This window comes from Arvicanthis niloticus, chromosome 10, assembly GCF_011762505.2.
Source record: "Arvicanthis niloticus isolate mArvNil1 chromosome 10, mArvNil1.pat.X, whole genome shotgun sequence".
In the NCBI taxonomy this organism is placed as follows: Eukaryota; Metazoa; Chordata; class Mammalia; order Rodentia; family Muridae; genus Arvicanthis; species Arvicanthis niloticus.
In genome coordinates, this window is record NC_047667.1 from 50981386 (window position 1) to 51039913 (window position 58528).

A 58528-nucleotide genomic window follows, 5' to 3' on the forward strand; every position below is an offset into this window, starting at 1 on the left:
CCCATACACAAAAGATTTAAAGTTTGGTTGGAAAAAAATCATATGATACTGAGAGATAACACATTAAAAGTAGGATAGAAAACAAGATTAGAAATCAAAACATAAAGCTTGGAAAATATAATCCAGTTCTCAAAAGTTACATGGCTTTTGACATCCTGTAGCCAAATGCCCATGGGCAAATTCCTTAACCTCTGCCTCTCTAAGCCTGCGTATCTTCATGTGTGAGAGACTATAGCACTGTTTTAACCATAAACAAAGAAAATGTCATCTATGTGCCCTTCATCTTGCTATGGATAAGTTTGGATTGAACAGAAAATTTTAAAGTCAAAGCAAAAGTAAAATGTAGCTGTAGAATGTTAAAAAAACAAAAACAAAAACAAAAACAAAACAAAAAAAAAAAAACCTGTCCAGAAGAAGCACACTTTCCTGGAGGCTGGGATTAAACATAATTTCCCCTCAAAAACCTATAGAAAGAGGTCACCACCCACTGTGACAGCGCCTTTGAGGAGGCTGGACAGTGTTTGGCTGTTTTCCTGGACTTCCCTCTGTATCTAAATGCTTTCAGAAAAACACCACGCAGTGAAAACAAAGCTTCCAAGGCAAGTGCTGTGTTCTCTGTGTGTATGGGCTCCTTTAGGGTTTGACTATCCTGAAGGAAGAGCTTAGGGTCTCTAAAGATAGATTGCATTCATGTAAACACTCCAATCATAATTATTGATTCTCCAGTCGTGATTTTGTTAGCTATTTGGTGGCAATAAACAGAAGACTGAAATCTGCAAAGTGTGACATCCCTGTTTCTTCAGATGTGCTCTCAAATCTCATTCTAATCTAAGCAAATATCAATAGAAGTCAGGTGCTTTGGAGAAAATAATGGGAAATATATAATTTTATAAAATTGTTTTCCTTAGTCTAACTTCCCGCTATTTGAGAAAAGATTATTGTTCTATTTTGGCAATAGAATATTTTATTATTTCATGCTCAATTCCCTTACATTCTATCCACAACCTATGATAGGGACATCAACACCCAAGCACTGTGTGCACACATATATTCCAGTCATTCTTTATCTAGGACACACTAACCATTTCTGAGAATCAATTTTTCTAAAAATGAATATAACATACACAGAGTCTTTCAAGTTGGTAAGGAATGTTTATTATAAACTATCTCAAGAAAAGATGCCCTGAAGGGTAGTTCTGGCTTAACCTTTAGTACTCAGAAATGTGGTTGAAAATTCCTAATTTTTGTGTGGTATTTGCAATAAAACCCTGGGCCTTCTGCATGCGGGGCAAGCACTCTGCACTAGCTCGACACTCAGCCATGGAAATTTCTAATTCCTAAGGCCTCGTTTTACTAATTACATGTTGTTTTCTTCATAACCCTTTGCAGTATGTTTCTGTACACCCAGCACAGAGTCTAGATAAACAGTTTCTCCCAGATTGAAATCACTCAGACTATAACCTAGATGTTGAAATTCAAATATAAACTCGCTCCCCAAACAGTGTTTGCTCTAAGAAGTTACCATTCAACAAGATTAAAGCTTTGAAAACTAAGCCAGGTTTATCTTTAAACCATCTCTCCCCACCCTCTTTCCTGCATCCAGTTCCCTTCCACTTAACTTTCTCAGCACTCACCAGGCAAACGTCCCTCAACCCCCCGCCCCCCAGCTTTCATTCTAAGAGAACCTCTTTTGAAATAATTTTTCCTCCACAAAGTTCTATCTCTAGCTAAGGAGCTAATGGTAATTGAAATCTGCCTGGAGAGAAAATTAATTTTCTTTAAGGGTGTGGCCCCAGGTAGACCGATCATGCTTCAGTGGATAGCTACGCACCCAAGAGTGTGTAGCCAGCACTCAGTACCTAGACTGGAAGGGTTTTAAAAAAAATGAGAACTCCAAGTTAGATGGGTGTTAAATGAGGTATAGATCTGAAGGAGTAAGGGGAGAGGGTGAATATAATAAAATACTATGTATGAAATCCTCAAAGAATTAATAATCTTAAAAAAACACAGAGAGACAAATTAAATATAGAATTGTGGCTAAGACTAAAGTATTCCACTATCAAACTCAACAACAATTTAGCTTCAACAGATTAATATAACCCGCCATGTTAAATTATTGTCAGTCATTTATTTGTTTTTTTTTTTAAAGAATCATTTTTGTGACTCATTCTGCCAAAATACATTTTGCCCCTGGTGTTTAGTCCGTAAAGTGCTAGCCTCGTTAAACCTTTAAAAACGCCTTTCCTGATGAAAATCTGCAGGGCTTGCAATCTAAATTCATTTGACTGTGGAGAGCTGTTGAGTTACACCAATGCTTCATGCATCTTTTATCAGTTGTTAGAGGACAGTACTTTACCGTCCACTCTATCTCAATGGCCAGTTCCCAGGAGCAAGCCTGAAGCTTGTGTTCTTGGCACAGGCCCATGGGATGTAAAAACAACTGGCCAGAAACTCCTGGAGCATCTCAGCTCTGAAATGCTCCCATGCCACCCACCTTCAGAATTCTTAACAATCCCGAAAGGATTTCACACTTCCGGGAGCTCCACTTCCGCAAGCACTATTTCTGCTTCCTGGCTTCACTTCTATACCCAGTGTGTACCCGTGATTCACAGATGCTTCTTGCAAACCTTTGGACAACTCGTCTGTTAGAACGACTTTTATCTGCTTTAACTCCTCCTAGAAAAAGGAGGGAAACCTCCATTTTTCTTGGTCAATACCAAACTTTGCATCTCAGTTTCAATTTCATCATCACTGTTCACAACTCAGAGGGCTATTTCAAAAATATTTGGATTTCCCAGACATAGAAGTATACTTCCATATATTTGTCAAAGCTTATTGAACTATACACTGAAACTTGAGTGACTTTTTTTGCTTATTAAAAATTATACTTAATAAAGTTGTTAAATTCTTTTCAAAAACGAAAAAGCATCTGAATTCCCTCTGCTCCCCTCCCCTCTCCTTATGAATCCACAACAGCCTCTACAACAATAAATAAAACAAAAGGGAAATGTGAAAACTCACCTCACACCTGTTGTCTGCACAAACATTTAACCACCAAGCAAAGGTTTTTTTGTTTGTTTGTTTGGTTAGTTGGTTGGTTGGTTTGGTTTTTTTCATGTTTGGTTGTTTTGCCTGCATGTATACATGTGCACCACGTGTGTGCCTTATGCCTGCACTGGCCACATTCCAGGTCCCATGTAGATCCTTTTATATGTTTCCAAGCATGAAGAACTTCCGCCCTAGAATTCTGGAAAATATTGAGAGAAGACAAATTTAGAAATATGTAATGGGGGTTTGAACAGATGGCTCTATGTTTAATAACACTGACTGCTCTTTCAGAGGTCCTGAGTTCAATTTGCAGCAACCACGTGGTGGCTCACAACCATCTGTAATGGGTCTGATGCCCTTTTCTGGTTTGTCTGAAGACAGGTACAGTGTACTCATATGCACTAAAATATATAAATAAATAAATAAATAAATAAATAAATAAATAAATGGAATACATAATAAAATGCACTGCCAGAAAATGTCTGAATGGAGATAAGAGATCTTGATATTCTAACACAAAAGTGGGCCATTTAAACCTATGGATACATAATAGATTCTAAAGTTGGACTCATCTAAAAATGTTTACACTAAAATAGAATAACTAGGCTGATTATGGACACAAAATGCTTCACTTATATATTATTGTGACATTATAAACATACAATTAATCTGCAAAATGTATTAATGAAGACTGAAGCCAACCTATGAGGACCTGGAAGTCTGTCTGCCAATATACTTATTAGATAAAATACCAGAGGAAACACAGGAAAAGGTAATAAACACAGTCTGTTTGTAATTGCGTGCACACGCAGACACACACACACAAACACAAGCACAATAGCTGAGAGCATGATAGTACATGCCTGTATTCTCAACATTCTGGGAAGTAGATGGTGGTTTTGAGGCCAGCTTGAATTATACAGCAAAATCCCCTCTCAATAAAATAATAATAATTATTGATAGCATCAACAATAATAACCACAACTAGTGAAATAGGAATTCGTGCATTTAAAGGCTAGAGATGATTTAGCTAGCAGGATATGGCAAAGGCATACATATGGCCTGAGTAATCATGTCTCATAATGCTTAAATGTTTCTCTCACTCTTGAAGATATCCTCTATTGAAACTCTAGCCAAAATCTCTCATTCTCAGAATCAGGGCCAAAAATAAAATAAAATAAAATAAAATAAAATACACAAGTGGAATTTTTCAGTTCTGGGAATGATTATTAAGACTGAGATTCAGGAGCCCTTACCTTCTCTTCTCTCTGAGAGGATTTTACATAAAACAATCAGTCCGCAGAAGCCACGAGAAGAACTTACAACTGGAAGGAGAAAATAATAGTGTGCCGACGTGTTTGGTGTGCTCGTATACTGATAGAGAGAAAGAAGAGAGCCACAGAGTAGATCTGGCATGTCTCTGTAGTGTTAGAAGGTCAAAGCTCTTGGAAGATCTGTTCCTTCAGTCCATTAGTGCCACAATGACTATCTGATGGGAAAAATAACACACCCTTGTTTGAGTTCATTGTAGATTTCTTGTGACTCATTCACAGGTGACTGTGAATGTGTTTAGAGATTATCAGAAAAGCTTACTTACATCGACATAGAAAATAGGACTTAACACATTTTCTTACAAAGACCCAGGACAATCTTTTTTTTTTTTTTAAAAAAAAAAAAACAGAGGATCAGAACCTAAATTATTTTCACACCTGGCTTAGGGAAATAATCCTGTCAGTACTGATCTCATCTGAACCCATCTTATCTGGAAGTCTGTCTACTGTGAAGTCATGACAAGGCTGCCTCAGCTGAGTCAAAGATGACGTATCCAAGTCTGCCATTTTGCAAGTGACTGGCTGTTCCACACCCTGGGAACTTCCAAAGGACACACCCTAAATTCTAGATCACATAAATGCTAATTTTCAGAGAAAACCCACCAGTAGGCCTAATATAGCCTATGAAATGCTGGCAATTTGGCCTTTTCTTGATTAAATTCTTCTCCTACCTTTCAAACCTGCTAGCAGTGTGCCCCATCCCTTCCCTCTCTCCTCTTCCATGGTGTTGGGAACTCAGCTGCTTGATACATATATAAGGAAGGCAATTGTGTTAGTAAGAGTGGGAATACAAGTAGCATTTGAAGCCTGCAAATGTGTCAGAATTGGTCATCACACCACATCATTGATGTTGAGATAATTTAGTCCTTTTCCAGGACTCAGTGGATTCCTGCCACTGGGGTACAGACTTCCAGCTGAATCAGCAGTGGAGAACTTCACAGCTGAGAGGACTTGCAAAAATCATCTAGCACAACTCTCATGTTGGAGGAATTGGGGTTGCAAGATAGTCTCACTTTTCCAAAGACAGTAGCCTTTTCATCGACTTTGTTCTGAGTGTCAGTGGATATGAATAAGAGATGTGTCTGGTGGGGGATTGGGGATTCATAGGTATATGAGGACTAAGATAAATGTCGTAATAAAATATAATAAATATAATAACAGTGAATTCATAGTTCCAAGGTAGAGAATAGAGCAAGTGGCCAAGAGGAGCCAGGGAGGAACTGAAGTCACATCCCCTCATTTACTTAATAAATATACATTGGATACATGAGCATATGGCTAAGCACCATTCTAGACCAGCAACCAAAGCAGAGTTACTGCTTTTATGGGGCTCTTATTTTAGTGTTCACTGGATGAATATGAAAAGCAGACATGTATATAATAAAGGACATGGAGCTGAGTGATCGGGGAGAAGACAATGGATAGAATGGAAAAACAGAAGATGGCTGGGTGGGTTTGTGTGCTACTTCAAATAGGATAAAGTCATAATAAAATAATAAGACATAGGTAATAATTAACAAACAAACAAACAAACAAACAAATAAATAATAAGGCATAGGGACTGGAAACATGACTCACCAGGAAAGAGCAGCTCATCTGGAGGACCTGAGCTCAGTTCCTGGCACCAACATGGTGGCAAAACCCATATATATGCAGGTAAAACACCCATGTACAGAAAATAAAGATACAATAAAATAATTAGTTATAAACTGGGAAGTAGTCAAGGAGAGCGTCTAGAAAGAGGGTGTTGTGGTTGAAGCAGCAGAAAGTGCATGTGTCCTCAGGTGGGAGGCATGCTTGGAACATCTGGAGGAGGAGGAAGACATCCCTGAGACTGGTCCAGTGTAGGAAGATGGAGACAAGAAGGGAAAATACACATCAAAGGGGGAATGGATCAAGTGGGGCCTTATAAGCCACTATTGGTTTGAATTTACCCAGAAAACTCACTTCCCTATTGTGGGGTGTTAAGAGGTGGGATAAGGTGGCACCTTTAAAACTTGATTAAGTAATAAGACTCTAGTGTGGGTTTATCTGGTCATACAGTAATGGATTGAATTGAGGGGGTTAGCTCAAGAATGAGACTATAATTTAAAAAAAAAAAAGGTTTTGTCTTGGCATTTGTTGTGTCCCTAGAACAGCCTGATGTCCACTCCCTTAGAAGTCACCAAGCCAGCAGGAAAGCCCTCATCACAAACCAAGCTGGCACCAGCACCATGCTCTTGGGCTTCCAGAACCATGAACAAAATAAGCCTCTCGTCTCCTTCTGTCTCTCCCTCTCCCTTTGTCTCTCCAATGAACTACTTAATTTGTGATATTCAGTTCCTGAAACAGAAAAAGGAATAAAATACAGACTATAGTAAAAATTTAGAATTTAACTCCAAATTTGGTGTGCCTGACTTGGAGATACCTAAACAGAATGATGTGGTTTTGTTTAGACCTTAGGAAAATCCCTCTGGATGGTGTGCCCATGGTAGAACTTTTTGAGATTGGTGACTGATGGATGCATTCTAGTTTAGACATCGAAGGATGGAAAAAGTTAGGCAGAACCAAAGTGGAGCATGGGACAGGTACCACAAAGTATACAGTGACCATGCCCAGAGTACTTTCCCATAACTCCTTGTAGGTGTGACAATGACCCTCCTGCTTGTTAACACATTCCCAGCCCACACAGGATGAGCTGCAGATTAATAGGGAGCTATTTTGTTGGGATGTAACATGATACAGCTCAGCATGTAAGATGATGTCTTGTTGAGTACATACAAAATTCTGGGTCAAGTATTCAGGAAAATGGGTGGAGACTCACTTAATTGCTGAGTAAGCATTTTCCTGCACTGTATCGTCATCTAGCTCACAATTATTATCAGGACAAAACTTGGATTTGTTTGTGAAAGTCCTCATAGCTTTAGAGACATTTCAGGAGCACAGCCTATAGTGGGATGTGAGTGACTGATGCACTTCTGATTTCTCATATGACTTCTTTGATTGTAGACTAGCTTACGAAAATAAGCACAATGCCTTCACCAACGGGCTCTCAGAAAACACACTGAAGGAATAGATGTAATCTGGAAGACTGATTCTTTGTGTTCCCAGCTGTAAGTTGAGAGGGAAAGTCTGTGGATTTAGCCATCACCCTTGTAGAGCTGTAGTAAGAATCCAGTATTTAGTGAATGCATTTGAAGGTGTTTCAATGTGTTGTTTTCCAGAACTGCATTGTGGTATAGAACCATTGGTCCCAAGACTCACAGGCACAAAACCTCTCATATGGTTCACTATGATGCAAGGCTATATAGATAGTTACTCTGTTGTTTAAGGACAATGAAGATAGTTTGTACATAATCAATACAGACACGATTTTTATGTCTATTTAAAACCCATGGCTAGATGAAACCATGGGTGCAGAACCCATACAGAGGGAAAGCAGACTGCATATTGAAAGTCAAGAGATATGGAGGGCTGGAGAGATGGCTCAGTGGTTAAGAGCACCGACTGCTCTTCCAGAGATCCTGAGTTCAATTCCCAGCAAACACATGGTGGCTCACAACCATCTGTAACGGGATCTGATGCCTTCTTCTGGTGTGTCTGAAGACAGCAACAGTGTACTCACATAATAATTCTTTAAAAAAAGAGAGAGATACAGATTATGAGAGAATATAAGGAGTTGTGTGGTGTGCGACAGCATTACGAGCACATGTGTGGACAACCACACACTCTTGAGTTTGTTTCTGACTCTCTTGTGAGGCTGGTAAATCGATTTTACATTTCTTGGCTTCCAGTTTAATATGCTTTTAAAATGATCAGCCTATGATTATATACATATTTTACTACTGAGTTCTACTATTTATACTGTAAAACACATTTTAAACTGGGCCAAAAAACATTTTTCAAGTTTTATCCCAGCTTATTTCCCTTCTCTGCTCCTTCTATCTTCCTCTGGAAGCAATGCAATGGGCAAGCCAATCTCAGTTCTTTTTAACATCGTCCCATGGGCTAGGGATTCGGCTCAGTAGAAGAACATATGTCTAGCCCTAGCTTTATTCCCCAGTACTGGAGTACTGTGATCCATCGTTCAATTAAAAAAAAAAAAAAAAAAAAAAAAAAAAAAAAAAAAAAAAAGCCCCTCTGTGTGACAGAGAATGCTCCTTTCCAGCCTGCAGTAGACTAAGTGTTAAAAAACGTTTGAGTCCTCAAAGTCTGTAGGTCACAACTTGCTCACTTGCTGTCTTTAAGGTTTGCAGTGAGTCACTTAGAAAGCATTAGAATCAAGATTGGCAGCGGGCCATTCATCCTCTCAGGTTCATTAAACTCCTCCGACCTGGTTGTTCCTGTAGTAGATAAACAAGAGATACCAACACAAGGTTTCTGGTTATTGGTTCAGCCGTTTATTCAGTAAAATCAAGTTAGTGAATGTGATCGTTTTTTTCATTCTCCTTTGTCATACCTTATACTAATGTGTTTTCTTATTCAATTTTCCCTTGTCACCTAAAGTACTTCTACATTGTGTGTGTTATGTACCTTTAAGTCACTTATGTTTCTGTAATTTGTTGTTACATGTCTCATAAGACTGTTTCAGATTTGAGGGGATATATCTCAGAGGCAGAGTGCTTGCCTACCATACACCAGGCTCTGGACTCAAGTTTCTGGAGTGTAACAGAGAGAGTGCTCCAAACATGACTAGACGGTTACTTCTGTGTTATTATCATTATTTTCATTCAATGAACAAAATAAATAAATCCTCACAGACATAAAGACTGATTTACAAGTCTCTGCTGTTTTTGTCTTTGTATCTGTTTACTTTGTGAATATTGTCAAACTGATTTGATTCCAAAGCTTTTAAATTCTGTCTTGATATCTGATGAGGCAAAACCCCATTAGCAGTCTTCCTTTATATGACTTTACTGACTATCCTTGGACATTTTTATTGTGTTATATAAACTTTGAGGTCCTTTTGAATTCTTAATTGAATATTTCTTGGATCCCTGCTGGAAGTTTATTAAAGTTATAAATTGACTTTGGGGAAAAGAACAATTTAATTATACAGATATGGAGTGTCTGACAATTTGTTGAGACCTTGTTTTATTATCTGAGAAATTACTTACAATTTGGCAAAAAAAACCAAAACCCATAAAAATCAGCATAATGTACAGTTAAAAGATGTTTTCAATGAAGATAAAAAGAAATTATGTATAAAATATAAAGGGATCTTAAAAATAATAAGGATAGAAAAACCAAGAGAAAAATGGACAAAAAAAAAATGAGTAGTGTATTTATAGAAGGGTGCATCAACATAGTTACAAACACACAGAAAGATGCTATTAAATATGGATATAAATATTTTCAAATCTATTATCATTATTTTGTAATACTGGGGACCTAATCCAGGGTCTCTCACATGCTGGGAAAGCATCCTCCTAGCCCCATTTTCAAATCTGCATACCAATATATCTCAATCTGCTGTTTCATCTTCAGTAGGGAGCCTGTGTGAGGTAACTGTTGGACTGCCTTGGAGACTGTAGACTCTTTAGCAGACTCCCTGGCTCAACAGGAGTTAGGAGCACCTATCCTTTAATCATGACAATAAACACACATTCCAGACCATGACAAACACCTCCTGTGGGGCAAAATCATTACACTCTGAGAACCACTGTTTTCCACCTACTGGAGAAACTAAAAACCAGATCCCTCTTGTCCTTCAACATTCTCTGCCTGCCTTCCTGCCAGCAAGTGAAGAACTCTGCCTTTAGAAGCAATCTCAGGGGTGGGTAGGGAGAAATGAGAGGGTGGAGGGGGCTGTAATGGGAAAAGCTGAAGTACAAGGTGTTGAAAAATGTTCAAAATACATTATGAGAAATGCTCAAAGAATTCATAAAACTATTACAAAAAGAATCTGCTTTTCAACAACTCTCAAAATAAATGCTCTTATATTTGCTAGTGAAAATGTAAGGTAGCCCAGCTTTAGCTTTTGTAGAGAACAACTGAGAAATACCTGTTTTTTAAATTGTATTTTAAAATTTTTAAACTATGTATTCTTCAACTATTCAATAGCGAATAAAGGAAATTAAGCATATATAAACATGAACTGTGCAGTGATTTAATTACAGCACTGTTAGCGACCTAAAATAAAAGTATAAATGTCACAAATATGGAATACTTAAATAAATTATAGCACACCCACACAATAGATCGTTGTACAGAAGGTAGAAGTATACCTTAGTATGTGGAATGTTCTCAACACAGTACTCCTCAGCAAGATAAACAAAACCCAGAAAAGTGTATAACATAATCTTGCTTCTTTCAAAACATATATTCCCACATATGAGTGAGAAAATAAAAAACTCTTAATATTCTATTTATCCATACTTCCGGGAGAACATAATATGCAGAACATATAAAAAGCTCTCATAATTTAATAACAAAAAAAAAACAAACAAACAATTTAAGGGACGAAGAACTTCAATGGATATTTTCCAACAAAAATATACAGAAAGCCACTAAATACATGAAAATATGCTCAACACTATCAGTCTCTAGGGAGGTTAAAAAACTAAAACCAAGAGATATCACATCACACTTACTGGGTAGGCTACCCCTTAGATAGAAAAATACACATCAATGAGGGTGTAGAAAAATTGGAAGCTTTGTATATTGCTTGAATAAAGCAAAATGGTACAGTTTCTATGGGAAAGAGTTCGGCAGTTCTTCAGCCAAAACAGAATTCCCAATCCCTCTCCTTGGAAACTCACATTCAAACACACACAAACGTTTATAACTCACAACAGTCAAAAAGTGAAAACAAACCAAATGCCCATTAACTGGTGAATATATAAATGTGGCTCAGGGCTCAACTATAAAACAGAAAGTGTTCAATTATAGTATACATGAAACATAAACTCCGTATGCTAAGTGAAAGAAGCCAGAGGTCAAAGGTCACATGTATGAAACTTTCATGCAGATACATTGTTAGATGTACAGGTACATTATTATTTCCAGGCACCATGGGTAGGGGATCAGTGGGGACTAGCTTCTTAAGTGTGAACTTATTTTATGGGGTTAAGAACATCTCTTCTTACTAGAGAAGGGTGATGGTTTCACTGTATTAGGAAAGTACTGCCGGGTGGCGGTGGTGGCGCACGCCTTTAATCCCAGCACTTGGGAGGCAGAGGCAGGTGGATTTCTGAGTCTGAGGCCAGCTTGGTCTACAGAGTGAGTTCCAGGACAGCCAGAGCTACACAGAGAAACCCTGTCTGGAAAAACAAAACAAAAACAAAACAAAAACAAACAAACAAACAAAAAAACAAACAAAAAAAAAAGGAAAGTACTAAGCCACGGAGCTGTCTGTTTCAACATTGCTTATTTTGCACTGTGTGACTATTACTTTAGCTTAAAAATGTATATTCTGACCATGTTGTCCAAACATGCCCACTTTTATCTCATCTCAGAAGCTAAATGAGGTTGGGTGTGGTTAATACTTGGATGAGAGCATATATGTAAGTAGGATCTCAGTTTAGGGTTTCATGGGCTAAATCCAAGATGTTGGGCAGACTTTTTTTCTGGAGGCTCTGAGGAAGACTCTAAGCTCTCTGAGGAGCTGGGTGGTGGTGGTGGTGATGGTGGTTTTGTGAGACAGGCTCTCACTATGTACACTCTCTGTCCTGGAGCTTCCCATGTTACTCACAATAACTATAAACTTGAAATCCTCTCGCTTTAGTTTACCACATGCTTGATTACAGTTGTGCGCTACTGTTCTTAAGAGTTTTAGAAGGATTCGGTTCCATATGATAGTAGGACTGAGATCCTGGCTTCCTTGCTGTCAGCCAGAACCCACACTTGGTTGTCACAGATTGCCCTCATCTTGGTTCATAGGCAGCAAAAGGTCAAACCCTTTTGACCCTTTAAATAAATCTGGGTGCTTTTCTGCTACCGTGGAAAGAAAACTCTCGGCTTACAAAGGGCCTCTGTAACTAGGCTCCCTAGATAATTTCATTTTTGTTATAAAATGTTGCACAATCACAGGAGTATTATCTCATCAAAGCCACCCGATTTCATGCTACACTCAAATGAATAGAGATTATTTAAGGAAAAGGGTCGGTCATTTTTGGATCATTGGTAGAATTTTGCCTACTTATAACCTCTTTCAGAAAAAATAAGTAATTTTCTACCCAATTCAGGAAAAATTGTTTATATCAAGACTCATTGCAAAGAAGATTGGAAATGTCAATATTTGATCTATAGAATGGTGATGTATAGATGCAATAGGTTTCCAAGCCTCAGCAAAAGAACAGGAAGTTGACTTTTGAAGATTGACATCTCAATGTGAGGCACCTGCCGGCTTGTTGGTTCGTTTATTTTTCTTTCTTTCTCTCTACTAACATTCTACATGTCCATGCAAGACAGCCAAGAGAACCGTTCCAACGTCCGTCCTCTGTAGAGCTGCGAGGAGAAACTGATATCACGGTGGGAACTTAGATGACTATATATCTAATAGATCAGACATCCTCAAGCTTTTTGGTCTCGGAGCTCTTGTTATTGAGGGGGCTTTTGATTTTGGTGGCTTAGAATGACTGATACTATCAAGATAGTAAATTGAACCTAGAAAAATTTAAACCTAACACATAGGCGCACATTCTCTTAGCCTACTAACTGATCTCATCACAGGTTATATAGCCTCTGGAGGATAAAAGGAATAAAGTCTTCCTAGGTCACCCCTTCAAAAGACTCTGAAAGATGTCAACACCACACATTGCATTTTTGCAAATTGATCCACGCACACATTTTGTATAGTCACCCATGCAGCTTGATTCTGCTGATATTAAGACAGAGTCAGTCTGTGAGTCTAGCAAAAAGTCATACAGAGGGCGATGAAAGAAAGCACTGGGGATTCTGGTCATGTTTTGCCCTTGTTCTCTTGATCTCTTGCCTTCTTGCTCCCCCTCTGTCCCCTCACCCCTTCCCTTCCCCCTCTCTCCACGTGCTCATGGCCTGGTATCTACTTCTCTACTCTCTCTCTCTCTGCCTCTACTACCCTCTTAACTCCCCTCCCCATGCCCTGAATAAGCTCTAGTCTATACAAAAGAAGAAGAAGAAGAAGAAGAAGAAGAAGAAGAAGAAGAAGAAGAAGAAGAAGAAGAAGAAGAAGAAGAAGAAGAAGAAGAAGAAGAAGAAGAAGAAGAAATGAAAAAAAAGAAAGAGAAAAAATGAAAAGAAAAAGAAAAAAATTCCGACAAAAAAATGTCCTCTTGTTGCCTCTTTTTGCTTTAGTGAAAAAATGTTCATGGCTGCTTTAGTGATTCCAGATTTTCTGTTCTCTTTTGAACCGTGATTAAGTGTCAGGATCATTCCCTTAAGCAGAAACACAGGAGGTTTGCTTGTTCTCTGTCCTACCTGCCAACCCTCGGGTGTCTACTTGGTCCGCCTCCCGGGAGAATTAAGGAACGAAAATTCAGATCGCCCTCACTAACAACAGCAGATTATCTATCAGTCTAAGAGACGAATCTCAAAACCGGAAGTCATTGTGACCAGAGGTGCTGGCTGGAGAGCCAGCCTTACCTGGTCTGAGCCAGATTTTGTAGCCAAGAGTAGGGAAGGGAGTGCAGGGCTTCCCTGGAGAAAGACCGGGTGAGTAGCCTGTCTGGATGGACCGATAAAATACACGTTTCTTCAAATGGTTAGGTGGGAGGTAAGTCAAGTAACCTCCCAATGTAGGGTGGGGGTTAGCTGCTTTTACTTTTGCACCCTCAGGGTATTTCGTGAGCTTCATACTTCCTGGAACCTTGAGCCTGTTTTAGGGCCTTGACTTTTAGGTCGATTTCCTTTCCATAGGATATATTACAGTTAATTGCTCTTTGCACCCTGCCAACAAAAAATGATGAAATAAAGCAAAAGCCTCTTGTTGATTAACTCTCGATCATCCTCGTTTTTCTTTCTGTCTATAGTAAAAGGCCCCAATGTTCAGCTCTCAGATCCAGCTTGTGTCTTTCTACCGCATATGAACACGATTTAAAAAAAAACAAAACCAAACCAAACCCAGCAACAACAACAAAAAGCTCTTGGAAGCCAAGGATTGCATTCTCCTGTCTCAAGGTTAAAGGTTTGCGAGCCTGTGTCACCACGTGTCCTGGGCAGAGGACCAACTTGATAGACATCAGAGGGTTGGCGGATAAGACTGAGCAGGCTCGCTGTGTGGAGGCGCACATCCCGGGATCCCGCTCTAGGGAGCCTTCCTGACACGTGATCGGAAAATACCCGGTGACCGATCCGAACGGGGCGCGTGTGTGTGCGTGTGGGTGTGCAGGAACGTAGGATCCCCGCCAGAGTCCAAACACACTCCTAACAGTCAGACGTCCCAGAACCCCTCATCTCAAAACCCAAGCGCGCGTGCCCAGCGGCTTATTCGTCTTTTGAGTAACTGACCAATGGGGAAGCGTTCCTTAGGCGTTGGCGGGGGGGGGGGGGGCGGTTCCTGGGGGCGTGGCTGGTGAGCCCGCTGTGGGCGGGCGTGACGAGGCGGGGTGGCCGACCTAGGAGAGGGCATTCCGGGGCGGGGCCTGAGGCGGGGCCAGGAGGGCGTGGGGGCGGGGCCAGGCGGGGTGGCGGGCTAGGCCGGAGGCGGGCCTAGGGAAGGGCGTTCGTCGGGTGAGCAGTGGCTTTTGGCGTCCGGGACTCCAAGCATCTTGACCCTGGCGCGAGGCGGTGTCGCGCACGCTTACAGGTGCCCGCGCGGGGCCGCGGCTTGGGCGCCTTCCCGTTGGCCTAGAAGGAGGAGGGGGCCGTGTTGGCGTCCAGCCCCTCGCGCCCAGGATGGACGTGCCAGCCCGGGTGTCCCGACGAGCGGCGGCGGCAGCGGCCAGGATGCTTCTGCGTACTGCCCGCGTCCCCCGCGAGTGCTGGTTCCTGCCGACCGCGCTGCTCTGCGCCTACGGCTTCTTCGCAAACCTCCGGCCGTCGGAGCCGTTCCTCACGCCCTACCTGCTGGGACCGGAGAAGAACTTGACCGAGAGACAGGTAGGCAGGCGCGGCAGGCGGGGAGGCCGAGCGCCGCAGGTGTTTGCGGAGGGCCTTGCGGCAGAGCCCGGGAGCCGGCTACGCAGAATCTGATCGGATTTCTGCTCGCTTGGAAAAGTGGCCTTACTCTGCGTTTTTGGCACGTTCGGTACGGGACTAAGAAAGAATGGCCGCAGCCCACATGCATGTATGTTTCAGGCCGTATGTGGATAGTGCTGTGTGATGGCATAACCCGGTTCTGCCCTGACAAGTGCTGCGGGAGCTGTTGGGGATGGGGGACATTGAGTGGATAAAGAAAACAGTAAACTCTACTTTCAATAGAATATATATATATATATATATATATATATATATATATATATATATATATAGTATGTATGTATGTATGTATGGGTGGATGTTAGTCGGCACTGTTTTTGTGACAGAGTCTTCCTTTCCTTCCTCTCCTTGACTTTGTTTACCTCTGACAAGATAGATAGATAGATAGATAGATAGATAGATAGATAGATAGATAGATAGAATCTCTGAATTTGGCTTGTTTGATTAGGTAGGATTGTGTCCAAAGAATCCCTGCTCCCTCTGAAATCCGTCTCTGGGATAAAAACAGACAGTGTCATATAATTGGCACTTAGCTTTTCTCATATTGTGAGTTGCTGCTTCACCGACAGGTTTTGTCCGTTCTGTACAGGTGGAGTTTTTGAGGGCGGTGATGTGCATGGAGCATGGCCAAGAACTCCTGCGCAGTCCTTTACTCAAGATAAAAACTTGTAAGCATATAGCACCTCAGAAGTGCATACTTCAGAAATGTGCCCAACTCCTCGGATTAAAGCACGTTATCCCAGCACTTGGTTTTGTCAGAGGAGTATGTAGATTGAGAAAGAAATGAAAGCAGTACTGCTCCAGGACCCTTTCCTTGAGTACCAAAGAGGGTGAAAGCGCAGGTCCGATGTCTTTTCCCTGCTGTCAGCTGAGTGGACGCTGGACAGCTGTCACCTTCTTTCTATACCCCTTTTCCTTCCTTACCATGCTGCTTCCCTGCCCACGTTGCTGTAGAATATTACTCCGGTTTAAGCCTTCCTGACGGTGCCAGTCATCGCTTTTGAGGAGCAACTAACTCAATAACTTGACATACCAGGTCAGAGCAAGAGGTGACACTACCAGAGTCATGTCAGACTGTCAGGATATAATTACTCAGAGTCCGGTTTGTTGCTGTCGTGTGCCTTATTCAAGGTCACCTAGAAAAGAATTGAGAGTCAGTGGGGATTCCCTGATTCTTTGACATTTACAAGTACAGCCGACTTCTGCCTGTTACATCATGCTTCCTAGTCTTATGGATCATTTCACAGTTATTCATTATCCGTGTGTATTTTGGTACTGGTTAAAGCCAGCAGTAAAAAGATAAAGACTTCTGATCAGAATGGTTTTCCGAGAAGAAAATTACATTGTGGCTATACAAGAGTGCGATTTTGGGGACCCAGAACAACCACTGAACCTGAAGTGTAGACACCGAGGCAGACATGACTCAGCATGTGAGCAGATAAAGGTTACATACAGACTGCTCTGTGATCTGCACAGTGTATGTACTTGCCTGACGGAAGCATGGGAGGAGAAATGTGCCCTTGGTGTTGATACTTGAAAGTTGATATGTTTTGTTAGAGGACCTCAGTCAAGAGCTGCTGTGTACTGGCTGCACTCTGGCATGTTCTGCCTTCTCAGCAGGCCTTAAATATGGGGAGTATAGGAGTATGGCAACTCAAGGATGCTTCTCTTAGTGCCAAGTAGTCGAGGCAAAGGGATTTGAAGAGAAATCTAGTCGTCTGGGATGTGGGACCTTGGAGTCTTTGCTAAAATGCTAGGTTAGCCCTTCTTTCCAGGTTGAGAATCCCACATTAAAAACAAAAGAAAACCAAAAACCTAGTAGCTGAAATAGAACCACTGTTGTCCCTCATGAATGAGCACTTGCTTTCAGCAATGGACAGTTAAATAAAACATTGCATGATTTTTAAGCAAAGTAGATCCCAGGTTATAGTCAGTGACATTTGTACTGAAGTTTGTATTTTCCCCTTGAAGATGTCAGAAGTGCCAACCTAGATCATCATAAATAGTGCTGAGTGCCTAAGACCCAAGGGCAAAATTTCTTCTCTCTATTTCCATTCTAAGGATTATTTTGTAGACTGTTACCACTTTAAAAGATTGAGGCAGGTTCTAATTGGACTATGTCCCAATCATTAAAAGCCAAACATTAATAAGGGTTATTTATTTATTTATTTATTTATTTATTATGCTAGGAACTGAATCCAGGGCTCCTTTTGCATGCTATAAAACTGCTATACTACTGAGCTACATTTACAGACTTTTATTTATTTTTTAATTTTGTATTTATGTGCATGACTGTGAGTATTTGCCATGTATGGACGGGAGCCTGTGAAGGCCAGAAGAGGATGTCAGATCCCCTGTTGCAGGGTTTATGGGTGGATATGAACCAAGTGACATAGGTGCTGAGAACTGAACCCCAGTCCTTTGGAAGGGTAGCTGATGCTTCTAACCACTGAGCCATCTCTAGTCCCATTGACCATTTTTTAGGGGTGTTCTTATAAAGTTGCCCAGAGTATTCCCAAACTTGTGATCCTCCTGCCTCAGCCTGTCTGGGATTGCAAGTGTTTATTGCCATAGCCAATAGAGTCCTTATCTCTGAAAAGTGATTTCCTCTTTTCTTGTTAGCATGCGGTTTTGATGTTAACTGCTTTTCTTTGACTTATAAAACCATTCAACATACTCCGCTTGATACTCTGAGCCTTGCAGATTCTTTTTGCCCTTTTAGTACATCCAGGCTTCCTTCATATGCCAGTCCTAAATCTAGCATATTCACCAACGTATGTGTGTAGTCCAACACTCAAATATATGATCTCTGCTTGGGATAGTCATTGCTTTGTGTGTGTGTGTATGTGTGTGTCTGTCTGTCTGTGTGTCTGTCTATCTATCTGTGTTCTTTTCATATCTTCTTTATCTTTCTGGGCTCACCATGTTTTCAGTTTCCAGTTTTAAATCTGTGTATGTGCATGTTTCTTACTTGGTTCAAAACCCCTGGAACTAAAGGGTCATTCATTCTATTTTTATCTCTATATAGATTAAGTAGTGTTATGTAAATTTGTGCTCGTCAAGTATGGTATCAGAACTATTGACCTGGTTTTCTAAAGTCAAAATGTGAATTGGTTTAAAACTGAACAACATACTTTCCTGTGGCATATATCCCAGAAGAAAATGTACACAAACAAGTTCTGCCCAAAGTTGTGAAAGGCACTTTGGATAGAACAAATCACATGGTAGATTTTACCTGAGACAAGAAGCTAGCTAATGGGAAGTTAATAAGGGTATGTCATTTGTAAATTTGTATATTTTTGTGAGAAGTTGTTCTTCAAGAGACAAAATATCTATTAAAGGAAGATTTTCTGGTGTTAAGACTTCCCGACTAGAAATGTTTTAAAAGAATTTGAGATCTACTTCTCCATACTATGTGATCTCTGTCTCTGAGGAGTCCCTGTCATGGTACCTCTATAGAGATGGGAAAACTTCTGCAGGCAATAGAAGGAAACTTAGGGCATTCAGAATCTATAACAGTTTTATAATTGAAGAAAGTAGATGTTTTGGTGTGATGGGCTGGGAATATCTGGTTGGGATCATTTCTCTGCCAGTCCTAACTGTATAACCCATCATTCTCTAACACCAAGTTTCCTTCTTGTAAAATAGAGATGGTAGAGCATTTACCTCTTAGGCCTGTTTGGATTAACTGGAAATAAGTGAGGTAAAGTTCACAGCACTGTATATGGTGTGCTGCTATGGTGCTGATAGTGGGAGAGGAGGTTTCTGGTTCTGTTTTCCTTGTTTGATATTCCTTGTAGGAGTAAACACAGATCTCTTAATTAGAGGAAGTTAGAGATAGCCCATCTGGTTTCCCGTGTTTCACCTGCCCCATCTCTTGTCATACTTAGTTGATCTCGTAAGCCTGGTAGTATTACTTTCCCTCATCCTTAATTATCCAAATTGTGGGTTTGTGTTAGTGTAGCATTAACCTCATGAGAGTTATTTATTTATTCATTATAAAACAAGGCCACACTATGTTACCAAACTGGCCTTGAACTACTTAATGGCCCTCCTGCCTCAGTCTACAGGCATGCCCCACCACGCCCTTTAAATTGATAAAGGATGGGACTTACGCAATGGAATGGTGTCGATCAATTAAGGACAGCTACTGCTGAAAGTTCCATGTCTAAACAAAGGTTTACTAGACTGAACAGTTGAGCAAAACTCTGGAACAAAAGAAGATGGGATGCTGAAGGAAGTGATAGAGAACATCTTAAAACGTTTTAGTAACATAGTAATTGTATGTATCCATTTGTTACTGTAACAGCTTCAGCACATGCATACGGGATTCCGAGATCAAGTCAGAACAAGTAGCATTCACCTCTCCACCATTTCCCTAGATTTGGAGCCCTTGAGCTGCTCCCTTCCAGTTATTTATAAACTCATAAAATATATAATCAGTTTTGGTTGAGTACAGCCATTCCAGAGCATAGTGGAACGACTGTCTCAACTATGCTCGCATGAAACCTGAGGTAATCTTTGTTCAGTATTTATATTGGCTTGTTTTAGCTTCCATGTAACATTTTGTCTTTCTGTGTCTGGATAACTTAACTTAAAATACAGCTTCTGCTTCCACCCATGTTGTTGTAGGTGACCCGGCTTCATTCTTCTGTTTGATCCAGTAACAGCTCATTGTGCAGCTAGACCATAGTTTCAGTGAAGAATACCTTTTAAGGGAAGGTTTATTGACCAGTAGTTTTGTGGTAAGGAAAGACATGGAAAGGGAACTATGAAGACACAGAAACATCCCGAGTCACACAGGAGACAGTCAAACTTTAGAGACCAGAGGGAGGGTAGTATCTGGGAGAACAGGGCTATAGAGAGTTGCTCATTGGAACACAACTGATAATATCCATAGGGAAGGCTTCTTGCTTCTCCCTCACCCCCAGCCACCTCACCGCTTTCTCAAGATTGCCTTGCTAGGGGACACAGAATGCTTTTTTTGTCACTTGTTAGAATTTGTACACTTTGACAAAGAATCCCTTCAACAGTTCCTGTGATCATGCAGGCCACTCTTTTTGAGGTCCCTCTGGTGTACATAGCAAGTTCCAGATCAGTCGTCACAACTGCATCACTAGGACCCCCCATCCCCAAACCCCAGAGCAACAACAAAACAGAAACACCCTAAACTGACTGCTATAACCCTTGAGTACATTGCTGGATGGTGAGCTCCTTGTAAAAGAAGGAATTTTTCAGTGCTCACTGTTACCAGGAGAATGAGGCTCACAGTTGAACTGGTGCTAGTTCATGTAGTCCAGGAACCATTTTTTAATTCAGTCTTCTAGTTTTCAGAGCTATGGAAAAGTAAGTAAGTAATTGGTTATGCATTTAATCCTTGCAGCAGACAGTCCCATAGTACAGGTTTTGTCCCCTTGTGCTGATGGTAAGGATGAATTGGAAGGGGGCTGAAAATCTTACCTGTCCACAAGCTCCTCTCAGAGCTCTGGAGCTCACCTTGCTCTGCTCTGTGATACTGTTAGCACAGCACTCACTGAATGTGCCACAATCTGGATTGACCTTTTCCGCTGCTAGCAATGACATTTTGTGGCAATACTGGGCAGTGGCAGTGAGTCAGGGCTCCCTTTCGGCCATTCATTCATGAAGGAAATAACAGATACTCTACAGGGTACTGTGCTGCTAAATGATGAGGTTCTTGGGGGCGGGGGGTGTACACTAAATACTTTTTAAAGACACTTTGTGATGTGCATTTATGCTTTCAGAAATGAGAGGATGATACATTTAACCTGATGCAAACAGGATGTCTTCCTCAATCACTCTCCTTTATTTTTCTGATACAGAATCCCTCACTAAACCTGTAGCTCATCAAATTGCCTATGTTAGCTCACTGGCCAGCAAACCCCAGGCACCCTCCTGCCTCCCCCCCGCACCCCAAGTGCTGAGATAACAGCTTTTCACATGAGTAGTGGGGATCTGAACTCAGGCCCCCGTGTTTACATTAAACTGAACTGTCTCTCCAACCCCAAATACATTTTTTAATGTTCAACTGATAGCAAGTTTATTGGCACTTACCCATTCTAAGTTGAGAAACAGCTCTTAATTACACAAGTAATGGGACTGGAGTTCCAAATGCAATCTTTCTCATTTAAAATGCATTTTGAGGATTATGTTTAGAGTCTCAATTTTAAATTGTGCACAAAAAAGAAATAGCAATAAGTTTCAGTTAACCTTACATCCTATAAATCAAAATATCTAAAGCAAGGATTCTTGTGTACCTATTATAAAGTTATAATAAATGTTTGACATGATAAATTACCTAAATATCCTGAGTTGGGTATTACAGTGTATACATGTACCAAGATACACTGTATCTCATAAATATGTACAACTATACAAATTACTTTTTAATTTGGGGAAGAAAAATAAAACACCAAACACTTACACTTTAGGTCATGTTACCAATAAGTAAGGACACAGATCTGCCTATAATCCTATTGCCAACGGAGAGCTGCTTCGTCAATGCATAAATTGTAGAGATAAGAATCAACAGTGATTTAATTTCTAAAACATTATTGGTCCTTCTGTCTTCCAGACAGTATGATGGCTGTTAAGTTATACAGATGAATGCTGGATCCACCTCTCAGAAACCTTAAAGGTGCTAGGCATGAGTAAGATAGAAAGTACCTGTAATCTCAGCACTTGGAAGACTGACATAGGAGGTCCAAAGTCCCAGATTAGTTTGCTCTATGTAATGCTTTTGATTCCAGCCTGGGCCACAGAGCAAGATCCTTGATGCATGGAAAGGATTTTATTATGACGAGGGGATAGAAAAGGCTATTCCAGAAGTTACCTGAACTTACTATAGTCAGTGTTTGTCTGGGTAATAAGGGAGTGTTGGTAGGCTGTTTTGTAAGAATACATTTTTATGGCTTGTTGGGTCTGTTGATCATTAACAGGCTTTTACTTTTTTCCTATCAGGTCTTCAATGAAATTTATCCAGTATGGACATACTCTTACCTGTTGCTGCTATTTCCCGTGTTCCTCGCCACAGACTACCTCCGTTACAAGCCTGTCATTCTGCTGCAGGGACTCAGCCTTATTGTTACATGGTTCATGCTGCTCTATGCCCAAGGACTGCTGGCCATTCAGTTCTTGGAATTCTTTTATGGCATCGCCACAGCCACTGAGATCGCCTACTACTCCTATATCTACACTGTGGTTGACCTGGGCATGTACCAGAGAGTCACAAGTTACTGTAGAAGTGCCACCTTGGTGGGCTTTACTGTGGGCTCTGTCCTAGGGCAGATCCTCGTCTCCGTGATGGGCTGGTCACTGTTCAGCTTGAACGTCATCTCCCTCACCTGTGTTTCTGTGGCTTTTGCTGTGGCCTGGTTTCTGCCTATGCCACAGAAGAGCCTCTTCTTTCACCACATTCCTTCCTCCTGTCATGGAGTGAATGGCATCAAGGTACAAAATGGTGGAATCGTTACTGATACCCCAGCATCTAACCATCTTCCTGGATGGGAGGACATTGAGTCAAAAATTCCTCTAAATTTAGATGAGCCTCCGGTGGAAGGACCGGTGAGTTCAGCCTTAAATTTGCGGTTGCTCTTCTGTGCATTGGCTAATGGTAGTGAACCAGACGGGCTAGCCCATTTCACTGGGCCACTCATTCATTAAGATGCAACTGATTTCTATACTGGATAATGAATGTATTCTTCCCTAGAGTGCGTGATCCTCAGAATCACACTGGCGTAACATTTATTATGCATTATGTCAGAAATGTCTTGGGGCTGCGTCTCCATTTTTGTATCCCTACTGCTTGGTAGACACAAAGAAAGCACTTAGAAAAGGTTCGCTAGTGAGCACTTGAGATGATTCACTTGGTGATTGATGTGTACTTGTAGCTTCTGAATCAAAGCTCAAAGTATTTAAAGATGCAGAATTATTTTCCTTTTCTGGGCTAGAAGCAATGCATGTTACTTATTTCAAATGATACTTTGTTGTTTTGTGGTGGAAAGGCAGTGAATGAATGATAAGAAGAGAATAGCAGACAAACCAAGACAGGATTTAAAGCCCTTTCTTAGAAAAGAGGAGTCCAGCATTTAAAACAATCCACCCATTCTTTGTAACTAGAAAGGTGAGGTAACTCCCAGTTTATTTTTTTATGTAAAAGTTGTGTGTGTGTTTGTTGTTGTTCCTCTCAGGTTATAGGGTGTGAGAGACAAGGACAAGAAGCATTCCAGCTATGTAGAAGCAGTTGGGTTTTCCTGGAATGTTACTTGGCCATAAGCCTATTAACATTCCTGTCTTGCTTAGGGAATCTAAAACTGAATGAAAATGCAGAACTACTATGAATCGCTTGATTCTACCTAAACTCAACCTAATAGTTTCTTCCCAGCCTATAAAAGCCTCGCCCAGTGAACTAGTTGAAATTCTGTCTCAAGGAGCCTTAGTCCTCCTGTACAGACTGGGATACGCCTGTCATGGAACACACCTCTGACTACTCAGGGCACCATCTTTAGTCAAAAAAACAGGGATTAAGTATTGAAGAAATGTTGATTCTGGCATAATTTGTTAAGTGGCACTGGAGAGTCAGCAGAGGGTTGGTTGAGAGGTCTGTTCATTTGTTAGATCTTGGGTAGTAGGGAAAATATATGTACTCTTCTGGTTGGTTTCAAGTGTGTTACAGTGGCTTTGGCAAACCTGAATATACCTAATGGTTAAAAAGTATATACTTTAAATAGTAACAAAAGTTATAGTTACAAAGTCTGTCTAGAGCAGTAGGATTTAATGGCTTTGGACTCTAAGAAGTATATAGAAAAGGGCATTTTTTTCAAAGCAGCCACTACATACAAATGTGTGTATAACTTTTGTAGGTCTATATACAACAAAACCAAAAACTTTCTAGGACAACACTATACTCTGTTATTTATTTTATTAACTTTTTAAGTTCAAGTCACTGCCTATTAAATATAGCTTATTGCCAAGTTGAGTTACAGTTTCAATAGCTATTCTATACTAATATGAACTTTATTATTTATCAGTAACCAAAATGTCAGTATTTCAACTGGATGTGGTGGTATACACTTAATGTCACAGCACTCCAAGGCTGAGGCAGGAAAATGGCAGGTTCCATGTCAACCTGGGTTAAATTGTGCGGATGTCTCAAAAGACCCCAACAAAAGTACATGTTAAAGCTATGAAAATTTTCACTAGAAGCGATCTCCCAACAGGGCATAGAACAGTCAGAAGGACTGGATCTCGTCTATCCTCTTCTTATAGAGGTAAGATTGGGATCCAGGATCAGTAACTTACACACACTTGCACATAACACTTGAGCACATGTGAGAGTCACTTCCCGCTTTACCTCATAAGGGCTTTCACTGAATTACATTGTCAGACTGAGGTTAGCTGTAGTGTGGGAGAAATTAGCTTCCTGACATTGGTTTCCTAACATCCCAGGCTCTGCAGCTGATACCCCGGTGGCTGGCTAGTGCTTTGGCCACCACATTGACTGCTGTTTTCCTACAGAAAGCATGAAGGGAAGCCAGGCTTTAGATATCATCAAGGATTGCAGAGCCATTTAAGCTAGCAAAACATATAACCAAATTAAATCACAGTTGTGACGTTAATTTAAGAGTAGGTGGGTGGTTTACCGTGACTTCTCAGAAAGAGGAAGTTAAGTAGGACTCGGAGTGATGGTCCACTTGCCTTAGACTTACCTCATGTATTGGGTTCTTCTTAGAGATAGCCTATTGCTTCAGAGCAAAGGGGACCGACATTGAGGGAGGAGCCACCAAAGCCAGTGATTTGTTTTTTCTTTTCAGGAAGGCTAAAGTTAGGCTTGGTGGGAAACCACTGGCCTAACAGTGTGAGGCCCTAGGCTTAACTCCTAGCACTGAAAAAAAAAAAAGTAAAATTTCATCTGGTATAGTAGCACTGGTCTGGTATTCCTTATTCTAAAAACTGAGGCTGAAAGACTTCAAGGGCAAGGACAGCCTGGGCTACATCACAGTGTCTCAGAGTAAAATAAAACAAAATTCAAATCGAACCCTCTGTGAGGTACAGATTGCCATGTCATTCATTCTTCACAATTCTCTCAATATGAAAGGACTTTGCAGACAGTTTTCCTTTGAGTAAGCAACCCCGGTGTGCATGTTAATGTTTCTCCTGTAGCATTTAATAGTGCAGCCAGCCGAGTGTAATGTTTTAAAGAAAAAAATTACTCCAAACTCTGCTTCTAGTACTTCCGGGGCAAGTTAATTCAATCTGCAGACTTTTACTTCCTTATTGGTGTGTCTATATTTTGATTATAAATGGGGTAATATAAAGCTCTCAGATAAGCATACCGAGTGGGCATTTCATACACAGTCGTTGGTACTGATGTCACCACTAAGCGCAGATAGCAAACAAATTTGTCCCTTTGCTGTAAATGTCATCTATGAGTTTGTAAATAATCTTTCCTGTCTACTCAAGAGAATATAAACCTAATTGCTAATAAGTATAGATATGAGTGTGTGTGTGTGTGTGTGTATTTTACTGAAGATAGTTAATAATTTGCCTGAAACTGTGTAAATGTAAACAGTGAAGCCAGGACCCAAACTCAGAGTAGCTTCAGGGCTCTTGTTCTTGCTAACCTGTTCTGTTGTTCCTTTCAAATATAGACGTTTTTACTTGAATAAAATAAGCACTTGGTTTTTACAAAGGGAAAAAAAAATCTCTGAAATAGACAACTGAGCTTGCACAGTGGTCTGCAGCGTCCCTACCCCGTGTTCCAGCTCTGTTTCTGTTTGCTGTGCAGGAGGAGCCCCGGCCAGACCGGCTGCGGGTGTTCAAAGTCCTGTGGAATGACTTCTTGATGTGCTACTCCTCCCGCCCTCTGCTCTGCTGGTCCGTGTGGTGGGCCCTGTCCACCTGCGGCTATTTCCAGGTGGTGAACTATGCACAGGGATTGTGGGAGAAGGTGATGCCTTCTCAGAATGCTGACATCTACAATGGTGGTGTGGAGGCCGTTTCAACCTTGCTGGGTAAGTAGTTAAGCCAACAGGGATCCCTTCTCCCAGCTCTGAAGGAGCCCAAAGGAATGGCTTATTTGGAGCTCTGATTTTCTTACTAGGAGAAAATTTGGATGTAATCAAGTGGTAGGGGCCTTTGACTGACAGACACATTCTTGGAAATGGAATGTACTGATTTTCAAGATGTTTGCTTTTCTTCTCTTACCACGTTCCACTCGCCTGTGTTTATTGAGATTTTGAGTAGCAGCATACTGTCGTTTATGACAGTAGCTTATGTCTCTTGGGTGCTAATATGTACCCAACACTGTTCTGTAGACAATAGGTATATTAGTTGTATTTCAGAATTCCTGAGATAATTACAATTATTGCTGTCACTTTACAATTGGAACCTTTGGACATGTTGATACTTTACCTAAAATCAATAAATGGTAGCTAACGAAGTACAGGTTGGAACTCTGCCGTGGTGGCTTCAGAGCCTCTGTCCTTGATAAGGCGTTCTGTTCCTTTCTGATTTGTTGCCCTACTTCATAAGGTTGTTGGAAGATTCTACATAACAGCTCTAAGTACTAAACAAATTGTGGCTGAGACCCAGAAAGCACTCCCATATTATAGCTGTCACCACTGTCATAAGGTCACTCAAGGGAAGAGAAGCCATTTTGCATATACTAGATTGCTTCTTGGTCTGAAGCAGAGATGGCTCACTCAGCCATGTTGCCAAATCAGATGCAGTAATTTTCTGTGACTCTAGCCTAATACTTATTTCTGTAGCAGCATCCCCGGGCCTGTGTCCTCTTTGCTGTCTACTTGCCAGACGTGCTGATTCAGGCCCATCTCAGTGGCAGCATGCTATTCCATCAAGTTCAAAATTCCTCTGCTTAAGTTTCAAGGAACTCCTTATTCTCAAGTTTCCTAATTTACACGTTGCAAGTCATTAATACATAATAATCTGAGCTGAATTTTTAATGTATTGAAATAGAGTTTCTATAGTCAATAACTAGAATCCTTTTTTGTTTTATAGGTGCTAGTGCTGTGTTTGCAGTTGGTTATATAAAGCTATCTTGGTCAACTTGGGGAGAAATGACGTTATTCCTGTGTTCTCTCCTGATTGCTGCTGCAGTGTATATCATGGACACTGTGAAGAGCATCTGGGTGTGCTATGCATCCTATGTTGTCTTCAGAATCATCTACATGGTACTCATCACCATAGCAACGTATGTATTTTAACTCAGAAGTATTAGGAAAAGTTATGGGCAAGAGAAACTTAGATTTTTTTGCAAACCAAGAAAATTAAAATTTCTATTTAATGGAGGCAAGTGGGAGGAAGCACTGTATTCTAGTTATTGTGCATCTCCCCAGGAAGTATTTAGGGAAGAGTTGTTTGTTCTCTTGTATTTTTATCCCTCTGTTTTCATATGTTTGAATAAGATTTATATCACGCAGCAACAAAGCATGTTTCACATTTTGGAAAGGGAGTTAGCAGTAAAGGAAGGGGTTATGTTCATGTTTAAAGTGAAAATGTCTAACAGTTCAGGGGGAGGCAAAGGTACTCTAGTCACTGTTTTTCTTTTGAAAGTTTTCAGATTGCTGCAAACCTCAGCATGGAACGTTACGCCCTTGTGTTTGGTGTGAACACCTTCATTGCCCTGGCATTGCAGACTCTGCTCACTCTGATTGTGGTAGATGCCAGGGGCCTTGGCTTATGTATTACTACTCAGGTGAGATGTCTTCATTGACACTGAAAGTAGTTTACCTGATCGGGGTGGCAGAAGTGGAACATATTTTATGAAAACAAATTCAAACATTCTGAACAGATCCACCCTTCCTTCTGCCATGTCCCCATTCTTAGGTCCTTTCTGTGGAGGATGTTGAGACAGTTGTCTTTTTGATGAGGTCCTAAAGATCCTTGTCAACTGTGGGATGTTTGGTCCCTAGAACTAGAGTTACAGATGCCTTTGGTTACAATATGGGAGCTGGGGCCTGAACTCAGGCCCTCTAGAAGGACAGCCATGCTCTCAGCTGCAGAGCCATCTCTCCGCCCCTCATTCTTAATGTATAACCCTGAAGTACTGTATGGCTTCGTGCTCCCTCAGAGCTCTTTAAGTCCCCTTCCTCCTTTTTATAAGGCCAGTCTTCACCAAAATACCAAATATTTAAGGCTGGTAAGTATTAAGGTTCTCAACATATGACCCATTGAGAAAACATTAATGCAAATGTTCACAGAATGTCTACTTTCATCCATTCTGGAGTCACTGTGTAGAGTATGTTTACATACAATCCATCTCTTGATAATTTTATGAGTGACTACTTTTCTCTCTTGCAGTTCCTGATTTATGCCAGTTACTTTGCAGTCATCTCTGTGGTTTTCCTGGCTAATGGCATAGTCAGTATTATAAAGAAATGCAGAAAGCGGGAAGATCCCAACTCCAGCCCTCAAGCCACCACTTCCTAACGTGCTCCCGAAGTGCTGCTGCTTCCAAGCAAGGGCGCTGCACAGTAACCGCCTGGATGTATTCAAACTCTTTATGGTTCAGATAACTATTTATGAATGTGTATCTTATGGCTTCAGAGCCTCAACTAACACCTTGCATTCTTGGAGTTAGTGTAATAGTGTTGAGAGAAGCCAGAGCTGAAGCTTTCTGTTCATGAATTGTTTATGCGCATTCATTTAAGAATGACTTTTTCTAATTTAAAAAAAAACTCCCACAGAACTTGATTTTGGAAAAGCGAGTAATCAAGTAGCACGTCTGCTCTTTCCTTCATGAGCATGTGAGTGTGATGGTTTTAGTCATATTTGTCACTCACCCAGACCTGTGGCCTGGTGGGACCAAGGCTTCAGAAGCCACAGGATAGTACAGGTCACGATACGTGCGTTCTCCGAGCACTTGCCTCATCCAGCCGCATTCTGATTTCAGTGTTACTTGTGCACGTGTGTGTGTGTGTGTGTGTGTGTGTGTGTCTACAGATGGCAGTCGTTCCTCGCTGGCAATATCTGCTCGGGTTCAACGTTCTGTCCTTTAAGGGGTGTTCTGTCTGATTTTATTTTAAAATTTCATTGTATGACTGTTAGTGCTTCCCATTTTGACTGTGGTATGTTTTTGGAAACGTTCTTTAGAAGTACATTTTTGCATTATTCATATGCTTCCCAGAGAAGCTCATTTCATTAGAAAAGGCAAATTTTAAAGCCTGTTGATAACTGAGGAGGGCTAACCAGGTAGGTTTGCTTGTCTTTAATACTTTGGTATGAAGGACTCTTAATTGCAACTGAAAAGGTCATTTATAGTTAGAGATACAGGGAGCCCATTTTATATTTGCGTACCCTTTTATTACCAACACAAAACGAACTCTTTTCCTTTGAGACAATATCATTCCCATATGCCTCTCATTGTCTTGGCTTTCTCATCCAAGATGAAGATGTCAGTCGGAACTGGATTATTCCACGGCCTATTTTTTTCTTTTATTTTTAATAAACTGAGCCTCTTCTTAATGATTTTATTGGGGTTGGAACTAGGATAGACTTGATGCCTGCATTTTGGACCTTAGACCTGCCTTTGTCCCTAAGGTTAGATCATCTTGAGAGATACTTAATTTCCTCATTACTTGAAAGAGTGATGTCTGTATGCTAATATTTGTGAGACGTGAAAACTGTTTCAAAGCCAACTTGGTTGTCTTGTGCAACGATCTAGGTCAGTGCCTTTCACTAGCGTGGTGACTTCTTAAGACCAAAATAGCTAAACAGTATTATTAATACTAAGATTGCAAAACTGAAGCTTAGTGAGTGTGTAGAAGAAGACCCTGGTTCAACCAGCACTGGGAAGACTAATGGAAGAAATGAGAATGATATAGGTCATTTCCATGCATCTTCCTTTGCAGCTAGGGAAAAGAGAAGAACACTAAGGGATGGAGAACTATGGTCAGAGTAGCAGTCTCCCGTCTTACATTTTCTCCCTCCTCCCACCGTTTCTTGTGGCTCTATAGAAGTTGGTTGCTCAGAAACAAGGAGAAACGTTGTGATTGATTAATTTTATTTTATTTTTTAAAATAACATGTATTATGGTACAATCTAATTGTTCATGTTACCAAAGCAATATTTCCTTGGAATTTAGCTCACTGTTTGTGGCACCCAATCTGGTCCTTCTTTACCTGTCTAAACCAAGACTGTGTTCACATATTACTACGAGGCCATATTTGTAGAACGCAGAACCCAATGTGCTGTACTGTATGCACTTTTACGGAGAAGTGAAAATAATCTGTTGTACTTTTTATTCGATCTGTATAGACTATAAAACTATTTTTATTAAATAAATATTCTACAGTATATTTTCCCTTTTCACTCAAAATTATTTTGAGTTCATCTTCTAAAGGAGCTTTATGTCTGTAAATCTCCTAACAGCCTTTCCTGGACAACATTCATTTAAAGTGTGCCTCTCACCTTCCCAGCTAAACCAGCAGTCAGCCTGTTAACTCCTCCCCTTCTCTGTGGCCTCCTTTGCCCTCTCCCCTGCACTCTTCCCTGAAGCCCCCCTTGCTGGCACTGTCTGCAACATTGGTTTTCCTACATCTCTCATGTCTTTCTTCTCTTCAGAAGCTAGAACAGTGTTCAGTCCCTTTGCTAGCAACTACACATTTTCAGTTAGGGAAATTAAAGCTAGGGCTGGAAGTCTTGTTTGGAAACTCCAGAGCCTCTTTATTCCATACCAAAATATTCTAATGCCCAGAGAAGCACTTTCATTGCTCCAGTTGAAGAGTCATCTTTTATTGTGTACTAGAAACCAAATCAGCCTCTGCACCACATTAGGCTCATCGTACAGCAGCCAAAGGAATGCTTTCCTTCTACGCTATCACTAAGGGACAGGGGGGCTTTCATGCAAGTATTTGAGCTTTAGCTGTCTGTCCCTGTAATTTCTTCCAGTATATCTTCACTGCCTTTTTGATCAGGTTTGCTGGAGATGGGATGATGAGTAATAAGGAAGTCCACCTGCAAGAAATGTAATCCCACAGAGCGAACAGAGTAAATGTTTGAGTAGCTAACTATTATGGTTGCTGCTTGAACTGTCTTTGTAGTTGGTCCCATGTAGGTAAGGAAGGCCCTTCTTGATTTACAGCAGTAGAAATAGGGAAAAACGAGCGATTTTAGGTTGGTAAATTAGCATTCTACCGTGTGTACTCATATTTAAAAGTGGCTTAGGAAGTTTACATATTCCCACCACCACCACCCCTAAATTATACATCCTGAAATGGAGACACTAAGCCAGTTCTGATTCCCTCCCTAGCCCTGTAAATCAGTCGTCGCGTCCCATTATGGAATATGCAGCAGGGACAAGGGTGGAAGAAGGCAGACTTGGCTCAAAGCAGCCCAGTAGAGGGAAGAGTGCATGTCACGTAATACACTGAGGATTTGGACACATCTACAAGAGGAAATGGGCAGCTGGCAGAGAAGTGAGCAACATGGGGATCCAGATCCTGTGGGGGAAGTGAGACACTCCTCAAATGAGTCTCACCAAGTCTCTGTAGTCCAGGCCAGCAGCTGGAGACCAGAGCATGCCATTTGGCATGGAGTGGAGTCAGTCTATCCTGTGCCTATTCACTAGGGGCTCGTGCTAACTACTTACCAAAGCAAGAGGCCTCCAGCCAGACAGCTCAGGCAGGGCAGGCAGCTCAGGCAGGGCAGCTCAGCTTTGGTGAGTCTATTAATAAAGCCCCAGGGATGAGTCAAATTGAGTTTTCTGAAACTCTTCCAAAACCCACATGAAATGTTTGAGTGAAGGAGACCTTTGGTGAATATTGGGTATGCACCTCTAATATTTTAAACCTACATAGTATGAGCCCATGCATGGTACCCTCTGAAGTCATATCTTCTAAATTTTCTTCCTTTAAAATAAGTCAGTCTGGGGTATAGGGGATGACACAGACATTTCTAAACTGCTAAAAACCCCAAGAGGAATCAATTTCAAAACAAAACAAAAATCCCTCTGCTCAGATATTTAAAGTTCCGAAGTTTGCTCACCTGTTTAATAGACTTGCATAGCCTCCCTCCCTTCTCCCCCAGAACCAAAGTTCATGACTTGAGTGTCAATATTCCCTCCAGAATGACAGCAAAAACAGGCTTTCCTCAGATGTTCTTAGAGTACTGACTGAAATGTGGAACACACTCACAGGTCCAGCACTTGGACCAAACAAATCTGACACAGAGAGAGACATCTTGGTTGTGTCTTCTGCTTACAAGGCCAAGAAGCTGTGTCCAGAGACTGAGAAATTAGCCCAACAACCATCAATGGGCTTAAAAAGCTTCCAGCTCTGACAGTTCTTGATCAGCTTTGGATCCCCAGTTTACCCATACAGATATTTTCCCTGCATTTTAGGCCCATTGCCTGAGGTGTAAGTCATTTCATGCTTACCCAAAGTCATGTCTTCAAAACCAGAAAGAGATACAGCTGTGTTAGTGAGCATGCTGGTGCGTGACCATGAATGACCTCACCATTTGGGAGGTTGCTGAGAGGCAAGAAAGTGGCCACAAGTTCATAGCCAGCTGGTTTATGCAGTGAGTTCTAGGCCCTCCACGGGTACAGAATGAGACCATATCCAAAATGAAAGAAGTCAAAGAAGGAAAGCCAGTAAGCAGGCTGTGGATATTAAACCAGGGATAAAGGGCTTGGTTTTGAAGCAAAAGACAGGCCGAGAATGAAAAACATTCGCTGCCAGTTTGAAATTGTTTCAAGAACATGTGACTTAGTTCCACAGAAATAGGAGGCCTCAAGCGCAGCAAGTCGAGTCAGGTGATTGAGAGACTATGTACATCCTACAAGTGCCAGAGTGAAGAAACCCTGCAGGTAACTCTAAACTCCCTTAACAAGCCTCTTCAGAGTGGCAGACGGTGGTGCTTTTCTCTTGGAGTTTGTGAGATTATGACCAAAGTAACGTTTCCTCAGGGATGCTATGTGCATGGAGGGACAACTTTATGGCCTTAAATACCTACTATTAGTGCCTCAAAGAGCCAGGGGAGAGCTTCTGGGACAGAAATGAAAAGGGAGAGATGTGGACTGCGGGTAGGAAAGGGTGAGGTGAAAACCAAGAGAAGTGAATTTGGAAGCAGCTTTTCCAAGGTCGGGCCCTGTTCTTTGTCTTTGAAGCTCCTTGCTGTGTCAAAACACAGAGGAAACAACAGAAAGGGGAGTAAGATTCTGTCCTCTCCATCTGCCAAAGAGGGGCCTGAGGACCCTGTGTTTGCATATTAGACCAAAAAAGAGTTGTACAAAAGGTCCAGAAGCTTATTTTAAAAATTCCTTCAGAGCTACATTGCAGAAATACTGGCTTGCTCCTGGGTGTTTCAGGTCACTGATGACCAGACTGTGGCTAATTATTTCAGAAACATCCAAACAATCATAATGGAAACCAAGCCTCTTTACTAATGTGAACACCTTAAACAGCCAAGTTTAGTCCTTGGCTATGGCTGGTATCTCTTGTAAAAGAGTGATCGTCTGCTGATTCTCCAATCCCATAGCGTTTCTTTCTTTCTCAAACATCAGTCCTTTCTCATACTTGTTTCTCATTAACTATCTATTTAGTCTAAAAATAAATGAAAATTAAAAACAGAAACTACACTCAAGAGTAACTGCATTCGTCCCTAACGGAGTGCTCAGAAATGTGTAGTTTTCTGTTTCCATACAGTTCTACACTTAAATGCTTGTATTGTCTCTCAGGTTCTTTAGGATCTGAGTGCAGATCTCCATTCCCCTCATACAGCTCCCTGGAAAGCACTGTCCACAGTGCCCACTCTCCTCCCCTCTGCATATCCACTGTTCCACTGAGATTACTACAGAACCGTGGACTTGGTTCTTGTTATATCTGACCTGGCAGCATCGTCTGACCCAGCTGAGCAGCTCTCCTTTCCAAAGTTAGCCTGTACGTCTTTGTGTTAGCAGACATAAATTGGACACTGACATTTTCACACAAGCATCCCATGAGCTTTGTCATGTTCACCTCCCCTCCATTATTGTTTCCCATCCCCCCAGACATTGGTCCTTTATTCCTCCAAATAGGCCCCATACACTTTCATGGTTTTGTCCTCTACTTACGTCTAGATTCCACAAATGAGAGGAAATCTATTAACTGTCATGTTTGTCTTCCTGAGTCAGGCTTATTCTACTACTACGGTGACCTCCAGTTCCACCCCCTTTTCCTGCAAATAATGTAATTCTGTTTCTCTCTTTGCCTGAATAGAACCTCATTGTGACTATCTGCCACGTTTTCTTTACTCTCTCATCTATTGATTAACGTCAGGCGCATTCTGTATCATGGCTGTTACTAATAAAAGTACCATGGCAAAAAAGCGGCTGTGTGGATATCTTTAAAGTGTGCTGACATGGATGAGCTGGGTTATATATGCAGAGGAATGATACCTCTGGACCTTTGATGCTTCTGTTTCAGAGGGGTTTTGTTGTTTTTTTTGTTTTTCAATTTTGTTTTTCTTTTGTTTGTAACTCTACACTGATTTTCACAGAGGTACACTAGTTATTAATTAGTAATTCTCACTAACTGTTTCAGGGTTTTTCCATTCTCTCCACCGAATCCTATTTGTTTTGTTTTTCTGGATGGCAGCCAAACCTGCCTGGGGTAAAATGGACCGTCAATGTTCTTTTAGTTTACATTTTCCTGATAATTAAACTACTAAACCTGTCTTTGTTTTGGCTTATTGTGTTTGGAGGGGGGCTGTATGTTTACTGCCCATTTATATGTACATTTTCCTTTTAGAATTCTCAGATCATCACATTTGTAGATTAGATTCCCCACCCCCCGAGTTGTTTACTTTATTTTGAGTTCTGTATACATTCTGGATGTTAATACCCTTTCAGAAGAGGAGCTGAAAGACCACTTGCTGTCAAGCCTGATGACCAGAGTTTGATGCCAGGGACCCACATGGTGGAAGGAGAGAAGGAACTTCTACAAGTTGTTCTCTGAGATCCACACACCACACCCCATATAAATAAACAGATAAATAAATGAACACATAAATAATTGTTTTTGAGTTGTTTTGTTTTGTTTTTTTGAGACAAGGCTTCTCTGTGTCGCCCTGGCTGTCCTAGAACTTGCTGTATATACCAGGATGGCCTCGAACTCAGAGATCTACCTGCCTCTGCCACCTGGGTGCTGGGATTGACGGTGAGCACAACTACCTCCTAGGAATTAAATTCTTATAGGAAGCATAATTCACAAAGCCTGTGTCTCTTTTTGTAGACTGTCGCCTTACTTTCATTTCTGTTGTGTGTGACCAAGCTAGCGCAGTGAGCCAACAGGGTCTCGAAGGAGGAAGTGAGGATTAAAATAAAAGACAATTAGACAACATTATAACATGACCCCAGCCAGTGCTGAAGTGGGTTTACTTTTTTTCAGTCTGCTTTTATACCATTCTAGGTACATGCAAAGAGTAGGGTCAATTCTAAGTCAAGGACAAAGTAGTCAAGGAACAAACAAGGCATAAACAAAATAGTTAAGAGCAAACAGGCATAAAGTAGCTAAGGAACAAATAATGCACAAACAAAGGCCACGTAATATTCAGAGACTTATCAAGATCAAGATCTTGAGCCTAGGCCAGACAGTGGTGGCACACGCCTTTAATCCCAGCACTTGGGAGGCAGAGGCAGGCGGATTTCTGAGTTCGAGGCCAGCCTGGTCTACAGAGTGAGTTCCAGGACAGCCAGGGCTACACAGAGAAACCCTGTCTCAAGAAAGCAAACAAACAAACAAACAAAACCAAAAACAACAACAAAGATCTTGAGCCTACTTCCTTGTCCTAGGCCAATGTCAAATTCTTGCTGATATCCTTGAAGTGACACCAAGAGCTCTCCACAATTGTGCAGCCTTTATATTTGAGAGCATCCCTTGAATACTGGCATTTCCCGTTCCTGACTTCTGGAGCCTCTTCTGAGTTTCACTCCACATCTCTGCTGTCTCCTGAATCTCCTCAAAGGTCCTTTCTTCCCTTCTGAGCACCTACCCAACTGAGAGAAGAGCCTGGGCTCTGTCTGCCTCCTCTCTTCTCACTACACTTCCCCTGCTCCCCGCCTTGAGTTTTATCCTCATCTGTTCCAGTAACTTGAACTCTCCAAAAATTACACATATTGTCTTTACCTCTCTGAATTCCAGGATACCCAACTACCTAGTTCCATCTTTGTTTGATTTCCTAAAATAACCAGGATAAAGCCAAAAAGCAGTTCTGATTTCCAGTCACTGATTCTGCTTCTGGCTTTCAGTGAATGGCCATTTCATCTCCTCATTTACAAAAGCTAAAATTGGCTTTAAGTCAGCCCCAATTCTTACTTTTGTCCCTCACCGTTAAGAAATGCTATCACAATTTTTCTTATCTTTCCATGTCATCTTAATGCATCAGCTTGGGTGTGGTCAAGTTATTCATTCATATGTTTAACTTACTCTTGTGTATAAAATGTATAACTTGCTCATTTATCTGTATTGCCCAGAGATTGTTTAGCCTACAAGTAGGAAATGGGGTAGTCTTGAAAAGTATTAATTTGTCCTGCCCTGCATTACCTCTGCCCTCTCAAAGGAAGAAGAGAGAAGGAGGGACAGCCACCTTAACTCCCTTCTCTCTCTCTTCAAAACATCCGGGATTTGCTGCTCTGATATGCATTCTATCACAGAATGGGGAGGGACTCACACATCTGGTTCCTGTCAGGAGCCTTTCGGGTGGCTTTCTGTAGTCTTGGAATACTTAGTCTTTACATTTGGATACAAAAGATAAGGTGCGCCCATTATCATTATCAGCCAAAACATCATAGCAGCCAAAGGCATTACATATAAGCTTTATAATAAGTTTAATAAACTTGATGACCCAAAGAAGGAAGATATATGTTGTAGTCACTACGGCTTTTGGATTGTTGTAGAAGGCATGAAAACACTGACTAGAAGAATTTTAAATCAATTTTTAACACATCATTTGAACACACTTTGAAAATTAATATTCTCAGGAAAGTATGACAGTATTTTCACGCTTAAAAAAAAAAACTAATATTGTTGTATGAAACCACCAGAAGGAGTCTGTCCATGCCTTTGTTCTGAAAAAAGAAAAAGTTGCTGGGTGCCATGCATCTTTAATCTTAGCACTCAGGACAAAGAGGCATGCAGAACTCTATGTGTTCGAGGCCAGTATGGTCTACTGAGTGAGTTCCAGGCCAACCAGGTGTACATAGAGAGACCTTGTTTCAAAACAGTAAAAAATGGGAGTGTATATGTTAGTGGTAAAGCCCTCACCTAGTGTATATGAAGCCCTGGATGTGATCCCCAGCAAAACACATACAGAGAGAGAGAGAGAGAGAGAGAGAGAGAGAGAGAGAGAGAGAGAGAGAGAGAGAGAGAGAGAGTTGAAAGCTCTCCTTAAATCACTTGATTCTCTTATTAATAGAGAAAACTGAAAAATCACTTTAAAAGCTGGGTGGTGGGAGCAGCACATGCCTTTTATCCCACACATAGGAGGCAGAGGAAAGTGGCTCTGAGTTCCGGCTTGGTCTACAGAGTGAGTTCCAAGACAGCCAGAGCTACACAGGAAAACCCTATCTCAAAAAAAAAAAAAAAAAAAAAAAAAAAAAAAAAAAAAAACCACTAATACAAGAGGTGTTTTTCTAACAAGCCTGTAAGTTTATCTTTCTGGTCACAGGGCCCACGTCTTTACCTTACCTTTCATACTCTCTTACACCAAATTGTTGAATTTGAAACGCAGTCCCAGAAAACAGATTCTTAGTGTCAGCATTTCAGCCCCTTCTTATCTATGATAGGGACTCACTGAACTGAGGATGTCATTTCATGTAGGCTCAGATTTGGGGTGTGTGTCAAATACACATTTAAGAGCATGAAAATTTTATAGTAATTCATAATTGTCAATAAACAAAAAAGTCATCTTTATAAGGTGCCATCAACATTAAAGAGTATAAGGGGCCATGCATAGACAGACTATGAACTTACAAGAATATTTATTGTAACCAAACAAAATGAACACTGGCTCAGAGGGTGTGTTAGCTTTCACTCTTGTGATACTAACTAGCAGACAGTGTCTCATCACTAATCAAAAATGAACATACATCTTAGTAAGCTAACTTCTTTGCTTTTTAATTAATTACTATTTTGCTTTTCATGTTAAATAATCTTGTCCAAACATCAACAAAAAGCCATGTCTGCTATAAAATGCACACAGAAAAAAAAAAAAAAAAGCTAAATGCTAGCTTAGTAACTGGCACTCACATTCAACCACATGGATACTTATTTTCAGAGGGGAATTACTAGATGATAAAACTCAACTTATAAACTCAATAATTAAAAGCACATTATGTTTGTTGCTTTCTCAAATGACAAACTGAAGTAAATGAATTTTGTTGCTTTGCTATGGGGATTCATTCCTATTAAATCCTCTTCCACAGTTAAGGGTTGATCACAGGACTGCTAATCATATATAAGTAAGTCGGAGCCTCTCAGCAAGAAATCCCTTTCATCTTCTGCCCTTCGAGGCTGGGACCTGCAGTCAATAGTGCTGAACAGATGAAACACGTTCAGAGCAAATCTGCTACCATGTGGAAGTAATTACACGGAAATACCTTTTTCCTTAGAGCATTTGTTTTAAGAAATGCATTGCTGGCATTTGAGCTAGAAGCAGATTTGTCCCCCTGCTGTGGATCAGAGGCAAACTTAAGTCCTCCCATCTGGTGTGACTCACAAAGGTAAATATAAAAACTATGTTTGTTGTTTTTAAATTAGGTCCATTTTTATTTTATCTATACCTAGGTATAAAATATTTCTAATACACAATATAATTTAACAAATTTGACATATTGGATGGGTAACATTGTCAGCTTGATTGGACTGAGACATGGTTAGGAAGTGAGGAGAGCACAGCTCTGGGCACGTCTGTGAGGTCTTTGCACCAGTGCTTACACATCCTTCGTTTGCTTCTTCTGATCAGTCATGGGTAGCCTATGCTCACTCAGCTCACTGGAGAGAGGACATTAAATGACGTGCCTGCAGATGGAGGAGTTGGTATCCTTACCTACAAGATGTGAAATTATAAAGTGTGTCACAATCCCACTATCATTCCTTCCTCCCCTGAATTTAAGTCTTGAACAGTCATGACATTTCTCATTATTCTATTGATCCAATCATGAACTTTCTAAAACGCCCTGTTCTCCAGGTATTTTCCTCTCTCATCTCTGATTATCAAAACCCCACTTCCTTCAGTAAGCCTCCTAATCCTCACAAAGCTTGTAAGCTTTACAGTTAGTTCATTTTAAAGACCCGTTAGTGCTGGGAACCCAAAAACTCTCCATCACACATTTAAACAGCTATATGGCTGGAGACTTGTAAATGTGTAAAACCCAGTCTCCACTTGAAAGGGAACTCCAGTTTCATAGGAGTGAATGCCATGAATACTTTTGCAAGGAAATGAGAAATGATAATGTTTATCCCTAGATCACATTTTTAGATTCTACGTTATGCTTGTAACTGCTAATGGGTGATGGGCAAGGAGGCATAAGGTTTTGATTTATGCTGCACCCTATCTGGTATATTTTGAGTCAATAAAACAAGTTGATGCCTCTGTCTTCTCACAGGCTATCATCTCCACATCTCCATATATAATGTCCAGCCTGTCTCCCACAATTCATACTATTTTTCAAAAGTAATCTCTGGAATATATATATATATATATATCCTCAATCCATCCTTTTTTTTAGATGAATTTGCACCTATGTTATATTGTTCACGTACCCTTCTATTTACACTCTGTGAGCTCCTTCATAGCTGGCCTTCTATCACCACAATCTGAATATTATCTTATTTTCCTTTTATCCATAAAGATACTTAGGGAAGTTATGGGGAAACTATAGTTGCCTCTTTTGACAGGTTTGAATGCTGGAACTAAAGTTCTATTTTATTTCATAACTCCTTTCTGTAAATAAAATTTTGACTAGAATTTCTTTAAAGCTGTGGGTCGAAACAGCAATTAACAATTTGCTATCTTTTAATATTCACTTGAGGAAAATGAACACAGAAATGCACTTTTATTGTAAGTTTTGGCAACAACAACAACAAAAAAAATCTGGCGCCAGGCAGTGGTGGCACACGCCTTTAATCCCAGCACTTGGGAGGCAGAGGCAGGCGGATTTCTGAGTTCGAGGCCAGCCTGGTCTACAGAGTGAGTTCCAGGACAGCCAGGGATACACAGAGAAACCCTGTCTCGAAAAAAAAAACTCAAAAAAAAAAAAAATCTGGCGAAAGGTATACAAAGCCCACACGGGCGCTAAGGCAGAGTGAAAACCAAAGGGAACGTGTGCCTGCAGGATCTTGGAAACGCTGGCCCGGACGTGAGTCGCAGGTGTTCGCGGGGATCCGTTCTGCGCCTGCGCGCGATCCTAGCACTCCCCTGTAGTGGGAAGCCCGGAAGAAGACCGCAGAGACGCGCTGTTGCCATGGCACCCGGGTGCCCGCTGCTTCTGGAGCAGGCCCGGGGTGTCACCGTTGCCTCGTTGTCAGAGCTTAGAAAAGGAGAAGAGAGCTCCTGCGGCCATCTCTGTGACCCCAGCCACTGCATCTTCCACAGGCAGGAGGGGACTTAGCGGGAGAGGAGGGAAGGACGCGCAGACAGGTGGCAGGAGCAAGGGGAGGATAAACGTCTGGGTGAGGTGGGAGGGAGGTGGGTGAAGCGAGCCGTCCTCTAGGGATAAGCCCCAGGATCTCCGTCACTTCACCATGCACAAGGAGAACGCCTCAGAGGACGGCTTAGACGCTACGAGTTTTTGTCCTACCATTTCCCTTCTCAGAGTTTAGGAATGTGAAAGGTAGCTTGCGTGGAAGAAAAGAAATTACTCCTGAAATGTTAGCTTCCACACTTAGAAGTCTATCCGTTCAGTTGGTGTTTAAGATATTCAGTACGAATCCAAATTTTTACCTAATTTTGTTAAATATTCCTATCAGAACTTGTAACAGATGGTAATTTTTAAAAAGTATTTCATAACACCACAGACTTATCGGAATGCAGCAGGAAGGATGGACCTGATAGTTTCATAACGTTGTGGAAATTTGCTTAATTACTTTTTAAACTAAGTTGTTTTTTTTTTTCTAAGTGCTTGTTTTTATATGGAAAGGCTTTCTCTTTACTGCTTATTCTTTTGGTTCTTGGTGTTTCGACAAATTATTGTTTAAAAGATTATATATGGTAAGGGTGGAATAGAAGTATCAAGTTAAAGTATTATTAAATATTTTTAATCTTGTGAGAACGTTACCAATATAGTGTGCACCTATGCATGTGATTTGGACCCACACTGGAAGGTCTTCGGACACTCAGGAATTTTTACACACTTAAGAGGAAGGAACTAGTTTCTGCCACTGCAGTTTACTATTGATCTAGCCAGAACCACTGGCGTAGTTTTTTTTTTTTTTATTGATGATAAGCTTTACATTTTAAATGTGCAAAAAAAAAAAAAAAATCACAGCAATAAAATAGGAAATGCTAAGAAATTTGGTTTGTGGAAGATACCATTTCATTCTAGTGTGTTGACATGTGCGTCATGTGGACAGTGCCCTGGTGATGATGGTTAGGAAGCTGAAGGGTTAAATATCCTGTGACTCATTTGAAAGGCTTAAGGGACTTGGCAACAAGTGTATATGTTGTTTGTTTACACTAGAACCAGTGGGGATGTTTCTTTTTTTTTTTTTTTGGAGTTATAGAAATTCAATTACACTTCAGATGTGATCTGACTTTCATTTATTTTTCATTTATTTTATGCATGCCTTTTTAAAACTTCTATTTGTGTGATTTTAATAGCGCCTAATATATCTGATATATTTTTATTTGTTATTGGCTGTGGTTTTGGACTTAGCATTTTAGCTTCCGTATAGTTGATATTTTTGTAAGTAATGACATGTATTTACTGGAGTTTTCATGTATGAGCTCAGGAGTATGAACTATTTCATACTTATGATGAGCTCAGGATTATGTTTGCTGTAAGACTCTGGGAAAACATCGGGGAGTTAGTTCTAGAAAAGTTTCCTTCTAGCAGCAAGTTAAACATCTTAATTTCAGTATCCCTTCTTTGAGAACAGAGCTAATGATACCATAGGATAATGAGTGTGAAAAGCACTGTGGTCTTCATATGCCTTTTGTATAGCAAGTTTTATTTTATCCTGTGTCATTCACAGTGTAATTGTTTTCAGTGGTGGGTAGGCAGTCAGTGTAAGTAATCTAGTATGTCTTGAAGGTAGATGTTGGTTTATCCAAGTCGCCTCGAAATAACTTCTAATTGATAAGTTATTGAAGCCCAACATTTGCATCTGTCAAGAAGGCCTGTTTTATATTTTTAGCTTAAAAGAATGTCTGGAAAGAATACAATGAATATTTTAGTAATGATTACTATCCAGTTAACTGACTCCTTATTTATCCAAATAGCTGAAAACTAACATTTATGAACAGGGCATAAACTTCATCGTCTGTTGAAGACTTTTACTAATTGCTAGGGCATGGAGAAAAATCCTGTTCCACGCTCCATCTTCTTACTAACTTAGAGATCTCATAGATTAGGGTTGGGAGGGTTGGGGGTAGGTAGAAGGGTTGTTAGGACTGTCTGCTATGGAAATGCATTGCCACGGGCGGGTATGCACTAACATGTCTACTCTGAACACTTCCTCTTACATGTTTCTATGTGGTAATTAGCTTACTTTGCAATGCAGGTCTCAGTGCTCATTCTGCCTCTAAAGTGGCTTAACATAACCTTTATCTTTAAAATCATATAGCATTATTGATTGATAAGTGGAAAAATGGATGAAGATAAGGATATTGATTCAAAAGAGAGTGGAGAATATGAAGATGACTTTGAGAAGGATTTGGAGTGGTTGATCAATGATAAAGAAAAAAGTAATGGCAGCGTAATAGAGGTATGTGTACAGTACCAACAGCATGCATGGTAATTATGTCAATAGGACACAAGGAAATTACAGCAATAGAATGTTTTGCCTTTACATCAGAAAAACATGTTGCAGCAGTGAAGGTTTTCACTCCTGCTGTCTTGTCTAAACTTTACAGCATTTTCTTTTGTGTATTGAACAAATGCTGTTATCCTTGTCTTGGACACTGGATGTTTAAAACAGTATGTTTTAATGTTTGGGTGAATGACAGGATGGAAATTAAAAAGCATTTAACATAGCTCAAATGATAATAAAATTTTAATCTGAGTAAAGAACATGATTTAGTGCATCCAAGTTGAAAACTTTTTTTAAAAATCATAGGTTTAAACTCTTTTTAAGATTTATTTGTTAGCAAGCCAGCAGTGGTGCACGCCTTGGGTGGCTGCCTCCAGAGGGCAGCTGTGCCCTTCTACCCAGGGAGTTCGAATCCCGCTGTTTCTCCCTCTTCCCGTGTGACTACTTGGGAGGCAGAGTCAGGCGGATTTCTGAGTTCGAGGCCAGCCTGATCTACAGAGTATCAGGACAGCCAGGACTACACAGAGAAACCCTGTCTCAAAAGACCAAAAAAAAAAAAAAAAAAAAAAAAGATTTATTTATTTATTTTATGTATGTGAGTACACTATCACTATCTTCAGACACACCAGAAGAGGGCATTGGATCTCATTACAAATGGTTGTAAGCCACCATGTGGTTGCTGGGAATTGAACTCAGCACCTCTGGAAGAACAGCCAGTGCTCTTAACCACTGAGTCATCTCTTCAGCCCCAGGTTTATACTTTTAGTATAAATAAATCCTTTAAAAATATAATCTACCAGTTAATAGTTGAAACCTTAAGACAAAATTAACACTTCAGAGTAGTGAAGATAGGGAAAAAATAAAGGGCTGATCTGAGCTGTAATTAACCAGGATCATGTGCTAATAATCAGATATATGGAGGAGAAATCAGGAAATATGACCCTTTCCTGGCTCTTCCTGTTACACACACACATGCACACACACACTCACATACACATACACATACACAGTGCATATATTCATCTATAGTTTGTGCGTGCAGACATTAGTGTGAATAAGTGAGGGAGTAACAAGGAATATGCCTGGGATGTTGACTGAGGTGACTTTAGAAGAAAAGTAGTAAGAATAGTTATTTAGATTCCAGGGAGTTGAACAGAAGGAATTTGAGGAAGCGAAGGCAGTGGGTTTTACAAATTTAACTCCATCTTGGCTTGTTACATGGTAGAGGGAAAAAAATGCAGTAGAATATTTGAAAAAAAAAATGACAACAGTGAAGTTTTCCCTAGGCGGCCGTAAGAGGAGAGTTTCATGTACCCAGGGAGTACCCAGCATGAGTGGAGGCAGAGATTTCCAGAGAGGTGAAGCTGAACCAAGGTCTTGCAGCTGCAGTAGCTCAAGCTGTGGAGTGCAGGGCTGTAGAGTCCGAGTGATGAGTAATGAGGACTCACTGTTTCCCCTGTATTTCTCAGAGGAGCTCAGAAATATGGGCTGTAATGTTAGGAGTAAAGTGTAGGCCAGAAGCACCTAAATTGCCCTGTGTATAAAATAAACCACATGAACACAAAAAGCAATCTATTTCACTTGTCCCCCAAGTAAATAGTAGAATTGTACTGGAGAGTAAACTCTCATGTGTTTGTTTGTTTTTAAAGATGGCTTGCAATAAGGAAGACGATCTTGACCAGGAATTAAAAGAGAAGGAAACAGAAACAGAACTTGGCCAACAGCTCTCTGATCCAGATAAACCTCCAAAGGATGAAGCCTTGCCCAGAAGAAATGATTTCATTTCTGTCCCAAGTATTCAGCCTTTGGATCCCATATCAGACTCAGACAGTGAGAACTCCTTCCAGGATTCCAAACCAGAAACCCAGAAAGACCTGGAGGACGAAGAAGATGAAGAAGTACGGAAATACATTATGGAGAAAATTATCGAGGCTAATAAGCTTCTACAGACTCAGGAACCTGTGAACAATAAGAGGGAGCGAAAACTAAAGTTCAAAGACAAATTAGTTGATCTGGAAGTCCCACCATTAGAAGACAGTGATACTTGTAAAGCTGTCTTAGAAAATGAGACCAATATGTCTGGGAAACTGTCACAACTATGTATTTCTGGTGACTTAGGACAAGAGAGTGTGCTCGTGTCAATTACTGATGGCAGCTGTGAAGAAAACGATAGGAAGATACTGGTGGAGAGAGATGGCAAGTTTGAACTTATGAATCTACAGGACATTGAAAGCCAGGGCTTCCTGCCCCCCATTAGCAGTGCTAACAGTACAGAACATGAATCCTCACAGTTGGCACTCAGGCCTCCCAACCCATCTGTCAGTGGCATCAAGAAAGAAGAGTCTGAGGCAAAGGTTCTTGTTCTGCCTCTCTCTTCAGGAGGAGAGCCATTGGCTCAAGTCCCTCAGCTACCACCCAACCCCAAGAATCGTCCAAGCTCTGCTGCCAACTCAGATCTAAATAAAAAAGCCAGGAGATCCAGTCACAGGATACAGTCAGCAGGTGTCTCTCCAGTGACCTCAACATACTGTCTGTCACCACGACAGAAGGAACTCCAGAAACAGCTAGAACGAAAGCGCGAAAAGCTGAAGAGGGAGGTAAGAAGGCAGGTGGAACGGATGTGGAAAGAACAGTTTATTTCAGGTTTGATCAATGTCACAAGACAGGAATGGTTCAAAATACCACAAGTTGTTGCCTCTTACTGACTTTCATGTTGTTAAATCACTGGGGTAAATGTTGAGAGGTAGGGCACTGCCATTACCTTGGTCCTTTCTTGTAGACATCACAAAAGATAGTAGAAGCTCTGTGTTAGACCCAGACTGATCTCAAACATGACACTGTCACCTTAAATGTGAGACTTGAAAGCACGTGCTATGAGATAGGCAAGACTCAAATCTTAGGAAGTACAGGCAACAGGTAAGCTTGCATCCCCATTGCTGTAGTTGTGTGTACCTCATATATCTTCTGTGTCTATAAGACCTTGGTTTTGGGGATTGCAGTTATGGATTGAGGGTGGAGCTTGCTGAGGCAGCAGCTCATTGGTAGCCTAGAATGCCCAAAGTTCTTGGTTCTGCCACCTCTACTGGGGAGAGGGGAGTAGAGCCTAATATCCATGCTGAAATTCTCTAAATCCCTCTGAAATCTCAAATGATGAGAGCATTGAGGAAGAGGTCAAATGGCTTGCCCAAGCTGATGCAGTATGATCAGAGTCTGGCTCACAACTAACATGTAGCTTCCTGCTGTCCCACTATGCTCCATTTTTTGACTACCAGTGACTACCTTACAGTTCTGCAGAATGGATGTAAGCAACTTTCTTCAAGTTTAGATAACTTCCTTTTATAATGGTAGCTGAATAATTAAGATACAATTTCATCTTTTAAAATATTTAGCCAAGTCACTAGGTGTGCTTCTGATAGCAAATGCTGGCTTATAAGCATAAATAACCTGAAAAACATTTTAATAAAAAATTCAAAACCCCTATAAAATTACAGCTAACTCTTCTGTCGTCATCAGCAGACTCTGATGAGGATAGAAGAAATTTTGGTCTCTGTACACCATTTCTTTTTTATTTGTTAAGCTTAAATATTTTATGTATTCGGTTACTGCTTTAATCTTAGTATCGTGCTGTTCTGAGGTAAGCAGGAAGGTCCTAAGTGAGTGCTCCTCCAGCATCCTGAGCTCCATCCCTAGCATCACTTAACTGGCTTTTAAAACAAGGCACAGGCCATATTCTGTATCTTCCACACGGATTTCCCATACGTTGCTAGACTTTTTTTTTTTTTTTTTTTCTAGACAGGGTTTCTCTGTGTAGCTCTGGCTGTCCTGGAACTCACTCTGTAGACCAGGCTGGCCTCGAACTCAGAAATCCGCCTGCCTCTGCCTCCCAAGTGCTGGGATTAAAGGTGTGCGCTACCACTGCCCAGCTCCCACACATTTCTAAATGAGTGAAATATTTTTCTTCATAACTGCAGTACCATCATCACAAACTAATTTAACAATAATGGAAAAATGCTCAAGCAAATTATAGTGCTTCTTGAAATTGATGTTGTCTGCATTGTTGTAATTTAATTAATTGGTACCAAGAGTAACCTAAGAGTAGACAAAAGATACACATGGTTCCCAATGGCAAGCAATGAACACCATGTAACTATACACTTCTCTGGCTTACCTGCTCCAAAGTACTCCGTTCTCCCTCTTAAGCTAATTAGAGCCCCATACCTGACCCCTGTATTTGAAAGTGGAGCAATTTTCATTTGGAAAGTTTTAAAGCAGGGAATCCTAATTTCAGAAGTCAAAATACATCTTCCTGACTTATACCCAGCTTCATGAATTTCCCGCTATACCCTTTCTCCTCCCACTAGGAAGAACAGCGCAAACTAGAGGAAGAGAACGAGAAGAAAAAGGAAAACGAGATGGTGTTTAAAGCATGGCTGCAGAAGAAAAGAGAGCAGGTCATAGAAATGCGGAGAGTTCAGCGAGCAAAGCAGATCGAAGACATGAGCAGCAGAGTAAGTGGACTGTGCTCTCAGAAGCAAGCTCACCGCATACAGAGGCTCCCTTCCTTCCTTCCTTCCTTCCTTCCTTCCTTCCTTCCTTCCTTCCTTTCTTCCTTCCTTCCTTCCTTTCTTTGAGATTATTTTATGTGTGAGTAAGTACACTGTCGATTTCTTCAGACACACACCAGAAGAGGGCATCAGATCCCATTACAGATGGTTGTGAGCCACCATGTGGTTGCTGGGAATTGAACTCAGGACCTCTGGAAGAGCAGCAGTGCTCTTAACCACTGGAGGGTCATCTTTTTTACAGAAGGAAAACATGACCCAACTCGCCCCTGCAGAAGGTGCCACGTGCATGACTCTAGTGTCTTCAAACTGACCAAAATCAGATGATTCTAGTTATAGTCAAACTTTCCTAGCACAGAAAATAGAAATTATTAGTTCATATTTTCAAGGTGTTTTAATCTTAATATTCAAAGTGGAAAAACATGCACAATTTCTGCTTACAAACTGACAGACTGGAGCCACTTTAGAGTAGATAGAAATCATAAGTAAAATCTTTCAGATTTAGAATGCCAAATATTAATTGATTTATTTATGTGTATGAGTGTTCTGCCTCTAAGTATGTTGTGCACCATGTGTGTCTGGTACCTGAGGGGTCAGAAAAGGACATCAGATCCCCTGGAGATGGATTACAGACAGCCATGAGCTGCCATGTGGGTTCTGGGAATTCAACCAGGGTCCTCTGGGAGAGCAGCCACTGCTCTTAAGTACTGTATCATCTCTCCAGTGCCACCACATTTTTTAAAATTGAAATACAGGGACTGGGGTGGCTCAGCTTTTAGGAGCCCTGGCTGCTCTTTTAGAATGCTCAAGTTTGGTTCCCGTCACCCACACTGGGTGGTTCATAATCTCCTGTAACTCTGGCTCCATGGACATGAATACACATAGACAAAAATGGAGTCATCCAGAACATCATTTTATTTAATTTAACTTTTACATATGTATTTTCAGAAGTTCAGTCTGTTGCTTTCTCTTATCATGGACATCTTTCTAGGCCTTTGTTGTTAGATAATACTTTTAACTACCTAACTTCTATCCCTCTGTTAATTAACTCGTTCCTCATGTAGAATTAGATAGGTTTCAATATTGTGCCGTACTGGTGATTCAACAAAGCTGTACATTATAATGAGGAACATTAAGACTCCATAAGAATGTTTTTTGGGAGTAGGATTCAAGACTTTTGAGTGTTCAAAGTGAAATTCTTGTCAATCAACCTCCCAAGTTTAAAACTTCTAGTTCCTACAACAGTATGAGTGACATATTTGCCACAGATTAGTTTTGCTGTGTGTGACTTGTCGCCTCCGTTTGTCTTCAGATCAGTAATACCCATGCTTGTATGTGAGTATAGATGTGTGTTTGTGATACAATAAGAAAGATACAAATACTGGTTTCTGTCCTTAGTTCCTGGCCCAGAGCTCCCCTAAAATCCTGTGTAGAACCGGAAGAGTACGAATGCTCAGTAGGGCTTCTGTTGTAGATTTTGGTCTTTGGTTTCAGTTGCTGACAGGGAAGCCTCATGCCTGTGGCTTCCCTGAGTCTGGATGAGAACTGACCTCTAGACACCAAGTCATGATTAGGACTTGGAACTTCCTGTTCCATCTCAAGAGTAGGAAGTGGGGAAGGAGAGGCTAGAGTGGGCTAACCCATAAGCATGTGGTGAAGCCTTCAGCAGATTCCTGAACTATGAGGTTTAAAGAGTTCCCTGGTCTATTAAGAGGGGTGCCAGTGTTCCCTGGCACGGGTAGAAGAACTTCAGGTCCCGTCTCATTTCCCTTCTCCAGTGAACTCTGCTGGTCTGCATTCTTTATTCTTCTTATGTGTATGTGTGTCTGCAGGAATGTATGCCTGCCGCACGTGCGCCTAGTACTCAGGAAGGCCAAAGAGGGAGGAGAGGCATCACAGTTGGTCTACTACAGAGCTAGAGATGAGACTGGGCCATTGGATCTAGAGGAGGGGAGGGAGAGTGAAGATCTGAAGATTGCCTGTTGCTTCCCTGGCTGGCACAGCTGATGGGCTCCCAAGGAATGCCTGTGGGAGGTGGTGGCTGAGACAGGGGAAAGGTGCTGATGGAGGCTGCTGTAGGAGAAGAGCCTGTGTGATGCTCTGGAAATGGGGCTGAGAACGGGGAAGCATTAACAGCTGGGCTGCTACAAACCTGGGATGAGCCTGGGGGATTGGATTTGGATTTACTGATGGAGAGGTGCAGATCTGCAGCTAGCCCTCCTTCCTCCCTGGCCAGTGCGGCCACTCAGAGTTTATTTTTATCAGGACTGAAGAGGGAACTCAGTAGCTAAGAACACCAGTTGCTCTCTCAGAGACCTTAGGTTCAGTCCTCAGCACCAACCTGTGCATTATGGTTGCTTGTGCCTTACAAGGCGACTGATGCACTACACATATGCACACACGTACACACATATGTACAAACACACATAACTGAGAACAAAAAAGAGATTTCTAAAAATTACTTTTAACAAAAATTGCATGAAATCCTAGTTAGGAATTTCAAAATTATTACAAATATTATTGCTATTTTTAGGATTTATTTTGTTAGAGCAAAACTTTCAGTATCCCAGTTGAAAAAAAATCAGGAAAGGCTGTGACTAGTCAGTTGATCCTACAGATGACCATGACATATAAACATACTGGTTAAAGTTGTCACGTGTCTAACATAACAGTTTATCTGCTGCTTATTAGGTGACATGCGCTGTCCCATACACAGGAATACCGTTTCAATCCAAATACGGACACTCTGTCTTAGAGACACTCTATAGAGGGTGGGGAGATGGCTCAACAGTAACCAGTGCTGCAGAGGACCAGAGCGGGGTTCCCAGCACCCAGGCCAGGTGACTCACAGCCACCTAGGGAAGCTAATGCCTTTCTTGCTTCACAGACACCTATACATATGTGCAGGTACACCACACACACACACACACACACACACACACACACACACAAATAAATAAAAAATAAATCGTAAGAATTTCCAAAATAGGGAATAAAATGTTAGTTATGGAGTGATAAATGCTATAGAAAAAGGTATGCAAAATCATGAGTGTTTGTGTGCATCTGGCAATAATTATAGTTTTATTTTTTAAATATTTATTTTTATGTGTATGGGTGTTTTGTTTACATGTCTGTCTATTCACCACATGTGTGCAGTGCCCGTGGAGACACTGGAACTGGAGATACAGGTGGTTTAAGCTGCCATGTGGGTGCTGGGAGCCAAACCTGGGTCCTCAGAAAGAATGGCCAGTGCTCTTAACCACTGAGCCACTTCTCCAGTCCCAGTAATAGTTTTGAAGATGTACCCACCAGTCGAGTCTCTGCTGATGGATACTGTTAACTAAAAAACTTAGGGTTTAAGGAAAAGGTAACTAACACAGTGAATTACATAGTTATAGAGTATGCTCCATGGAACTGTCAGGAACTACTCTAAAGCCCTCAACTCTTTCCATTCTTTGTTTTATATGCTTGTATCTTTGGGGAAAAATATATTTGATTTGTCCAAGAGTTCAACTTTGAAAACCACAGCTGTTACTTTCTCCGTTAATTGATTTGTACTGGGGTGGTGCTGGAGGTGGCTCTCAGGACGCTGAGCATGCCAGCTAAGTGCTGCCGAGCACACACCCCCCCCCCACCACCACCACCATTTTCCTCAGTAGGAGGAAAGCTTCCTTACAGAAGCCTATAGTGTTGGTGGAGGAATGGGAAGTGCATTTGGGTTGAGTGCTCGGAATGCAGGCCATGAGGGCGGTGTGAACCCACTGGCTGGGACTCGGTTCTTGTGGAGCTTCAAGCAGCAGCTCTAGTTCCTCTGAATTAAGCAAGTCTCTCTCTCTTTTTCCACTCAGCAAGTGAACAGAGACCCACAACAGGCTTTTCGATTATGGCTTAAGAAAAAGCATGAGGAACAGATGAAAGAAAGGAAGACGGAGGAACTCAGAAAGCAAGAGGAGTGTTTGTTCTTCCTGAGAGGAACAGAGGGCCGTGAGAGAGCCTTTCGACAGTAGGTTAAGGCGGGGCTTGAAATGTTCAAAAGCTCACCCCATCCCTGTTAATATCTGTACCTCACTGGGCCTAAGCATACAGACCCCACATCAAGCTTTAGCCTTCAGGAAGGTTGGAGAATAAAGGTTGATTCCACTTGTGTGAATTTCTTCCCTCCCTCCCTCCTTTCCTCCCTCCCTGTCTCCCTCATCCTTTTCCTATGTCAATCTTTTATTATAAAAGTAAAATGCAAATTTATATTTTCATCATCCAAAAATCTAATCATGACTATTAGCACTAGAATGCCTGTCTTCTAAATACTTCTTTGCAAATATATTTACAATAAAAATATACATTGTGATCATATTGTTCCTAAAGTTTCATAACAGGTAATTAATTTGCATAAAGAAAAATGCAATTCAGGACCCCGAAAGTATGAGTTTCTTATTATTCTAATAGTTGTTTGGGTTGACATATATATATCCCCCATATACACCAGATAGATGTATATAAAGTTAGTTCCTGTGTTATTTTTAACTAAGCAAGGAGTCTTCCTTAATTTCCTTTTGATGCTTAGATTTCCTTCATCCCTTTCATGCTTAGACTCCATTTGCATTTTAAGGAAGGGACGTTTTATTTACCCAGAGGCACAGGCTCTAGAGTTTCTCTGCCAAGAAGCTTGAGGCAGTTTTGCATCTTACTAATGTTTTTAACTGAACTTATGTTTTACATGCTAATTTCAAGGAATAACTTATTTGGAATATAGCAAATAGTTATTTGCTTAGAAAATTATTATTTTGGAAAAGAGATGGGACTTGTAACTCATGTAAGTTAGATTACTACTGATTCAAGCAAGTTGTCAGTTATACCACAGATAACCCTGATTTCAAGCATTTGATCCCAGGTGTAAACTGCTTTTTTGAATGAGCCTGGGAAATAAGCCTATAAACATTTAGTTGATTCTTTAACAATTGTGTTTTGACCCCATTTTATTGCAGAAATGTTAGTTTTCTACACTTGTAGATGAGAAGTTTAGTATATGAGACTCACCAATCTGATCATGCTCTTCCTACAGATGGCTCAGAAGGAAACAGATAGAGAAAATAGCTGAGCAGCAGGCTGTCAAAGAGAGAGCCCGGCAGCTCCGACTGGAAGCACGTCGCTCTAAACAACTACAGAGTAGCCTGTACGGCGTGCCGGAAGCCAAGGCTTTCCGCTTCACCGACCACTACAACTGAAGCCGCCTAGGAAAGACTTCACTGGAAGCTGCTGTCACCAGAATTGTGTGTGTTGTTTCCCATCGGCCCCTTGTCTTGATAATACTCCAAACTGTGGGAGTTGGATTTGCCTTTTGGTGATGCTGAATTTATGTTGTTTTCGCACAAACACAAAATAAATGTCTCTCACAGTGTTGAATGTGTGGTGTCATCTTGTAGTCAGTGCCTCAAACTCATCAACGAGGAAACTGTTCTACCTCTAAGTTACTTTGTTAACATTTCTACCCAGAAGGCCACAAGAAAGGCATACATCTCTTTTTATACTTCCATGATCATTTAAACTACTGCAGTAGAGGCACAGTGAGATGTCTGTGGTAAAGGCACTTGCCACCAAGTCGGATGACCTAAGTTCAGACCCTGGGTTCCACAGGGCAGAAAGAGAACAAGCTCCCACAAAGCTGTCCTCGGACCTCCTCAATGCACAGTGGAATGCATAACCCACATCCCCACTGCAAAATAATGTAATACAACTTTCAGAAGAATGTTTCAGAAGGCTTGAGGAATGACTTAAGTCTCTATCAAGGCTTTAACCGAAATTCTACTTGTCAAAGTTGAATTTTAATGGTGGTATCCTAAATAGTGTAGAACAAATATCACCTGTTAGTACCATGGAAAGATGATATAGCTTTTCTACACTTAATTCTATTTTGTGCATAAAAGTCCCCGATAGGCCAGAGCACTGAGCAGATCTTGGGTGGCAGCTCTGCCCCCAACCTCCAAGAACCCAGAGGAAGCGGGGATCCCAGGCGCTCTAACTCAGGCAGTATCTTAGGTAAGCAGACAGCAGGGCCAGACGTAAACAGGGAGTAACTGGGACCCACAAGGACCCAGGAAGTCACTCCCGGCCCGGAACACTGGTTCCTTCCGGTCTGGGCCAGAGCACTGAGCAGATCTTGGGTGCCAGCTCTGTCCCCAACCTCCAAGAACCCAGAGGAAGCAAGGATCCCAGGTGCTCTAACTTGGACAGTGTCTTAGAAACTAGTTCTCGGATCTGAGGCCTGGATCAGACCTCTGCCAGGTCTGCTGTTGTGTGGACCCCGGATTCCACCTGAGACATACTGGAAGGTCCACTCAACCCAGAGCCACAGAGGAACAACTGAACTCAAGAGTGTCAGACAACATATCCTGAGATATTCTAGAGGAGACACTGCACCTAGAACAGCAGACACCTAGCTGGATGCTACCTTGGAGGCACCATATCCTGAGGCATCCTAGAGGTACCACTGTAATCAGTGCAGCTGGAAAAGATCACAGAGACATCTGGACCCCTAGGAGATCAGACACAAGCTAGATAACTGGAAAGACAGGCTTCAATCAGAGACAGCAAGTACAGGCAGCACTAGAGTTAACCAGATGGCAAAAGGCAAGCGCAAGAACATAAGCAACAGAAACCAAAGTTACATGGCATCATCAGAACCCAGCTCTCCCATCAGAGCAATCCCTGAACACCCCATCACACCAGAAAAGCAGGATTCAGAATTAAAATCACTTCTCATGATGATGATAGAGGGCTTTAAGAAAGACATAAATAACACTCTCAAAGAACTTAAGGAGATAGTTCTCAAAGAACTGGTAGACAGAAATCCTTAAAGAGGAAACACAAAAATCCCTTAAGGAATTGCAAGAAAATGCAACCAAACGGGAGAAGGAATTAAACAAAACCATGCAGGATCTAAAAATGGAAATAGAAACAATAAAGAAATCACAAAGGGACAATACCCTGGAGATAGAAAACCTAAAAAAAAGATCAGGAGTCATAGACACAAGTGTCACCAACAGAATACAAGAGATGGAAGAGATAATCTCATGTGCAGAAGATACCATGGAAAACATTGACACAACTGTCAAAGAAAATGCAAAATACAAAAAGCTACTAACCCAAAATATACAAGAAATGAAAGACACAATGAGAAGGCCAAACCTAAGGATAATAGGTATAGATGAGGGGGACGACTCCCAACTTAAAGGACCAGTAAATATTCTCAACAAAATTATAGAGGAAAACTTCCCTAACCTAAAGAAAGAGATGTCCATAAATATACAAGAAGCCTACAGAACTCCAAATAGTTTAGACCAGAAAAGAAATACTTCCCGCCATATAATAGTCAAAACATCAAATGTACAAAACAAAGAAAAAATACTAAAAGCAGTAAGGGAAAAAGGCAAAGTAACATATAAAGGCAGACCTATAAGAATTACACCAGACTTCTCACCAGAGACCATAAAAGCCAGAAGATCCTGAGCCGATATCATACAGACCCTAAGAGAACACAAATGCCAGCCCAGACTACTATACCCAGCAAAACTCTCAATCATTATTGATGGAGAAACCAAAATATTCCATGACAAATCCAAATTTACACAGTATCTCAACACAAATCCAGCACTTCAAAGAATAATTGGTGGAAAACTCCAACACAAGGAGGGAAACTACAACCTAGAAAAAGCAAGAAATTAATCTTCCAAAAACCGTAAAAGAAGGTAGCTACACAAACATATCTCCACGGATGTTAGCCCAAAAGCTTGGATTAGCGAAGACTCAACCAGCAGACCACATGAAGCTCATGAAGAAGGAAGACCAAGAGGGGATGCCTCAGTTCTACTTAGAACGAGAAACAAAAATGCTCAAGGGAGCAAATAGGGAAACAAAACATGGAACAGAAACTGAAGGAAGGGCCATCAGGAGACCATTCCACCTGGGTATTCACCCCATGTACAGCCACCTAAGCTAAACTCTGTTGTGGATGGCTGGAAGTGCATAATGTGAGGAACATGATATAGCTGTCTCCTTAGAGGTCTGCCAAAGACTAGCACACTCAGAGGACTATGCTCACAGTTAACCACTGATATGATCAGGGGTTTCCCAATGGAGAACTTAGTGAGAGGACTGAAGGAGCAGAAAGGGTTAGTGACCCCAGGTGGAAAGCAACAATAACAAACAACCAGAGCCCCCCCAGGGTCTAAACCACCAGCCTGGGAACACATAGGGAGGGACCCAAGACTCCAGAGGTATATGTAGGGGAGGATGGCCTTGTCGGACATAGGTGGGAGAGGAGTTTCTTGGTCCCATAAAAAAATGAACACAGAGTGGGGGGGGGATGTGAGGGCAGGGAGGGGATAGTGAGGGGGTGTATGTGCGGTCACTGCCTCATAGAAGCATGAGGGGGATGGGATAGGAGGTTTCTGGGTGGTGGGAGGAAGTAGGGTAAGGGGATAAAATCTGAAACGTAAATACTACAACCAATTTTAACAAGTGAAAAAAAAGTTGTCAGAACCAACATCTTTAAAAAAACATGTCAGCCCCCTGGGGGGGGAAATTTTTTTTTTCTTGATACTAAAACTTGTTCTGAGATTTGTATATTGCAGAATACACAGCCTTGGTGTATCTACTCATCAAGCATACTGAGCAGACCTGCCCAAACCTCCGATGTCCTGGAATTCCATCTGGATCCAGTGAAGACACAGCATCAGAGGCTTATCAACTTATTCTTCCCCCCACCCCTCTTCTAAAATCTCAACACCCGTAATCAGCTTGAAGAAGTTAAAGAAGAGTCAGTGCCCCTATTCCCTGAGCTTGGGGACTAATGTGGTTAATAATGGTCTGTCTTTCTAGGGAAAAGTAGTGGTTTTGTTGGAACAGGGGGGATTAGCTAGGACTTACTGCATAGCCATAACCTATTGGTAGAAAATCTGTATAATTATTATCAAGATGAAGTTAAAATTTCTTAAATGGTACAAAATTTACTTTGATTTCAAATTTAAGGTTTTCATTGGTACGAGCCTTTTATTAATATAAAAATGAGATGAATATTGATACTCTCATGGGCATTGTGCCTGTATAACACATTTAGGAATACAATGCCTAGACCCAGCCCTTTTTTAACTGATTTGGGACGGTTAACCTATGAGTTAAGGGACTATAGCAAATTCATGGTTTTGAGTTTATTGTTAGGGTGTTTTCCGTATTTTATTTAGAAATAGCTGAGAGGAGTGAACAGACAACAGTCCAGGTTACCTTACATGGATAGTTGGTTTTCAAAACATCAGAAGTCCATAGAACTGACGCTACAAATATTTATATATTAATGTTCATTTTGATTAGAGACCTGTCTGCTCCTGACAGCTTCCTGTCGTGGATTCTAAGAAGAAATTGAGCATCCTTGGAGTTACTCCAGTTGTGTGGTGACAGCCACTAGGCAAGAATTGCCTCTCTCCAGCTACAGACAAATTACTGTCCAGAAAAGGACACACATGCAGAATAGTCTACTGATTATATCTGCCTAGACAGAGTAATCAGCCCTCAATAATCCTGCATCACTAAGATCTGTCAGATGATTCTGGGCCAGAAGGCTGAAGATTTGATGCTCCAACATTCAGTAGTATAGGGGCTTTTCAGGTGTTCAGTGGTCTCTATAAATTGGCTAAGTTTTAGAAGTTATGTTTAGTGCTTCCCATAACTTCAGTTAACTCAGTCATTCTGGATTTCTGATGGGGTTGAAGACCTATAGTCTCATAGCCAATCCTGGCTATTGACTTTGAGAGAAAAGATCTGAGTAGATGGTTTTCAGCTGACATTCATTCTAAAGCCAAAAAAGCCAGGATCAAAAGTAAGTGTTTTAGTTAGAAGAGATGACAGAGGTTCTGGTTAGTCAACAAAATGATGGACTGGGTATTAGGACTATCTTGTACCTCACTGGTACAATTAGGAATAAGTATGCTCTAATTGTATTTTGAGAGAAAGTTTTACTTTAACAGGAAGAGTGATATGTAGGAGGAGCTAAGTGGGAAGGAGTACTGAGAGGAAGAGATGGAGTAAGGAGAGAAGATGAAGAAGAGGAGAAGCTAGGTGATGAGAGAGAGAAAGAGAGAGGGGGCATGAAGGCAGATGTTCACATGTCTCCACCAGTCAAAGATAGTTTTTATATCTAGGTTGGGTATTGGGTTACACTTCTGATTGAGCATTACCAAACTTATAAATCCTTTGATTAACATTTAAAAAAATCGTATAAAAGCAAAAAGGAAAGGGGGGGCATGGGACAGGGGTGTCCTAGGGAGGGGAAATGTGGAAAGGGGATGGCATCTTAAATGTAAATAAAATATAAGATAAAATAAAAAAAAAGAATTCTGCAATAAAACCATCTAGCCCTGGGCTTTTTGGATGGAAAAAAAAAATCCCTGATAGTTTTAGACCTGTTTTAAAATTATCATTGTAAATGTTTTATATAATACAATCCTATGACTTC

The 58528-nt window shown here is 41.0% G+C and overlaps 2 protein-coding genes and 1 long non-coding RNA gene across 6 annotated transcripts; 2 read left to right on the top strand and 1 right to left on the bottom strand.

Annotated features, from left to right (window-relative positions):
- Positions 1-1152: 1152 nt before the first annotated feature.
- On the bottom strand, positions 1153-14347 carry LOC143443713 (uncharacterized). Of its 2 annotated transcripts, XR_013112920.1 has the most exons (6): positions 13923-14347; positions 5958-5997; positions 4305-4537; positions 3022-3247; positions 2495-2676; positions 1153-1864 (listed from the first exon to the last, which is right to left on the bottom strand). It is a non-coding gene; the product is annotated as an uncharacterized LOC143443713 (long non-coding RNA). The 2 variants fall into 2 exon arrangements; XR_013112919.1 differs by lacking the exon at positions 1153-1864 and having other exon boundaries at positions 1871-2676.
- Positions 14348-14972: 625 nt separating this feature from the next.
- Positions 14973-30811, top strand: Slc19a2 (solute carrier family 19 member 2). 2 transcript variants are annotated; one of them, XM_034513615.2, is made up of 6 exons: positions 14973-15377; positions 22455-23057; positions 26281-26506; positions 27513-27705; positions 28068-28209; positions 28815-30811. In XM_034513615.2, the coding sequence occupies exons 1-6, from the start codon at positions 15174-15176 to the stop codon at positions 28941-28943; spliced, it is 1497 nt and encodes a 498-aa protein (XP_034369506.1). In that variant the 5' UTR covers positions 14973-15173; the 3' UTR covers positions 28944-30811. The 2 variants fall into 2 exon arrangements, with proteins under 2 accessions (XP_034369506.1, XP_076797624.1); XM_076941509.1 differs by having other exon boundaries at positions 15031-15377; positions 22455-22943; positions 28815-29179.
- A 10103-nt stretch (positions 30812-40914) lies between these two features.
- Ccdc181 (coiled-coil domain containing 181) lies at positions 40915-53424 on the top strand. 2 transcript variants are annotated; one of them, XM_034513702.2, is made up of 6 exons: positions 40915-41087; positions 43277-43417; positions 45112-46059; positions 47824-47970; positions 51873-52027; positions 53084-53424. In XM_034513702.2, exons 2-6 carry the CDS (start codon positions 43301-43303, stop codon positions 53244-53246), a joined length of 1530 nt encoding a protein of 509 aa, XP_034369593.1. In that variant the 5' UTR covers positions 40915-41087; positions 43277-43300; the 3' UTR covers positions 53247-53424. The 2 variants fall into 2 exon arrangements, with proteins under 2 accessions (XP_034369593.1, XP_034369594.1); XM_034513703.2 differs by having other exon boundaries at positions 40943-41132.
- The last annotated feature ends 5104 nt before the right edge of the window (positions 53425-58528 follow it).

Bases quoted from the DNA above. Each gene is read 5' to 3' on its own strand.
- Slc19a2 (XM_034513615.2), top strand. From the start codon at position 15,174: ATGGACGTGCCAGCCCGGGTGTCCCGACGAGCGGCGGCGGCAGCGGCC. The intron at 27,706-28,067 runs GTATGTATTTTA...TTCTTTTGAAAG, and splicing joins GTACTCATCACCATAGCAAC to TTTTCAGATTGCTGCAAACC. The intron at 28,210-28,814 runs GTGAGATGTCTT...TCTCTCTTGCAG, and splicing joins GCTTATGTATTACTACTCAG to TTCCTGATTTATGCCAGTTA.
- Ccdc181 (XM_034513702.2), top strand. From the start codon at position 43,301: ATGGATGAAGATAAGGATATTGATTCAAAAGAGAGTGGAGAATATGAA. The intron at 46,060-47,823 runs GTAAGAAGGCAG...TCCTCCCACTAG, and splicing joins GCGAAAAGCTGAAGAGGGAG to GAAGAACAGCGCAAACTAGA. The intron at 47,971-51,872 runs GTAAGTGGACTG...TTTTCCACTCAG, and splicing joins TCGAAGACATGAGCAGCAGA to CAAGTGAACAGAGACCCACA.